Source organism: Molossus molossus, unplaced genomic scaffold (genome assembly GCF_014108415.1).
Source record: "Molossus molossus isolate mMolMol1 unplaced genomic scaffold, mMolMol1.p scaffold_m16_p_6, whole genome shotgun sequence".
Lineage (NCBI taxonomy): Eukaryota > Metazoa > Chordata > Mammalia > Chiroptera > Molossidae > Molossus > Molossus molossus.
This window is the reverse complement of record NW_023425399.1, coordinates 108,763,208-108,835,296: the sequence shown is the minus strand read 5'-3', so window position 1 is coordinate 108,835,296 and position 72,089 is coordinate 108,763,208. Positions and strand designations below refer to the sequence as shown.

General features: G+C 44.8%; 1 protein-coding gene across 1 annotated transcript; it reads right to left on the bottom strand.

The window, feature by feature from the left end:
- Positions 1–17,577: 17,577 nt before the first annotated feature.
- ZCCHC2 (zinc finger CCHC-type containing 2) lies at positions 17,578–69,665 on the bottom strand. Its single transcript, XM_036244300.1, has 14 exons — positions 68,357–69,665; positions 52,693–52,804; positions 50,523–50,599; positions 48,046–48,117; positions 42,484–42,596; positions 39,935–40,029; positions 36,933–37,016; positions 34,968–35,025; positions 32,694–32,829; positions 31,541–31,605; positions 31,051–31,145; positions 25,900–26,028; positions 20,426–21,913; positions 17,578–19,559 (listed from the first exon to the last, which is right to left on the bottom strand). Exons 1-14 carry the CDS (start codon positions 69,278–69,280, stop codon positions 19,492–19,494), a joined length of 3,516 nt encoding a protein of 1,171 aa, XP_036100193.1. The 5' UTR covers positions 69,281–69,665; the 3' UTR covers positions 17,578–19,491.
- Between the last annotated feature and the right edge of the window lie 2,424 nt (positions 69,666–72,089).

The window sequence follows — 72,089 nt, the reverse complement described above, 5'->3', positions numbered from 1 at the left end:
GTTTGTGGCCAACGCTCTAACCGCTGGGCCACACCAGCCAGGGCACTGCCTCCTTTTGAAGAATACTATGAATAATGCTGCTGGGAACACGAATGTGCACATCCCCCTCGAGGCTTCTTCCCGGGTTTCCCAGCTGTGTCCAAAGAGGCTCTTCTGCCCACAGACACAGTCCCATCTTGTTCCTGCACCAAACGTGGTGAGCGCAAAACAGGGATGAATCATCTGGCAGGGTTTAGAAAGAAGCCACTCACTCCGGGGTGGGGTCTGGGGCTGGTTATAAACGCTAAGTTTTGCAGGTGATCCTAATGCTTCCTGCTCAAAACCCCTCACAGAATGTTTCTGCTGCAAGAGCAGGAGCCGTACCTGTCTCCCCGCTGTGTGCCTGTGCCCAGGACACTGTCTGGCCGAGGGAGGAGCTCAGTGTGTGCTGAATGAGTGAGGCATCCAGGGTCCCCAATACTCCTGGGTCATAGAATATGACATTGAGACCCTAACTCCCAATGTGATATTTCTAGGAGGTGAGGCCTTTATAGGGTGCTTAGGTCATGAGGGTGGAGCCCCCATGAGTGGGATTAGTGTCCTCATAAGAAGAGACCCAGAGCCTGGCTGGTTTGGCTCAGTGGTTGAGCGTCGACCCATGCACCAAGAGGTCACCGGTTTGATTCCCGGTCAGGACACCTGCCCAGGTTGTGGGCCCGATCCCCAGTGGGGGGCATGCAGGAGGCGGCCAATTGATGTTCTCTCTCATTGATGTTTCTATCTCTCTCCCTCTCCTTCCTCTCTCTCTAAAATCAATTTAAAAAAAAGAAAAAAATTAAATTAAAATAAAAACTATTTAAAAAAAAGAAGAGACCCAGAGACCCTTGCCCCCTTCCACCGCGTGAGGCCGGAGGACAAGCTGGGCTCTCACCAGAACCCGCGCTGCACCCTGACTCCGACTTCCAGCCTCCGGGCGGGGAAGACATTGCTGCGTCTGTTCCTAAGCCGCCCAGTCTGCGGTGTTTTCTTCTAACAGCCCGGCCGACTAGCACAGGGCTGAGCTCCGGCCACCAGCCCGGCCTGCACCGAGCACCCCACTGCCTCTTTGTTTCCCCTTTTCCTTCCTGGAACTTCTCCCCGACCCACCTTTGGGGTGCTCTCTGCTGGTCTCCTTTCTGCCATCTCCTGTCCCTTTGCTCTCTCTCCTCTTCCCTGGTTCTGGGAACTGCTGCTTCCATCACAACGCAGCGCGGTGCTTGCAGCCTAATGACACGCAGCCCAGGGGACCCGGGCAAACACGGAACAGACACAGCCGCCCGCGCCCCAGCCCCAGCCCGCTCCGCCACCCACAGCTGCTGCTCTTGGGCTGCCGCCCCCTCTTCCCAGTGCCAGCTTCCAGGGTCAAAGACACCGCCAGCTGTCAAAATAAGGGTTCCTCGTTTCACATATAGGACACGACGGCTGGAGACCGACGATGCAAACATCAAGGGGAGACGGGGGCGTTGGGCTGCCTGCCTCCGCCTTCCCCTCCTTACAGGAGCGGGGACTGAAGTGACTCCTAGCCCTGCGAACACACGGACAGCACCCTCAGACGTGAAGACAGGCGGCCCAGGGCCAGGAGAAGGCATGGGAGCTCTTGTCCACAGGAGAAAGGCAGGGAGGACGCCAAGCGCTGGGAGGAAGGGACCGGTCAGCGGGAGATCCTGTTTGTGTCCCCGCCCCCGGCACACCGGTGTGATGACCACAGGTGAGAGCTAAGAGACTTTCTCACAAAGGTAACGAGGATGCCAAGATGGGCGACTGGGAAGACTGGAGGCCTAGGTGGGGCGACCTTCTCATCCCTTCACTGAGGTCACCTTCCGCTGCTGGAGGAACAGGGCTCGGCCACACCTCCTGCTGGAACTGCAAGGGGCTCCTGGACCACCGGCCAAGAGTGGGGTCAGAGGTCAGGAAATGGAGGTTCTCATGTACCCTGTGACTCTGAACAAATCACTCAAATGTCTCTGCCTCCGTCTCCCCAGTGATAAGATGGGGAACCCTAAAACCAGACTGGAGGGTCGTCTGGAGGATCAAACGAGATCCCTGTTGGGGGAGCAGCGTGGGTTCCTCCAGAAGCCCTCCACGGGGTGACTGGTTTCGTGGATGGAAATGCCCACCCACTGGCCGTGTGCCGAAGCGACTGAGGTTATTTCTAAACGGTGTTAAATTTCACGTAATATAACGATAGTCCGCAGTGTGCGCTCTCAGCGCCGCCCCGCCCACGGCGTCTTCCGCGACGAATTTGTCCAGCCACAGCCGTGCTCCAGGGTCCATCAGCCGTGGGCGTCTTGTGTTCCTCTGCCCCCAGGAGAACGAGGAGCCAGCCCGTTACTGCTGAGCAACACGGGCCTTGGGACGTGGGTCTCAGGGACTCAGCTGTGGCTGCTGAGAGCCAGCCACTCCGAGGGTGTGGTCCAAATGCCTGCAGATAGAAAGCTGTTCGTCTGTAAGTCCAGAGACCGCAGAGGGGGCCTGGAGGGGCAGCCCCCAGAGGTTCTGCAGGAACTGTCGCATCATAACCATCCCCGGCCTAAGGAGAGGGGGCGTGTCTCACTCAAACAGAGGATGCAGGGAATGTGGGTCCCTCGGCTCATCCTGAGACCTTCGAACAGAGCTGGAAAGCCAGGTAGCTCTCCCTGTGAGGTAGGCACCCCCAGAAATGTGGCACAACCCTCCCAGTAGGCAACCAGGGCTCACTGCAGTGCAAAGAATGAGGTCACATGGGGACCCCCAAATTCTCTCACCGCTCACAGGGGGCCAGTCTGATAGCAGAGATTCAACACAATGAGGACAAGGTGAGGATAGTCACAGCGATGATGTTGCCCCTGCCATCGCTAGAACTTGGGGGTCCAGGTATCAGGTGGAGGCGGTGGCTCTCTTCCCGCAATTATTCCACTTCTGGGCCACGGTCACGTGGAATCTGTATTGGCTGTGGTTACAACAGCCGCTTAGTGCACGGGTTGCAGAACAGAGAGAAATATCTAGAAGAGATCGCGACATAACCAAGGGTAAGGCCCACCCTGTGACAACCAGGTGGTTTCTGAAACGGTCCCACCCTTTTGTTTCTGGGGCCATAACTAGGTGACGTTGGATGAGAGGAAAGGGTTCAGGCCTTGTGTTTTGATAGGGGGATCATACTAGGAGAGAGCATATAGAGACTGTACTGCAAGACATGGGCTGGGGTCTCTTGGGCCCACACCTGGTCCAGGAGAAGCCAGGTGTCTTCACGTTTAGCCATCACACAGTCACCCTCCCCACAGCCAGCTGGAACAGGAGTGACCTGACCTGAGGAGCAGCCGGTCACATGAGGGTCACTACACGGGTTGAATTGTGTTTCCCAAAACATATGTTGAAGTCCTAAGTCCTAACCTCTGATCTCTGTGAAGGTGACCAAGGAGGGTCATTGCAAATGTAATCAAGTTGACATGAGGTCTTTAGGGTGGGCCCTACTCCGATAAGACTGGTGTCCTTAGAAGAAGTGGAAATTTGGACACAGAGACAGACACAGGGAGAATGCCACGTGAGGTAGGAGTCAGAGGTGCGGGTGACGCATTTACAAGTATGCGAACACCAAAGACGGCCAGCAAACCAGCGGAAGCAGGGGAGAGGCTGGGACGGATGCCCCCTCGGACGGAACCCACTCCGCTCACACTTGGTCTCGGACCTCCAGCCTTCACAGCTATGAGACGATGAGTCTCTGCTGTTCTAAGCACCAGTCTGTGACGTGTTCTTACAGCGGCCTCTGCAAACTCATACCGGGGCCAGTCCACACTCTCCTGGGAAATGGAGCTCAGAGACGCTGAGAAAGAGGCAGCCCTGGAGACGCGGTGTGCAGAGGCCTGGCCCGGGCAGTGGGTGAGGAGGAGGCAGCCCTGGAGACGCGATGTGCAGAGGCCTGGCCCGGGCAGTGGGTGAGGACCAGGCAGCCCTGGAGACGCGGTGTGCAGAGACCTGGCCCGGGCAGTGGGTGAGGACCAGGCAGCCCTGGAGACGCGATGTGCAGAGGCCTGGCCCGGGCAGTGGGTGAGGACCAGGCAGCCCTGGAGACGCGATGTCAGAGGCCTGGCCCGGGCAGTGGGCTCCTGCTGAGCAAGCAGGACCTGTGAGCAGCTGGGAAGTTGGGCGGAGGAGAGAGGAACACCCAGGGGAGGTGTCCAGGGAGAAGGGTCCTGCTGACCAGCATGTGTGCCTCCAACAAACCTGACCGTGTCCCTCGCCAGTTCTCACTCAGCATGGTGACCTTAAAATAAACCCTCTTTTTTTATTTGTCCTAACTTAAAACTCTTGCTAGACAAAGAGCCCAACTAGAGCAGCTAGCATGGGCCCAGTTTATCTAGGAAAGGGTCGTGTTCTGTGTGGGTGACAGAAATTTACAGCAAGCCCTCAAATTGGGCCTTCCGATTGTCATCTGAACACAGGAGGGTCCTGCTTTCTCGGCGAGCCCGCCCAAGCACCTTTTAACACCCTGATGACTAAGATCACTGCTGAGCCGGATGGTCCTCGCTCCTGTGCCATTCATTCGGCGGGCGAAGGGCTGCTTCCACTGTGGTTTGGACAGTTGCCATGTTTCCAAACTGCAAAGCGGGCAGAGGGAGGGAGCAAATGGATCGCTTCCTCTCCAGGGAAAGCAGCAGCTTGAGCCCTGGCCGGTTTGGCTCAGCGGTTAGAGCGTCGGCCTGCAGTCCAGAGAGACCCGGGTTCGGTTCCCGCTGGGGCATGTACCTCGGTTGCAGTTTGTCCCCGGCCCTGGTTGGGTCGTGAGGGAGGCGCGTCGATGTTTCTCTCTCTGTCTCTTCCTCTCTCTCCCTCCCACTCTGTCTGAACAAAAATTGGAGGAGTGTCCTCGGGTGAGGATAAAAAAAAAAGCCGCAGCTTGAAACAAGGTCTGGGTCTCTCCCGCATCTAGTGAAAAGCCAGCAGAAGCCAGGCACTCCCGAGGGACTAGGGAAGGAGGCACTTTTGGCCCATGAGCTAATTCAAGGCTCTGCTAATTGCCCCCCGGGGGTCGCAGACCTCTTTGGAGGCCCCAGAGCCTCCTAGAACAGGCAGGTTCCCTTTGGCTAAACCCAGTGCCGTGTGAGGGTCACTCGCTGCCCTTTCTGCTCTCTTCCCAGGCGTGAGAAACCGTCCAGCGAGACATGGCTGTCAACGTGGAGACTGGGAAGAGCGGAGGCGTCCCTTGCAGGGGCTCTCCCGAGGGGCTGGGGAGGTCCTAGCTGCACCCCAGCCAGGCCTGGCTTTATGGAGGTGTGTTTTGTGTCCACAAAAGGGGAGCCCCTGGAGGCTTCCCAGATGGGACTCAGCAGCTGATGGACCAGTTCCAAAGGGCTCTCGAGTGGACCAGGCGACCAGCTGAGCGCCTCCCGGGGGCAGCAGGAGGTACTTTAGGAGCCCCCCCCAGGCCCCACTGCGGGGGCCAGCTCCTCAGTTTCCATCCGAACTCCTTCTCCTTTGTCCTGGTGACCAGGCCACGGCAGAGGGAGACAGCCAGGGCGTGGGGTGTGGAAGCGGTGGCTTGGTCACCTGGCTCCTAAAAACTGATGCTGTCAAGGTCACGGGGGGCCATTACCGTTTCCTGTTTCAGGCCCCACTTCCAGCTGCTCTCAGCTCCACTTCCGCAAGAGGCGGAGCCGGGGATGGGGGTGGGGGGAGAGGCGGAGCCGGGGTGGGGGTGGGGGTGGGGGAGAGGCGGAGCTGGGGGTGGGGGAGAGCGGAGCGGAGAGGCGGAGCCGGGGGTGGGGGAGGGGGGAGAGGCGGAGCCGGGGTGTGGGGGGGGGGGAGAGGCGGAGTCGGGGGTGGGGGTGGGGGGAGAGGCGGAGCCGGGGGTGGGGGAGGGGGGAGAGGCGGAGCCGGGGGTGGGGGAGGGGGGAGAGGCGGAGCCGGGGGTGGGGGAGGGGGAGAGGCGGAGCCGGGGGTGGGGGTGGGGGGAGAGGCGGAGCCGGGGGTGGGGGAGGGGGAGAGACGGACCTGGGGGAGGGGGAGAGGCGGGAGTCAGGGGTGGGGTGGGGCGAGAGGCGGAGTCGGGGGGTGGGGTGGGGGGAGAGGCGGAGCCGGGGGAGGGGGAGAGGCGGAGCTGGGGGGTGGGGTGGGGGCGAGGCGGAGCTGGGGGGTGGGGAGGGGGAGAGGCGGAGCTGGGGGTGGGGGAGGGGGAGAGGCGGAGCTGGGGGTGGGGGTGGGGGGAGAGGCGGAGCCGGGGGTGGGGGTGGGGGTAGGGGGAGAGGCGGAGTCGGGGGGTGGGGTGGGGCGAGAGGCGGAGCTGGGGGTGGAGGGGTTGGGGGGTGTCAGCCGAGGGCTCTGGATGGGATGTCTGAGTCCCTAAGCCCTGGAGATGGCCGGTGACGCCTTGCGGATGTGTGTATTTTCTGGGGAAAAGCCCCAGATTCCGTCCAGTGTTTTGAATAGATCTGTGAGCCCAGGGCTGTTGGAAGCACTGATAAAGGGGTCGTTCTGATAGGAAGGAAAAGGTGACCCGAGACGCAGGGCTCTCTGGAACTGGAGGTGGACAGCAGTGCCTGTTTCCCGGGAGCATCCTGGGTCACGGAGAGGCCGGGCCTTGGCCGCGGGGTCCCCTCCCGTCTCCGTCTCTGAGGCTCTGGCTGTTTCTTGTCTGAGGAGGGACAAGTGCAGCCTCTGGGCCCATCTCCTGCCCCACCCAGACCCCGAGGCTCCTGCACCTCTTCTCTGACTGAAGGTGCCCTTCACTTTCAAGCGCCACCGCACAGGCAGGCTGGGGGGCGCCGCTGTTCCCGGGCCTCACCGAGCTGCCAGCCCCTGTGCCCCGGGCCTGCAGGGGCCAGACTTCCTCCCAGCTCCTCCGCTCCCCCTCACACGCCTCGTGATCGGCAGGGTCCTCCAGAGAGCGCGCCAGCAGGACAGATGTAGACACACAGAGAGATTTGTTATCAGATTTGGCTCACGCAATCATGGAAGCTGAGCAGTCCCATGACGTGCCATCAGCCACCTGCAGGCCCAGGAAAGCGGGTGGTGTCGCTCCAGGCCCACCCCGAAGGCCTGAAGGCCAGGGGAGAAAGGGTGGCAAAAACCCTGCCCCATGCCAAAGTGCACCCGCTGCGCCTGGCTGAAGCAAGACACAGTCCCGAGGCGGTGGTCTCTTGTCCAGTGCATGAGAGCGGACACCGAGCGGCCCTCCCTCTGCCCAGGGGTCCCACCTTTCCCGGGCCCCTTCCCTCTCCCAGACCATGCCTGCATTCACTTCCTCTCCCCCAGCCCTCCGAAATGCTCCTTGAGCCTCATCGGGGCTGCTGAGCTGGCTCTAAGTTCACTATAAATTCCACTTCCCTGAGCGCTGGCCGTCTGTCTCCCAGCATCTCTGGCTGCGCCCCCTGCCCTGTCGCAGGCACTCCGGGTAGGTGCACTGGACCCCATGTTTGCTCCCTTCACAGCGAGACCCCTGTGTTTGTCCACAGTCAGGTCCACTCACTTCCCCGCTCCCCTGACCACTGAAAGCACTCGGTCAGACTTTCACTCCAGGACCCCATGGAAACTGCTCTTGCCAGAGACTCAATGACCTCCATCCGTTGTCCACCCTCCATCCTGGTTTCGCTGACCTAGCAGCACCATTGAATTCCTGGAGCACACCCTCCTCCCCGGGACATATTCTTTGTCTCCCTAGATACCCTCCTCTTCTGGACTTGACCTGCCTCCCAAGCCCTTCCTTCCCATCACCTGGCAGGTGCCCCCCGCACCACTGGCCGCCAGAGTGACCCGGGGCTCAGTCTCTGGACCTCTTCTCCACTCTGTCTACAGGTGAGAGCCTCCCGATAGATGCCAGCTGCATGGTGACGTGTCCCCAGGGAACCGCTCCAGCCTGGATGGCATCCAGACCTTTGTGGAAGTCAGGTTTTGGTATATGTCTGGCTCTGTAACTGGACTCGCTATTCTATTCCATTGATCACTTAGTTTTGAATTTAAATGACCACCTGTGGCTCCCGCTGCCCAATTGGGCATTTCAGGTTCAGCCTGTGAGCATCTCCGAACGGATGCTACGTAAATCTCATCGGATAAAACTTCTGTTCTGACTTATGCTCCAGAAGAATAATTATTTGAACCTTCTTACCCTGTGGTTACTTCGATTTTTTTTCTATTAGTTTATTATCAGGTCTTTATGGGCTGGGACACCCAGGAGATGGGAGAGCTCCCGGCTCTGGGGAGCCCCCCCCCTACCCCGCATTCAAATGTTGACTTAGCAACTTTCCAGCTGTGTGACGTTTCCTTGGCTTCATCTGTGAAATGGGTATCATGTGATACCTATTTCACGGGCTTGCTCGAGCATTAAATGCATGGGGGTGCTTAGGAGAACGCCCGGTACATGCGGACCCCACAAGAGCTAGATGTTAGGATGACTGTGAGGGAAACAAAGCCAGCCTCAGAGGAGCCAGGCAGCCCGGACTCTCCGGAGGCGCTCGTGGGCTCTGGAGTGTGCTCCGTACGCTTCGCTGTTTGGTGGCCGTGGGCCACAGGGCGGCATCTCCCCAACCCCGTGGCTATCAGTCCCATTTCACAGGTCAGAATGAAGGCACAGAAGTATGTGTCCAAAGTTACAGGGCTGTGGGCGAGAGTCAAGACCTAAATCCAGATTTCCAGGCTGCTCAAGTTTGTGCTTTTCACTTAATGGTTTTCCAAGTCCACGTGCCTCTGGGTGTGTCTCGTCCGTGAAGTGCACACGCTCAGGCCCGGGCAGTCTGCACGGCGGGGCCTGGAGCCTGCGCTCCACGGGCTCTCGGGCCCTGCGGTGGCACCGGGAGAAGGGCTGGGACCCCTGCTCCTCCCCTCGTGGCTGGACCTGAAGGGCCCTTGCCCCCTGTTTTCACCAAGAACCGTGACGGCCTTTGCCAGTGTGAGCACACCCCCCCTTCTCCGAGGCCTGAGTCTGACCGAAGGGGAACTGGCCTTCAGAACCAGCTGCACGGATCTCCTTTCCTGGGGGTCGTACACTCCAGGGGTTCTCCTCCTGCATGTGTTTCTACAGAGCCAGAAATGTGTGTTTTACTCCCAGCTCCGGAGCCGTGCATCGCTGTTCTGCAGCCTAGGACATCGCAGCGATGCATCTGGGGGGGGGGGGGAGGAACGTTCTGGGGACCCGCAGGCGAAGGCCCGCGGCGCTGCGCCTCCCTTCCACGGCCATGTGGCGTTCTCCATCCTGTGGGAAGCAGACAGGGTTCCCAGTCTTTGTTCCGCCGCCCGCCAGGGCTGCGTGTTCCAGAAAGGAGGCACATCTGCCAGCAGCCAGCAGCAGCTGCAGCCCTGCTTCGGCCTGACTTGGAACGCTCACTTCTTCACTCTGCGCGTCTATAAATACCTGGGGAGGGACTCAGTCCTTCGTGTCCAAGTAGGAGGGAGAAGTGACAAGGGGATGTCACTGTCCGCCCACAGTCCCTGTCCTCTGGGCCAGCAGTAAAAGGGGTCAGCAGTGGCCCAGCCCCCTGAGAGAGCCTGGCTGTCCCCACAGGGAGGGGAAACCCCAGGGTCCACCCCACGGCCAGGCAAGCCGCACCAGCTGGGCTGTGGAAACTCCTGGGGAACTCATCTCTGCTGGTTCTGAAGGCACAAGGAAGAGCCACTGGAGAACGCTGGGCTCTGCATCTCATGAGAATAAAGACAGAAGGAAAAAGAAGAAGAAAGACAGAGTTGAAACCATCTGACTGGTGTCTATCTCTGGGTATGCCCACATTTTCATTGCATTATAACAAATAGAACAAAGCATTAAAAGAATGAAAAGACGGAGAAAATATTTGCAAAACACATACTCAACAGAGGATCGGTATCCAAAATATGCAAAGAACTCTTAAAACGCAACAATAAAAGAACAAACGACCCAATTTTAAAAATCAGCAGAAAATAAGAGCAGACACCTCACCGAAAAGCTGCTCCACATGATGTCATTAGGGAATCGCAAATTCACACATGAATAAAATATTACTACATACCTCTAGAAAGACTCAAGTTCAAAAGGATGACATCACCAAACGCTGGAGAGGACGTGGGCAGCAGGAAGCCCCATTCACGGCGGGCAGGGTGCAGAATGGAGCAGCCACTTTGGAAAACAGTGCAGTGGTTTCCTACAAAACCACACACACATGTACCATACAGTCCAGCAACTGCATTCTTTGGTATTCACCCAAATAAGTTGGAAAGTTCCAGCCACGTAAAAACCTGCATACAGGTGCTTAGAGGGGCTTTATTCAAAGCTGTCAAAACCTGGAAATGACCCGGATGTCCTTGAGTAGCTGGTGAATCATTAAATTGTGGGGTATCCTGACCATGGAATATTCAGAAAAAGAAAAGGAAGGAAGGAAGGAAGGAAGGAAGGAAGGAAGGAAGGAAGGAAGGAAGGAAGGAAGGAGAGAAAGAAAGAAAGAAAGAAAGAAAGAAAGAAAGAAAGAAAGAAAGAAAGAAAGAAAGAAGAAAGAAAGAAAGAAGCTATCAGGCCATGAAAAGACATGGAGGAACCTGAAATGCATATTACTAAGTGAAGGAAGCCAGTCTCAAAAAGGCTACATACTGTCTAATTCCAACTGTGTGATATTCCAGGAAAGAGCAAAACTATGGAGAGAGTAAATGATCAGGGGTCACTAGGGGCTGGGAGGGGGAGGGATGAACAGAGCACAGAGAGTATTCAGGCCCATGAAGCCACTCGGTATGATACCCTAATGATGGACACATGTCGTTGCACATCTGTCAAACCCACAGAATGCACAACACAAACAGGGAGTGTTAACATCGACGATGGACGTCAGCCATCAAGTACCAATATTGGCTCATCAATTATAAAAGGAAAGGTAGAGCCCTGGCCGGTTTGGCTCAGTGGTTAGAGCGTCGGCCTGCGGTCCAGAGAGACCCGGGCAGGCTGTGAACATCTCAGGTCCGCCCGCCATGGCCTCTGTCATCACCGCTCAGCTCCCTGGGGGCAGGGACCACGCACCTGCACGAGGCACACACACGCAGGAGCCGCTGGCCCAGTGAACTCCACCGGTAGACACTGAACATGGAAGTTCACCGAATTTTCCTGGGTCGAGAAAAGTCAGTCCCTTGTTTCTTTTTCAGTCGTTTCAAGATGTGAAAACCGTTCTTAGCTGTGGCCGCTAAGGGCATGTACCTCGGTTGCAGTTTGTCCCCGTCCCTGGTTGGTCGTGCGGGTGGCAGCCACTCGATGTGTCCCTTCACATCGATGTTTCTCTCTCTCTCTCTTCCTCCTCTCCCTATCACTCTCTCTGAACAAAAAAATGGAAAAATGTCCTCGGGTGAGGATAAAAAAAAAAAAAAAAGAAAAAAGAAAATGCATGTAAAGGGTGATTATGTAAAATAAAAATAACTAACATAAACAAAAGAACAAAGCACGGTCTAATCCAAAGAAGGGGGGCGTCCCTAATTTGCCAGGCCCTGAACTAGGAAGGCATTTGCAAAGGAAAGAGAACAATGTGCACCATGTCTGAGCGATCAACCCTCACACAGCCACCGGCAGACACTCCTGTCCCCTCTGCTTACAGGTGACAGCTCAAGCGGCTGCTTTGGGGATCAACCACAACAACATCCTGCTTTTAGAAAATTAGCAGCTAGGCTGAGGTTGTCCAGGGACCTCCTGAAACAGTCGAATTATAATAGTGCTTCTTTGGTAGTAAATAGGTCCTTCTGAAAGCATGTTTTTGGTCTTCAGGGCATATTCTCTGTCTTCTCCGGTATCTCTGAATGCGCCTGCTCAGTCTCCTTTGAGGACTGCTTTGCCTGCCCACCAACAAGAATCTGGGGACTTCCATTCTGCGGGTCTCCGTGGGCAGAGGGGGGCCGACGCGCCTGTGTTCTTACTCCGCGGTGGGCGCGCCAAAGCCGTGCGCGGGGACTAACACTAGACCACCGGCTGCCACTCAAATCCCAAGTTCAGTACAAGCAAAGGACCTCGTTTTTCTTGCAGACCTACTTCTCCTGCCCACTCCCAGGGCAAGGACGGGTTTGCACTGACGTGTCCTCAGCCCAGCCACCCCCTCCCAGCAGGCCTTGCTCCCCACGGAGCTTTCCCTAGCGGCTGAACCGCATCTTCCATGGTTCTGTTTCCCTCCCCACCTCTCACCTCCTCACTAAGGAATAGCTCACTCCTGCCTTTGCATGTCCTCGCCCGGTTCTCGGTGGGCCGAGTCACCTCCATCTTCACTGAGATCCCACCACCTGTCGTGGGATCAGGCTAGTGACAGGCTAGTGATGCTCTTGGACACACCCGGGCTCCCCGCCAGGAGAGGTCTGCGAAGCACCAGGTACCCTCCACTGTGCCGAGAAGAAGCACCAGCGAGGAAGGTGCCGATTCCTGCAGCGCAGCACGAGGACCCGACCCTGGCAGGGCTCTCTGTTTGGACCGGCTGGTAAAGGTCAGGGTCGGCCAGCTCTTCCCGCAGCGGGCAGGCTGTGAACATCTCAGGTCCGCCCGCCATGGCCTCTGTCACCGCTCAGCTCCCTGGGGGCAGGGACCACGCACCTGCACGAGGCACACACCCGCAGGAGCCGCGGGCCCAGTGAACTCCACCGGCAGACACTGAACATGGAAGTTCACCGAATTTTCCCGGGTCGAGAAAAGTCAGTCCCTTGTTTCTTTTTCAGTCGTTTCAAGATGTGAAAACCGTTCTTAGCTGTGGCCGTGGCTTGCTGACCCTGACGGAGCCCCTCTGTGGGCTACGCCTCACCCTGTCCTTCAGCACAAGACTGTGCATGAGCTTCACGCTTTGACCGAAAGGCCCACAAACGACACCTGGCCAGCACAAGGGGGGAAGAACCGAGAACCTTATGACAGGGGCTACCAAGGGGCGCCGTCAGCCAGATGGAGTTGGCTGGATCGCTGCTCATGCTGCCATCTAGTGACAGGTCGGCCCAAGGTGAGGACTTCCCTCTGGGCTTGTCCCTGGGGCCTGAAAACACTCCCGGTCCCTCAGCATGTGGTGACAGTGACAGCGTGTTCCTGACCACACCCAGGAAGGACTTCAAATCCATTAAATCCACAGTAAAGAGTGAGAACACCTTGATCCATCACTTCAAGTGAAGAGTTTCTGGCCACACAGTTTTGAGGTGGCCGAGTTCAATTCCTGCCGCCCTTTCCGGACCAAACTCCGCGTGTGGGTAAGAACAAGAGGTCCAGGGGGGCTGCTGCTCCCGACGACAGAGGTTAGGGCAGGGCCTGCCCGAGGGTGCTCCGACTCCAGCCCGGCCGCTTCTCGGCTCTGTGTGCCTGGACATTCTCAGCCTTGGTCTCAACGTCCCCAGCTGTAAAATGGGGCCTAGTGCCGACCTGACCGGGCTGCTGAGGCTGGGAGGGGCGAACGGCGCCGGCCGCTAGAGGGCAGCAGGGTGTTAGCTGCTGGTAAGAACTGTGCACCTGCTCTGTGCTCCACATCCAGTGCTTTGTGTATTTTGCCGTCTAACCCCAGTCGCTACTCTACAAAACGAACGGTATCTCCATTCTGTAAGTCAGCCTGAGGAAGGCCGTGTGCACGGTGGGTGGGTGCTACCTCCTGTACAAGTCCATTTGACGAGGGCGTTCAGTGCCCAACTGAGTTGCCATGTTGCAAACATGACCCAACCCTGATGTGCTGGTAGGAGTGAACATGCAGGAACTGCTGGTAACCTGGCCGGCTCCTGCCTCTCATTTTGGTGTGCTGTCCCTGCTCAGAGACAGAGGGGTCATTCTTGGCCTTTGGAGTGTATTTGAGCAGTGACGGCTGGTAAAGGGACAGTCTTTGGGCAGATGTCAGAGCTTTAAAAATATCAGCAGTTATGTGTCTTTTCTGCTATATTTCTTAATTTCTGAAGTCTTAATTTCTTCACTTACAGCTCAATTTATCAAGAAGCCCAGGGATAAAAAACAAAACCTGTGCAGAGCAAACCTCAGTGTTCCACAGTGTGTGTGTGTGTGTGTGTGTGTGTGTGTGTGATCTTGGATGTAGGTGAGAACTGCTGCTCCTTGGATTTACCTGAGACAGGCACGTGTTCAAAGCCTGGCTCTAAAAGGCCTGAGGACCCATCTCCGGAAACGTTCCTTCCTCCCACACCTGCAAATCCCTCAACAGAGAAACAGAAAAGAGATGTTCTGACCAACTAGGACCCAGCCCAGTCCTGCCTCAGAGACCCAGGGGCCCCATGGTCGTTAAGACCATGGGTGCCTATGGCTTCAGGCGGTTTTAAAAGGTCACTGCCCTCGGTTCCTCTGAGAAGCATCTGGGTGCAGGAAGCAGTACCCAAGGTTAGCATTAGTCTGAAGTTGGGGCCTGGCCTTCATCATTGGCTTGTCTGTGGCACTTTGCCCCTCTGCACCCCGAGTTACTATTCTGTACAAAAGGGAGGAGGAAGATCTCATGCCCCTCAGTTGTGCTGACCAATGACCACAGAGAAAAAGTGCAAAGTACCATCGGTGTGTTTAAGAAGTTTATAACAAACTTAGATTGCAATGGCCAAAAGGGGAGGCTGCTCAGATTACTGCCATGACCATTTGCCCGCACTCTTGGAGGTTCTGGGCACAGGCTTATAGTCTGAAGTGTTTTCTGCCTTACCTTCAATTTTCTCTAAATTAGGTCAGTGGGAAATAGCATCTGCTTGCATGCATTGTCCTCGCCCCCCACGAGGGGGCGCTGCTTCCCAACGAGCGATTTCTTTTGGAGACAGGCTGGCTGAGACCTTTCACAGCGGATGAAGTTGGAGCTGCAAGAGGAAAAAGAAACAGGAGGAAGAATCAATAGCCCAGCCCCCCACCTCGCCCCACCCCTTACCCCCAGATTTCAGTAGCAAAACAGGATCTCGGGATTAAGAGTGGTGGTGGCTGAGGCCTACAGTCGCTGCGGCGGAGCTGTGACTGCAGGAAGGGTCTTTGATGCCCCTTCGGTGACCTGCCCCTTCCCAGAGCAGGGAAGAGGGAGCCTAAAGCCACTGTGCTTCCCAGATAACAGACATCTGCAGGAGCTCACATTTTTCAACAGAGGGCCGATGTGAGACTGACCTTCAGCGGGGGTGGGGGGGTGGCTGAGCTGCCCTGTGCACACAGTCATGTGATGGTCTAGAGGGCTGCCTGAGCTCAGACCTGCCTCTCCACCCTCGGAGTCCTTGGTTCTCATAATAGCCACCCCTGCAATCCCACCCAGAGAAGGTCGGTCCAGAGTGCAGTGACCTTGTCGGAAGTCAGAGCAGCCTTCTATGACCTCCTCCCCCACCTCGGCTCCTTTTTCTAAAAATAAATGGGCCCTTGGGTGGGGGTGGGGTGGGGGAAGTCAGCATTTTTTCTTGAGATACAATGGTGGGAGGGTTACCGGGCTGAACTATGGTCTCAGCTTGCCTCCATCTGCTTTCACCGCTTGAACCTTAGAATGGTTTTGTGATCAGTACAGAGAATTGACGAGGGGTCTTCCAAGCTCAGATGGATGATGCTCCTAAGTACTAGAGGCTACCTGTTTAAAAAATAATAAAATGAATTGTTTTACACGGTGCTTTAATGTTTTCGGAACCGTCACAGAACATTTTGATTTTTAGCACATACATAAAAAATTAAATGTGGGCTTGCCTTGTAATGAATTTACTCTATTTTGGTACTGAAAAATCAGGACTGCGGGTCTGAGCCCATATATATAGCACACGGCTGCCATTAATTGGGAAGCTCTCCAAGTAGACTTAATTTTTGAGCACCAGGGAGGGGTATGTTATGTCTGTTTCCAGTGGAGAGTTGAAATGATGAACCTTAATACACGAAGAGCCGTTTGCTGGGATCCTCACCGCCCAGAGGACCACCGCCTTCACTTAGGCCTAACCCCTCCCGCATGTCCCGGTCTCGGAACCAGAATCACAGTTCTGTTCATCAAAATGGAATCTAACATTTGAGTGCCTTCCTGGCGCTCTTTCGTCCATTAGGTTGGACCATTCCCATTTACTGTTTCATTTCTCTTCATAGCCATAGTTTAAAATAAACGACTGCATTTGTATCTATGGAAATGAAGCTAGAGGTCCAAGTTTCCTTCAACCTAGCTCTCCCACCCCCCTTCCGTTCCCACTGCCTCACCCTAGCCAGCCTCCCAGCTTCCAGGCTTTCTTCAAGCTCAGCCAGCCAACTGCTTCCTCAACAATTACTGTCACCGTGGTTTTCTTCTATGTAAGACTTGGTGACTTCCGATTGTTCATTCAGTCAACTCCAGCATCTCCAGTCCAAGTCTGTTCTATTGAACCACAAATCTTTCAAAATGTCCCCTTGACCATAAATGCCCTTGTCTCCTCCTCTCACCTTCCAAGGACACAACTCTGCCACTTCTAGTCTGTGCCTTTCTTTACACACTTCCTCCCCAGACTGCAGTCCCTTCCCCAACACAGGCCCCCCCAATCTGCCAGTCCTGTTGGGCTCTGCACACTCACCTCCTCCAGGGGGCCCATCACAAAGGTGTGCAGGTCGCATGGCACCCTCCCTCCAACCTTCCACAGCACGATCACTGCATCATCTCGGGAGGTGTCAGGAGACACGCTGAAGGACTTCCACGCGGCTGGTGTGTGTGCAAACCTCTTGGAAAGCAGTATGGTACATCTTGTGTGATTTATATTTATACCACACCCCCCGCCCCCTGCAATGGAATACTGTCAGCTTAGTAAAAATGGCCGAACTGCAGGAAAGCATCCTCTGGACGGTAGAATCAGATGAGCTGAGGCAGTCAGACCGGGTCCAGGGCACCCTTTCTATAAGCCCGGCACATGTACGGGAGGAGGATGTAAAGTGTGAGAATGAAATTCCGAGTAGTGGTTACCTTGTGTGGTGGGGAAGGGGGGTGGATGGGAAAGGACACAGGTGATGACACTGGGGACCGCACGGACTTGGAGGTGGTCCTAAAGTAGGTAACTGCGCACAGGAGCACCTGCTGGCTATAGGGGAAAGTTGGTGTCTTGCAAGCCATCAAACCCCTGCCCACTGGGCACAGACAGGACTTGCGACAGACGGCTCCACTCACATCTGCCCTGAGGGCTGGAGCCCTTCTGAGTGATTTCACAGAATGGGGGGGGGGGGGACTGGGGGCTGGGCTGAGTGACAAGACATTAGTCGCTGCCAGAGGATGTAACTGATGTACAGAGGCTTGGAAAGCACTCCCCAGTAATCTCCTATAAATTATTGATTGTATAAAAACTGGCTGGAGACTGGATTGTAGAAGAAATGACCGATGAAATATAGTATTGTACCGAGAGAGTTGCCGGGGAAACAAAACCTATCAATACATTTGAGAAAGCAAATGAAGTACTCCACACTGTTGGTGAGAAAGGCCTGAACCAGAGACATGGCTCCAGGGTGACAAGGACAGGTCCTGGCCCCTGTGGCAGCAGACATGCTGTCTCTTCTTTTAGTGGTCACACGGACAACTATGGAGTCAGGCTGCTCGGGGAGACTAAAGAACGCCCGTGTGGTGAGTACCTGGGATTCACTGCCCACATCGCAGGGAAATAGTGGGTTGATTCTTTAAAAAAATAAAATTGTGATGCATGATGTCTTCCTAGCTTTCACTTTCACAATTTGTAATAAAGCACGATTCTTAAGATGTTTTTCATTTTTTTTATTGCTGTTAATTCAAGGAAAAAAGATTGCATAAAATCCAATCTGTTCTAGAAATATAAGTGGACTTTCCAGTACATAACATTTCAAATATCAAAGTATATGGTAAACATACAAATAAGGAGAAGGTAACACACCTCCTAGGTACAGTACAGTATTTTAAATCATAAAATAAGCTCCATAAAGTACAACTGGCAAGTGATTCACGACGCGATCGGCACGTGGCTTATCAAAACTCTCGCCTAACAACTCAACTGCAGCTTAACAATTTAATCATGTGGTCCAAAAATACCCAGATCAAATAAAATATAATTAATCAAAATAATTTCCTTTACTCAAACATTTTTTTTTTTAAATTAAAGCTTTCATCTACCCCTTCATACCCGCCCCTCCCCCTAAACTCCCACCCCTGAACATTTCAAAATGTACATTGGTGCTATAAATATAAATGCTACCTATGAAGCATTGAAGGAAGCTTCTTTTTCTTCAAGTGTTTCCTCTTGTCTAGCAATTTGTTAGGCTTCTGAACCAAGACCAAACCTTGCTGTTCCTCTGCTGCACAGTTAAGACCTTTTATTTCCGCTCTGTCCGGGGGTGGGAACAGACCCGAGCCCAAGCCCTCCCCAGGACTAGAGCTCCTGCTGTGGAACACAGAGGTCCACCAGACACACCCCATCTTCCAGATAACCTCAGTGCACTTTAAGAAATCAAAAATTACCTGGAAGCAATTTAGTCTATAGATTGGCTTTAAAAAACCTTTTTTTTTTTTTTTTTTTTTAAAACAGCAGCATTAAACTTAGTGACATGACACTGACATGATTAATACCATCTTAACACACATGGAATTCAGTCTTTCACATTATAATCAAGCACAGTGGTAAACTGTTATAAAAGTGACTTTGCTACGAGAGACAGGTTAGGGAACAGATACCTGACTTCTGCAGAAATGCAGAGCTTCTGTTCAGACTGATAAACCACACACATTTCAACACAATGTAACACTGTAACAGGCAGCACAGGGAAAGGAGATCTTCACGGGGTCATGTCTCTTAGCATGACACAATGGCAGGCCACAGGTAACGACAGCCGTCACCAACACAAACACAGAGGACAGCACTCACACTAGTTTGTTCACTGTCTCTCTGAGCAACAGGCTACAAAGTATGATGAAGTAAAAAGTTGTTCGCTTGTAAGAAAAAGCTCTCTGTCCACTTCATACATATTTTTTCAGTTTCATATGGTTTTACTTTTTCCACTTATTTTAATTTTATTTGGACAACAAGCGCTGCATATAGGTATGTAGTATGTGATGCTCTTTATTACAAATATACACCCTATGTGGGGAATTTGATTTCTCCCTGTGGTTAAGGTGAAACATCTGACCCTCAGTTATGTGCAGAGCAGGTACAGAAGTGTGGGCCAATGCACCGGTCGCCCCTGCAGAGGCCACGGAGCGCAGGCGGGTGGCGGGAGAAGAGTGTCCTCTTAGGGTGAAAGTGAGAAAAGCTGGGGAAGAAGTATCTTTTTATCAAAACCATACGACTGTCACCAGTGTTGTTAAAAAAAAAAAAGTCAAATACACAGTTTTAAAGATTCAGTAAACATTGCACACAGCAAGGATTCAGTGTAAAAAAACCCATGTGTTCATTTTCCTTTCGATAGTTTGCTTGGATGTTTGAAGTACATGTATCACACAGATAGCCTGTTGTTGAACCAGACCAGAGGCTCGAAAGCAATGCATTGTTTGTTTTGGACATTGATACAGGAGAAATGAAAAACCCCAACTGCATAGAAATCTCGGAAATGTATAGACAAAGAAACACGAACAAAATACCTTTCCTTTCCTCCCCTCCACACCCCACCATGACTCCCCACACTTCAGTGTATTAGGTAGGCAAGCTTTACTCGGTTCAGTCTGCAGAGTCCAACGTATCATTAGAAGGGGGGAGGGGAGGTGCGTATCTCAGTCTGTAAGTGCCTAAAACGGGAAAGAGAACTGCTAAGTCACTGCTTACAATGCAACGCATCACAAACCACTACAAGTTAGCAAGTGGGCATGCTCGTCACAAGGCATCTTCGTCCCAACCATGATTCCAAAACGGTAAATACAATTACTTTTTAAAAGTAATATGAAGTTTGTGCTCTAAGCTACCAAACTCCAGCTTCCTTTAAAAATGCCAAGTATATACTCCCAATTCAAGACTCTATTTCTGGGTGATAGCTGGCAAAATGACAAAAGCAAAATGCAAGTGAAAGATAACAGTTTGAGGTGTATGCAGAATTTGGTATCTTACTCATACTTAGGGACATTTTGGTTTTTTATGGTAATAATATTCACTTTAATTCAAAATTCCCTTCTCCCAAACCGGTGCTTAAAATATTTTTTTCCTTAAAATGCAGTAACCTTTTATTTAAAATATCTGCTGGGCAGAAAGAGAGCATGGGTCAGTACACTGAGACCAGCTGATTATGCATAGAGACACTAAATAACAACTAAAAACCTTACATGTCAGATGACTACATTACTTCGTAGTTTTTCAATATTTAAAAATTTTTCTTACTTTATGAAAGAGGATTGTAGCTTTTAAAAAAAGTGCTGCAAACCAGAGATTTGACCTTCTATTCCTTAAAAAGTGCCTTTGTGGTTTCTTCCTAACTTGGAAAGGACTGCTCTGAACTTCCTGGTGCCGTGAGCTGGGCTACACTAGGCTCTGCTGTCTGCATTTTATGATTAGTCACCTCCGTAAACAAACACACAGCGACTTTCAACAGGCTCCCCAGGATCAAAAGGCGGGGAGACACAGGCACACTAAAAGCAAGTCCTCTGGGAGCTCTCATGATTACCTTGTTGACTGGCCTCCATGGACGACTGCTTACACTCCTGTGCAAAGTGTCCGCTTACACCACAGTTGTAACATGAAACACTCCCATTCTTCTTGGGCCCCGAACCGCTCGTGTTGGCAACTACGCTGGGCGCTGCATATACGGGATAGTATCTCCCAAACCCTGCCACCTGCTGCAGGCCATAGCTGGCTTGGCTCCCCATGACTGGGTCATGCACCAGTCCATTTGCATATGGAGTCGGAGGCAGAAAGAAAGGAAGTTGGTTTCCATTGCTCTGATGTGCTTGGCTGAGGTAGCTGCCATTGCAGATGGATGACAGAGGGAAGACTGGGACTCGGTACACAGGTCCGGGCATTGGGTTGGGATAATAGTAACTATTTAGCTGGAGGTTTCCATTGGTCCCACAACTGCACCTTCGTCCACAAGAACCACAAGGACCCGAACCCACCTGCTGTGGTGGCAATACTGTCCCACTAGCGTTCGTGTTTCCCACAGCACTGATGTAAGAGGTGCTGTCGCTCTGTGCAGTACTGTGTGTCAGAGCAGGACTTGGGCTGGGGGCGGGGCCTGGGGTGTGGGTAGGAACCGCAGGAGGAACTGTAGCCTGGGCCTGACTCATGCCAGCCCCTGCTGGCTGGGTGGACGTTGCCACTGTGGTGAGCACACTGGAATTCTGGCTGGGCAACACACTGGCAGCGAGGGGAGAGCCTGGTAAGGTGTAGGGAGCTGGTGGCTGTGCGGCGGAGAGGCCAGCTGCTGAAAGAACTACTTTCACGTTGGTAGGCTGAGGGACTGTTCCTGTGTTTCCCTCAATTTGAGGCACCATTTGATTGAGTCCTACCACTTGGGATGCAGATTTGGTGATGGGGTCCGTGGCGGTACCAGGAGACCCTGGAAAACTACCCGGGTTGTGGACAGGAATGAAGGCCGTGCTTGGTGATCCGATGCTCAGACTCCCAGCTGGCTGCTGCGGGGCGTTCAGTGTGCAGCCCTCGGAAGCTCCCTGCGGCGGTGGCAGCTTCAGCCTCTGGATGGTCAGGTGCAAAGCAGGTGCACTGCTATGTGGAAGGAACGCTGATGGAAGAGGTAAAGGGGAAGCCAGCAGTTCCAGGTGTTTTTCCGATTCTCCAGCAGAAGCTGCCGGCCCTAGGATCCCAACAGGGGTTGCACTGGTGGACTCCCTTATTGCAGAAATAGCAACAGGACTGGGAACAAGCATGCCTATTGTTTTGCTGTCAGCAGATTTGGGGGGAGGAACGACAACTTCAGACTTCTGGGCACCGTGGTGCATGACACAGTGTAAAGTTGGCATAAAAGAAATATGCTGATACTTGGGCGAGTTTAAGGGATCTAAAAGGCTTCCGTTGTCGCTTCCCAAGGAAGCCATGTCTACAGGTGGCTGGACAGTGACAGTCTGGTTGACAGAGCCGTAACTTGTAAACCTGGTTGCTGATGGATTCCCAGAATCCTCAGAATTGCTGTCTGTGTCTAAGGGAAACAAATATAAATACATGTCAACACAAGTGTTAACTCCCATTTCTCTTGCTGGAAACAAATTTTCAGTCTATCTAAAATGAACTCTGAAGTTTGGAACAGGAGGAACTCTGTCCCCTCAGCTTCCTAACTGCTAAGCTGACCTTTTTTTTTTTTTTAATTTTTGGCTTTCTATGAACTTAAAAAACATACAGAGATTCTGAAAAAGGTAAAACTATGGAGACAACACAAAGATCAGTGGTTGCCAGGGATGGAGGTGGGGAAGAGAGAGAGCACAGGGATGCTCAGGCAGCAAAAACACTCTGTGTGATATGATAATGACAGACCATGTCATTAATCATTTGTCCAAAGCCATCGAACACATGCCATTGAAAGTGAACTCTCAGGTAAACTATGGACTTTGGGAGATAATCATGTATCAGTGAGGGTTCATCCTTGGTAAAAGTCAGCAAGTAAATAAGTAGATTGACAGATAAATAAAGAAATAAACCATTCTAATGAGTTATGTTGAAAATGGGGGAGGTTGTACATGTGTGGGAGGAGCACAGGTATACGGGAAATCTCTGTATTTTACTCTCAATTTTACTGTAAACCTAAAACTGCTCTAAAAAAATAGTCTTTACTTCTATTAAAAGAATAAATGGAGAGAGAAGCAACAGAAGGTGAACTGGAGGCTAGGAATGAAGCACAGTATAAAATACAGAGATTTATTTAATATCACCTTATTACTGAGAAAAGGACCAGATATTTTTAAATTTCATCAATTTTAAGCCATTTACCTGATTTATATTCTGTAATGCCAAACCCAAGGTCTTCCTATCTGTCTCACATAAATGATACAATTTAAAGGAGCTTAATTAAAACTGTATTTAACTCAAATATCTAGAGGTAGGGAATAAAAGAGAGTTGTTTCAGAATACAATAAATATTCGTATTTTTAAATATTCCAGTGGGGGAAAGAACATTTACAGCTCCCACCACAGTCACAGGACAAATGTGCTGGGACACAGGAGTCAGGGCAGGGTGAGCACTGCCTTCCTTTCTCCATAAGCAGAACGATGGAGGCAGATTCAAAACCAACTGCATTTGCTCTCATCACTGCATCATTCTTATGCTTGTATACAGAAATAACTTCAGCCCAGACTTCCCTGGATTTCCTGACTTTTGGTATAAAGGGGGCAAAAGATAAACTCGAATTCACACTGTTTAAATATAATAAACCCAAACGCTGCAATAATATGTACAGAGACCATGCAATGAACATCTCTCTGCTCATATATAAGCAGAATTGCAATATATACTCAAATGTTTATATTTATTAAGGTAATAACTGGTTATATTCAGCTAAGATGTTAAAAAAGAGTTTTAAACAGGACACTAGAAACAAATCATACAAGTCTCCCTGGACAAAGGTTAAATAGAACCTACTCAATGACAGGACATCACGGTAAGACTAATTCAAATATTATAATTTACCTCAGAGGGAAGAGATTTAATTTATGAGTAAATGGTTCTAGCATAAACTCCCCTAATAACTGAGGTGCTTATTGCTAAATTTTACAAAACAAAAAGAATCCAAAAATTGATAACTTATTTAAGGCATATATATCTGTACCATGATTATCAGTACAGAGTTAAAGATAAACATTGAAATCCAAAAAAGCTGTGACATTTTTCAGATGGTCAATTAAATTTCTATATAAACTGGGCTTTGTTTAAATCCCCCTCCCCCAAATTATAAGAGAAAGTTACAGAGGTAGCAGGCTCAGGAAACAAGTTACAGAAGCGAGAAGGGTCTCTGGAGCGCTGGAGAGGGAAAAGCACAGCGTGCTCCTGAGAGGAGAGCACACCTACATTTTAAGTCACAGCAAATGGCCCCATGATTTTAAATGGTCCCAAATGATTTTCTGGGCATTGTAAGGACTCATCTAGCTATTTAGAGATAGGTCTCATCATTTTCTGTGGGTTAATTTTGAAAAGTATAAAGTCTCAAAACAATAACCCATTATGACCAATAAGAACAATTAACAACAAAGCCACATGCTTCTCAAAGCAATTTTTTCAAGCACTCAAAATTAAAGCTTTAAGAAAAAATCACAGTGTATATTCACTTCCTGCTGGTTTTATAGAGTCCCAAATGAGTTTTCATTTAGAAAAGGCTCATTCAGTCACTGATAACTGAGCCTGTCTGAAAAAGGGCAGATTCCTCTATCTAGGCCCACCAGCTCACCCTACCAACGACAGCAAAGGGATGCTGTAAAATAAACCAAGCATACAGATATACTCGGCAGATCAGAAATGTGGTGCTGCTGCAGACTGGTAGCAGGTTTGGTATGACTTGAAAATAACTGCAAAAGTAAAGAGTGGCTTTAATTGTATGTGATACAGCAGCATAACTGCCACTGTTCCTAAGATATGACCTGATAGTGTAACACAGAAGGCAAGGGCCTCAGAGAGAGAGCTGTGGACTCCCCCAGAAGACGCCACATGTGGCTGAAATGCTATGGTCTAAAGATCTCTATGGATCTTCAGGCAACCCAGAGAAATCATCTAATACTGTCCACCAGAATAGGGTACCTTATAACCAAGATATATCACTAATCAGATGTCATCATGTGTAAAAAATGACATCCTCATTCAACTTACACATTTTGAGATCTCACTTCTGGAATAGCAGAGTAAGGACTTCTGATACTCCATTCCTTAAAGGCAACAAGAATCCTCGCAAAAACTGTCCACACCAAAAATTTCAGAACTCTAGAAATTAACTAAAGACTTGCAGCAGTTTGAGGAGTGTTTATTCAAGAAACACGGGGGAATCTCAAAAATTGCCAAGTACTGTGGCACTTTACCTTGCCTAATTCTGTCTCACTTTCTCCAGCTCTGAAGTAGCCTTGTAAACTAACAGTCTTCAACTACAGAAGCTATGAAAACCAGCAGCCCAGCAGCCACTAGAAGTATGGGTTTGGAGCCCTCTAAAAGCCGTCCCCAAAGAACTGTCACCATTTGACTGGCAGGTTCAGTTCACTCTATGTTAACAACCCTTTACCCACAGGGCATTAGTCACAATCAATCAGCAGCAACTGTTCAACAACTTGGCTGCTTGAGACAGCATTACCAGTTAGGGCTAACAAAGGGCTGCCAAAAAACGTAAAAGGAAACACTGGACATTGAGATGTTCACTGGGAGCTTTGAAAAGCTTCAATATATTCCTGGGAATCTAGACGGCCACACTCATTGTCTAGGGCTGTATGCATGCCCAGAAAAGACCTAAGAAGGCCTAAACTCTCATTTCCGGCTGACTCTGGGCCTCTGTTTAGGAAGGAACTGAAGATATAATACATACAAAAAACAAATACCAAAATGGCAGATGTAAATACTAACTTATCAATAACTACAGTACATTTAAATAGATTAAACATTCCAATTAAATGACAGAGTTAGGCAGAATAGCTAAAAAACCATAACCAAACTATATGCTGTCTATAAGAAACACACCTTAGATTCAAACACACACAAAGGTTTAAAGTAAAAGGATTAAAAAAAGAGGTACCCTGCCAACAATACTCAAAAGAGAAGTAAAGTGGCTATATTAGTATCAGATAAAAATTAAGACAAAAATTATTACTAGAGACAAAGAAGGGCATTTTATAATGGTAAAAGGGTTAACCCATCAGGAAGAAATAAAGATTATAAATATATGTGCATCTAACAACATATAAATTTTCAATCTTTCTACACTAACTCTATATTTTGTTATGGCGGTCTTTTTTCTATTTAATTTCATATGCAGTGAAATGTTTTTTAAAATCAACATTGCCAGGAACTGCTAAGTCAATGGTCTATATACCCTTTATATCAATTACATTAAAAATCAATAATGACATTTATGACAACATAAAATTACTTATGTTTGACTGATTTTAAAAGACAACATGTATTTCCCTCCACTACCCCCATGTTCACTCCAAAGAGCAAACCTCTGTCTTTTTCTTCTTCACTTTCAAAACTCTCTCTTCCATCATGTCGTGGGCTAGAGGGAGAACTGTAACTCTCTGAAGATGTTTCTCCACATGTGTCATGTCCAGATCCAATGTCCAAATTCGCATCTAAAAATAATAATTCTATTTTAAAAAATCATGTTAAGTAATTAAATTAAATTCTGAATTGAACCAGTAGAAATTAGTTACACCTGTTATTGTTATTTTTTTTTTTTTTTCAGTTTTCCTACAATTACCTAAAAAGCTGATCCCTGGCCTAAGTAAAAATTCATTATTAAATCACAATTTTAATTCAAAATAATTTATAAATACATTCTTAAAACAACTAAGGCAACGGAAAAAGCCAATCTTACTGATTTTAAAAAATCAGAGTTAAGGTTCTTTTTGGGGTTTGTCCAATACAGCATGTTGGGCCACTTTCAAAGTCTAGATATTTTAACTTCTCAGAACTTGGACATTCATTCTTTAAAAGACTTCAAGAATAGAACTGACTGCCAAAAGTGTCCATTCAGTTAAAATTACTATGCCTGAGTATTCAAAAAGAGTAGAATCCTATCTAGTAGACTGAGTAGCTCTTTGGGTCTGCCTAGAAGCCAAGGTGACACAGAGGCAGTGTTGAGGGTGAAGTGCAAAACCTGTCATGACCAATTAGTTACATCTGTTTTGAGCACAGAGGTGAGATCATTGGTATACCTAGTAATGGACATTCCTGCACTGGCCCTAACTTAGGGTACATTGTCTTATTCATTTCTATATATCCATTAGCTAGCATAGTTTCTACCATGCAGCAAGTATCCGACTTGCTTAGTTCAGTGTATAAAACCTCATAAAAGGGATTCCAGAGGGATCTTTAGAACTAAAGATGAGTAAATTGTTTCCATGGCAACCTAGTAGAACCAATGAAAGCTAGTAAACTATGAATCACTTGGACAAAATGTGTGTTAGAGAAGAGATATGTTTTGTGATGACCAAGTCAGTTGACTAATCTGTGACTCTTGAAGGGAGTAAATGTGTAACTATGTTAAGATTGTTAAAGATAGTCCGGCTGGTGTGGCTCAGTGGTTGAGCATCAACCCATGCACCAAGAGGTCAGCGGTTCGATTCCTGGTCAGGACACATACTCAGGTTGTGGGCTGTGGGCCAAATCCCCAGTGGGGGTATGCAGGAAGCAGCCAATCAGTGTTTTCTCTCATCGATGTTTTTTCCTCTCTCTCTCCCTCTCACTTCCTCTCTAAAAAAAAAAAAAAAAAAATCAGTAAAGGAAAAAATTAAAAAAAGATTGTTAAAGATGACCTAGCCTAGCCCAGCCACAATGATGGATGAATATTGAATAAGAAGTCATTAAATGTTAGTAACTCCTTGTGAGTAATAAAATGCCAAACTACCAATGGAACTGCACAAAATTTCATGAGGCTGTATGTGGCCGAGGAGTTACTTGGGCAAGTAATTATTTTACAAAACAGTAACCTGGAGTATACTTATCCATAATAATAGGTTTTGAACTACCAGTCACAGTGCGACCAAGGGTGCACATTGACACCAATGGCTACTTGGAGACAATCTAATGTGCCATAGTGGCCCAAACCTGGCATTACATCGGACTAATGAAAATGAAACTTACAAACTTATGGAAACTCTGCATATAAAGATTTCAACGAGCATATAACAAAACAAACAATTTAAGGATTAAGAGAATAAAAAATTCAATATAATAGTCTCAAACCAGAAATGATAGGCTAAAAGGGAGCCAGTCGGGCAGGTGAACTGAGATTTGCTTACTGAAACTACAGTGGAGTCTTTGAAACTTCAAAGAGTAAGTTACAGAATATGTGTGTGTGTGTGTGTTTAAAGCATCTATTTCTCAAAATGACATAATTTAAAAAATTAGTTTCTTTAGATTATATAGCCAGTGAACATTTGAATCACCAAATTATCATATATTAATTTGTAGTTTTCAAATAACTAAATACATAAATCTAAACATAATGTTCTCTTTTTGATCATCCCAAAGGTGCTTCAGAATTGTGTAGAGTCTGGAATTTTTATGAGAAATTATGTGATACCCTAGAGTCAGGAGGTGTGAAGGTAAGGATATGCCAAAGGATATTCCACAAACTGCCCATTTAAATAGAGATATAAACATCTTTATTTGTTATCGTGTCTCACAGGGTAAAAGATCATGCAAGAAGACAAAAAGCAAAAACTTATACTAGTCACTAGTCTAACAATAAAAATCCTGGTTATTAGTATTTATGAACAAACAGAAATTAGTTAGACTTAACTGTTTAGGTACATCAGAACCACAATTAAAGAAAGTCGAGACTTTTAAATCACTAAAACCTTTTAAAAGACATTGAGAAGTCAACCACCTCATTCCCCCCAAAATGTTTTGGTGCCACAATCAGCAACAGAAGAGCAAGTGGAAGAAACCTCAGTGACACACTGGAACAGAGTTCTTAATGACGTGAACAAGGTAAATCACACGTTTCTTGAGCAGAGAGTTAAAGCGTGGGGCCCTACAGCGAGTGCACTGCGAAGAACACCGACGGTGACTGGCACTGAGAGCTTCTGGGGAGGCAGCAACATGGAGAGAAACAGTGAGGGATTCTTTTGTTCCTCTTTGCACCTTTAGAATTTCGAACTACATGAATGTATTACTACTCAAAGTAGAAGTTAAATTTTTAAATTAAAAATAAATAAACTAGACTAAGTTATTTAAAGATCTGAACAACATGCGAATCAGAAGGACCCAATATTTTCAGTTTCAATATAGAATCTACATTTTATGATATATGTAATTGTTACATAAAAAAGAAATCTAGCCCTGGATGTGGTTGGAGAGTTGACCTACGGACCAGAACAGTCCCGGGTTCGGTTCCCGCTAGGGGCATGTACAAAAAAAAAAAATCTTAAATATATCTTGAGTTTACTGAATGCTAATAGTAATTCCTTGATACTTTAATATTTTAAAGAGAAATTAATAAACAGAGGGGTTGGAGTAAGTTGGAGACAGTAAACATCTGAGCTACATTTGACATCATGAGGCAAGCTGTACAAAGTATATTTTATTTATAATCATGCTCTATAAATGTAAATATATATGAATCACTGACATGTGTATACACACACACACACAAGATAAAACAGGCAGAATAAGGTTTATTTTAATCAAACATCTGGAGGTTATACTTTCATAATATTTGAAAACAGAGAAAGAAATTGGAGCTTGAGACATAACTAAAAAGTTCTTAATAAACTTTACAGCATATGTTTTCTTCTAACTTAGAGCAGTGAAAAAGAGCTAATTATTGAACACCTATGTGCTCAGTGCTAGCTAAATGCTTTTGTCTGCTGTCACATTCAACTTTTACAATCTGGTGAGGGAGGTTATTACTCCTGTATTACAAATGAGAAAATAAAGCCTTCAAACAGGCCACACAATTAAGAAACTGCTGGAGTACAAGAGTCAAACCCACATTTTTCTGAGATCCAAGTCCACGCATTTCTACTCTGAAAATATGATGCTAAAAAGGAAAGAAGTGCTACAAACTTCTTTGGTGAGCACTAGTTCCCAAATTATGTGAGACAAGAGACAGTGATATTGTGAGTGTTGTATATACAGGGTGGGGCAAAAGTAGGTTTACAGTTGTGAGCACGTGAAATACAATTTATTCTGGTATTATTATTTATTAATTACTGTATTATTTATTTGTATTACAACTGTAAAACTCCTTTTGCCCAGCCCTGTATTTGACAGGAATTTCAACTGCAGAATGACCCAATTTACTGAGTATGTGCTTTAGAAGACAATGTGGTGGTAGTGTAGGAAACGAACTTGAGCCCTGGCTGGTTTGGCTCAGCAGTTAGAGCGTCCACCAATGGACCAAAGAGTCGTGGGTTTAATTCCGTCAAGGGCACGTAACTCAGTTGTGGTTCAGTCCCCAGGACTGGTTGGGGTCGTGCAGGAGGCCACCAATCGATGTTTCTCTCTCTTTCCCCCTCCCACTCTATCTGAAGATAAATGGAAAAATATCCTTGGGTGAGGAGTAAAAAAAAATGAACTTGAAGGAGGAAAGAACAGACAAGGAGACCTGGCAGAAGGTATTTCCAATCATCCACTGGCAGAGACCTTCTGTCTTATTTCAGCTTTTTCCTCCTCCTTTTAGCTGCCATCACCATAGGAATCATCGAAGTGTTACAATACACTCATAAACAACAGTCATTTTATACCAAGTCATTTCCCCCCAAAGACAGCTCAGTTAATTCATTCAATGAGTTGGTCCAATGATTTTATAGTCAAAATTAACCACATTTCCTTTACCAGTATTCAATCTCTCTAAACAAATATCTAGTTTAAAAAAATACTCCATTAAAAAATATTCTGGTTATTTACGCTGCATCACAACTTAATGTAATAACATTCTGAATAAAATCTACATTTAAATCCTTATTTGTGGGATCAGTCCAGGCTACAAATGTGTTAAGTACACAAGTGAACAAAACATTCTTCTAATGGTTTATGGGCTTGTATTCTTTTTTTATCTTTACTATTAATAGTAAGGGTCAACATAACACAAAAACAGTTATCAATGAACCAGCAGAAGAGTCATTTCTCAGTCAAATGAACACAAAACCTCTCACCTAAGAATAAAGTGACCCTAAAATAATGGTGGGTAAATAGAAACCATACAAATCTAGTACAAGAATCTTGAGGGCCTAAATTCTCCTAAAGCCCCATAAAACTCCAGAGGACAGTCATTAAACATAAAAAAGTCAACAAGATTCTAAAAAATGACTTCATGTAAGAGTGGGTTCTGGTCTGCATGGGGGTGGGAAAGCCCTGCCAGGTCCCTGACCCTCGTCTGGAGCAGGGACTGGCTTGAGAAGAAAACAGGTGGTAGCAGAAAAGAGAAGAGCTGAGTCAGCAGAACTGTGGCAAACTCCAGGCTGAGTTACATTCCTTAATTAACTCAATTAATACTTAAGAACTGTTTAATTCAGACATTTTTGTTCACATCAATGCAGGATAAAAGTATAGCAGGATCTGACATAACAGCTCAATACCTACTACAGAAGTATCATACTAAACAGACTTCAGTGATGGGTATTTGAAACAAAAAACATTCTTACCTTTCACAGAAACACCCTGGGCATGCTGAGGAGTGGAGAGTCTAATTCCATTTATTCTCGTATTCAATCTGTTGTCCATTTTCTTAATTTTCTCCCTAAACCCAAGTATACAAGTTATCAACATTTTTTATAAGGTTCTGTAGAGAACACATTAAATTCAGTAGTAGTACAATTCCCCTCAAATATATTTATAATTTTAAAAGTTTTAGTAAGGTGTACAACACTAACGTATAATCTAAAAGCAAGATTTAGTGTACAGTTCTGAGAGTTTTGCCCCTCCAAATTTAATGTATTTCACAATAGCTTTACTTTTATCACTTGCATATGCTGACTAGTTAGAACTAGAAAATAAAGCCCAGAAGTAAAAATACAAAGGAAACTAATGAAAAAATACTACTTATACCACATAAACTAAACACACCCATAATCAAATGTTATATATTGCCTTTCTTACCAATTTCCATTACTGGAGACATTAAATTGAACCTACTTTTCTATTTGTGGCTTTCCTTTCTTCTTATTTATTGACGATAAGCTTCGTTTTTCAGTTGAATGCTAGTGAAGAGAAGAAAAAGAAATCAAATAGAGTAAAGCTAACCCTCATTTCTACAGGTATCCTCTTATTCTATTATCAACATAAAAATGATGCATTCCTAGTTCTAATAAGTTCTTATTTTCAATCTATTTTTGAAGTTATCTACTAGAAGCACTAAAATTTTTATATTCCCTGACAAATACTTATTATTAATCATGAGTAAAATATCTACTTAGTATTTTGCTTTTAAAATAGACCTGTATTTTCTTGTGACCACATAAAACACAATGAGGTAACTGTATCTGCTATAGGTTTTCTAGTATTTTCTTAAAGTTCAGGTTTGGTAAAACTGTGACACACCACTTTGCCAACTCCAACCAGAAAAGGTGCGCAGATGCTGAAGTGGAGGCAGAACAAGCACAAACAATGTCCTCTGAAAACAGGCCATTAAATAAGTTTGGCTAAGATAACATACACTTTCTCAGTATGTGCTTTAGTTCATAAAAACACATTCCAGTAAAGGATAACATTTGGATCTGAGTGTTGTCCAGAAACAAAAATCAGGTTCACAAATCTCCTTTCTAGAGAGAGTGGTCCTCTCTCTGCGCATCAGCAAGCACTCCCCCTGGACCTGTGGAGCCAAATTACCTGAACACACTTGAGAGCACTGTGCTTTCTGATCTCACCAACCCCTAAAGAAGCAAGTGTGTCCTGATGACACTCAGGAGGCCAGTAAGCTGGCCCAATTACTCATGAGGGCAGTTTCAAAATTCACATCACCAGTAGCAATATAGTGACAGAAATGTGAATAATTCTTTCAAAAGCAAAATCCTGGCATAACAATTTAATGTATCTCTAGTTAGAATGAACTGTTTAGGTATCATACTAAAATTTACTCAATTTTTGAGCAATAAAAGAAATCTAAATAAACTTCAGGTCTCAGAAGAGCTTAGATCATATGAACCAATTACATTTAAAGTCTAACACAAATCCTCAGTCCTTCTTACCAGATATCCTATCTGACATAATAATGCTTACAGAACTCGACTCTCACTGAGTAGCAATGCTTGAACAACATGATGCAAAGACAAAACAAAGCCCCAAATACCTGGTCAGCTAAGGCCACACAGTGCTCAGGGTGAGGAATGGTGGCGCAGCTTTGGTTCCTCCAGCCCACAACGCCATTCTGTTCAGGGTATTGCACCGAGAGCCCCTCCAATGGCGAACAACTTGTACCGATTGTGCTAACAAAAGGAAAGTTTATGCAAGTATGAAAATCTGCCCTCAGTAATCTAACCTACTGTATCAAATATTGAGAAAGCTATAGTAACCCTTGCTTTAGTATATATAAACTACACTAAATAAAAAAAGTATACTATGAGAATAAATCAGTATACAACAATCTAATCTATTTAACAATTAATCCCTATCTCTAAGGAGATAAATAACAGATGTGCATGGTCTTGGACTCAATGCAATGGTTATCCTGCACCACTTACAGTTGGGGTATAACCCCAATTTTGAAAGAATCACTAAGTACTGTGTATGTCTAAGGTGTGTGAAGGGACAGGATAATGTGACTGAAAAATAAACAACAGAAAGACTCATCGAGAATCCAGAGAATGAAATAACTATACATGGATTTTAAAATAATAGTGCTTAACATAACCAATGACTATAGGATTGAAAATTTTTGAAGAATACTGGAAAATATTAAAAAGTTGAAATTCTAAACCGTAAAATTAAATGAAATAAAGAACTCGATAAAAACAGATGAAAAAAAAAAGCAGTGAAGAGAAAACACAGTAAGAAGAAAATAGACTCGAGCACTGAGAGAAAAAAATATGGAAAATGCAAAAAAAGTTGAAGAGACATGGGACATGGTGAAAGGTCTAACATAAGTACTCTGAGTCTTGGAAGAGAGATCAAGAGAATAGGGTAGAAGTAATATCTGAAGAGATAATGGCTTGGACTTCTCTACAACCAAAAGGTATTAAGCTTCAGACTCAAGAAGCAGAATTCATTCAAATAAAGCTATGAACATATTGCAGGAAAACTGCTGAAAACCAGATAATGAGAACATTTTAAAAAGAGAGTTTGAAAAAGCACATTAACTTCCAAAGAGTTAACTACAAGATTAAAAAGTGGATGCCAGCTGTCTTAAGTTTGAGTTCCCCCTAAAAGCAGAATCTGGAATGTCATAGTTGATTTTAGAGATGCTCCCAGGAATAAGGAGCAAGGAGTGGGGAGAATAAACTAGGAGAGGAGGAAAATCCAATGTGAGGTTCCCACTATAAGCAACAGCAGCTCAACCCAGCTGCAACCTCCCAGAGTTACCAGTTATCTACCCCAAAGGACAGGAAGCTAAAGCTCCCACCTCAGTTGAGGACTGACCTCTGGGGCAAATTAACTTGCACTTCTTTCTTTTTTAAAAAATTGTTAATCCTGCCCTGGCCGGTTTGGCTCAGCTGTTAGAGTGTCAGCCTGCGGTCCAGAGAGACCCAAGTTCAGTTCCCTCTAAGGGCACATATCTCGGTTGCAGTTTGTCCCCGGCCCTGGTTGGGTTGTGCGGGTGGCAGCCACTCAAAGTGTACCTTTCATGTCGATGTTTCTCTCTCTTTCTTCCTCTCTCCTTCTCTCTCCCTCCTACTCTATCTGAACAAAAAAACAGAAATATGTCCTCGGGTGAGGATTAAAATAATAATAATAATAATTATAATAATAATAATAATAATAAAATACATGACGGCTATAGTTTGTACTTCAGGAGGAGATAAATGAAGTTACAGTAACTGAAGGTCCTCACATGGCAAGTGGTACAAGCACAATTAATATCACACCCTAATAAGTCAGAGATGTACAATATAATCTCCAGGGTAACCACCGAAATAATCGAAAAACAATGTATAACTATCAAGGCTAATAAAAGAAAAAAGAATTAAAAAACCACTCAAAAACAAGGAGGTGAGAAAACACAGAAAATATACAACAAATAACAAGCAAATAGCAAAATGATAGCATTATAGCCAACTATTTATCAGTGATTAAAGTAAATGAGACACTGATTTAAAATGTACAGACAGCCCTGGTCGGCGTTGCTCAACGGTTAGAGCACCCACCTACACGCCAAAGGGTCGTGGGTTCAATTCCCAATCAAGGGAACATACTTGGGTTGCGGGTTTGATCCCTGGCCCCAGTCGGGGCATGTGCAGGAGGCAACCAATCAATTTCTCTCTCTTACACTGATGTCTCTCTCCACGCCTTCACCCCACACTCTCTAAAAAATCAATGGAAAAAATATCCTCAGGTGAGGATTAACAAAAATAAAATAAAATGAAATGAAATGCACAGACATCTCTCCTTTTAGGAATTAGATACCTACTTTACAGTGGGACTCCTCCCGGTGTGTTTCTTGTGCATTACGGTGTGTTGTAACACGTCTAGAGTGGAGGAAAAACAATTTATTATACCAAATGCTTCTGCAAAAATCCAAAAAGATCACGCAACTAATTTATGTAACTGTAATAGTGTCGACAGACCTTGTAGAGCACTTTTCACAGAAAATTCCTAAAGATCAATTTTTCAAGACACAATACATGATTAAATTTTCTTAAATATCCTCCCAAATGTGTTCACCTAATAGTAAACAATTTTTCCCAAAATGATGAAAGTTTACTAGGAGCATGCCACTGCAAAACTATAACAATCAATTTCAGGACCTTTATTTTAAATCATTAAAAAAAAAAATGAAGTGTCTCAACTATTAAAAATATACGTCTATTAGTACAATAAATATCCCAACTCCCAGATATCTCTCTATGTCTCTCTTTATTAAGAAACAAAATACCACAGAAGCCAATGAAGGTCCTCTTCCATTCCATTCAACTCCCTCTCTCTACAGAGGTTAACTAGTTGAAATATTCCAGTGTCTGCTTTTATTTTAACTACTCATATATGTATTCACAAACACATACAGTGGTGTTGCATGTTTGAATATATTATAATTGTTTTAAATGCCACCTAGTATAAATCTGAATATGCCACAGTTAACTTATAACTTTATTAACATTTAAAGCATTTGGGTTAATACCCATGTATTTGCAACCCTGGCCAGTTTGGCTCAGTGGTTAGTGTTGGTCCACAGTCCAGAGAGACCCGGGTTCAGTCCCTCCTGAGGGTATGTACCTTGGTTGCACAGTTTGTACCCAGCCCCAGTTGGGGTCGTGTGGGTGGCAATCAGTCGATGTGTCTCTCTCGCATTGATGATTCTCTCTCTCTCTTCCTCCCCCTCTATCTGAAGATAAATGCAAAAATGTCCTTGGGTAAGGATAAAAAAAAAAAATACTCATGTATTTGCTATTACACACATACCTTGAGAACATCAGTCCCTATCCCCTGACACATGGACAACAATTACCATAGAAGGAAAATTGCCCGGCAGTAGCATAAAATTAATTACCTCCAACTTCACTACAGTGTCAAATTTCTGTCCAAAATAGTGTGTCAGTTTGTATTCCCATCAGCCATAGATGAGAATTCCCATTACTTCATATCCCTGATGTCACATGAAAAATGTTTTGTCAATCCAAAGAATGTCACACGATATCTCGTTTTTTTTTAATGAATTATTTTTATTGAATTTATTGAGGTGACACTGGTTAATAAATCATATAGGTTTCAGGGGTACAATTCTATAATACAACATCTGTATGTTATATTGTGTATTCACCATATCTCCTTGATTTTAATTTGCATTTCCAGACTACTACTGAGGTTAAACACTGTCTAATGGCTTTTCAAATTTCTTCTTCTATGAATTGCCTATCTTTTGCAAATATTGCCAGACTGATTTTCTCAATGATTTTTAGAAGAATCTTTCTATAGTCTGGATGTAGTCTTTATCTGTAAATATCCTGCAAATGTCTTCTAATCCTCTGATTTCTTGTCACATGTTAAGTTCTAATTTAGGTTAGAAAAATCACCACTATGGTCACTCTTTCACCTTGTCAAGAAAGCCTTCTTGTCCCATATTGTTAACATTTAAAAGTTTATGTTTTGTATTTTACATATTACATCAAGTTTATATGTTACATATAATTTGTCATTCAGTTAAAATTTCTGTGCACGGCATAAGTAGGAAATATAATAATATGTATTTCTTATTGGAAAGCCAGCCAACACCATTTATTGGATAGCCTATTTCCCCCCACTTATTTGTAATGCCACCTGTCACACTCCAAGTTCCCATGTATCTGTTACTCAGCTCCTTAACCTGCTCTACTGGTCTGTTTGCCTATCCCTGTTCCATACGAGGCAGAAGGACTTATTCCAGTGAATTGACATTTACCTTCTTCTTGACTTGAAGCTTCTGAGCTGTCCTCTTTCAAGTGTTCTAATATCTTGGAAGTCTTCAGAGAGGATTGTAAGCTATCTGTAGAAAGTGTTCAATTCCATTAACTTTTTAGGAAAATTATAATAAAGAAAACAAATATAATAACTATTTTTCTCCCAGGGAAGATTAGAGTGGAGAGTTAGTAGCAGAGAACATTTCTACCAGATGGGACTTTTAAGAAAGCAAGATGACATAGCACAAAACACGGGGCTGGGAGGGGGGACCCTATTTGTGGAACCATGTCTCCCCATAAAAACCACAGGACTGGAGCAAGTTACTTCAATCTGTCAGCCCACTCCCCCACAACACACCGCCCTTGTGCTCAAGTGCTTCTTAAACATTTATAGTATTGTAAGGCTTTTTAAAATGTCTAATTTGTTGTGGGTCATTCCTTTCATAACATGTCAAATTGCTACAAAAGACTCGGTGTCTACTCTCAGTTTCACTCTTCTATTACAGACCAGTGACAAGCAATCTGTGGACCAGCACCGACCCACAGAACATGCCGAGATAGCACTGGATTACTTCTCCATTTAAACACAGAAAACCCAGCAGGATTCCAGCATTCAACACTTTAAGTCATTTAGGAGTTTAACATTTGTTTCCTCAGTTGTCAGGATGTGCAATGTTGCTCTCTATCCCACAGTGGGGGACAGTAGAGCTGTTATTTTTCAAATGAGCAAGTGCAAATGAACTCTGACATGTTCTTTGGTGAAACAGCTTCGACATCCTGACCAGATTGTCCATAATCTCAAAACATGTACTTTAATACATTATTTTCATAACAAATTGGTATCTTAAAACAAAATCTACCAGCTTCTTTAGCATTCATTGCTCATGTAAATTAAATATTGCCAAGCTCTAAGATGAGTTTTTTGTCATTTATGTATGTACTATTCACTTGGGCAAGTATTTTTGGCCAGCCTATTAAAATCTGAATTAAAAGTTTAACTCTATGCTCTAATGAGTTTTTAGAACTAAAGGTGTGATTTATATGTAGTCAATAAAACGTACTTAAACTTAGTTTAAGCAGAAAGCACCGATTATTAGATCTATACAACTCTAGAATGACCAGGAGTCTTTTAAAAAGGCTATTGCCACTATTCAGATGTAAATTTAACCATGAAGCTGTTCCTCTCGTCTTAGTCTACTAGTCATGAAGAGTCATTAATTCTAGTTGCTACTTATTTGTTTTAAATATTTAAGGTATCTATATACACACACAAATGACTCGGAAACTTTAAAAAGTTAACCCATATGTCATAATAGCCAATCATACCATTTTTTTTACGTCTTTCTCTCCCACCTAAAATTGAGAAAATATAATTTTCTTTCCCCTTTGAATACAGAAAAACATGATTTTTTGAAAGCAGAAGGAAAGATATATATAAAAAAAAATCTAGACACTTGCCATATGGCTGTGCTTAAAATTAGCAGACATTCTCCTAAAACACACATTAAAGTTACTGGCAAAATATCTTTTTTAAAAGGCATCTGAGACCTGGCCAGTTTGGCTCAGTGGTTAGAGCGTTGGCCCATGGACCAATGAGTTGTGGGTTCAATTCCAGTCAAGGGCATGTACCTCAGCTGCAGTTCATCAGCGGCTCTGGTTGGGATAGTGAGGGAAGCAATCAGTGGATGTATCCCTCTCACGTCAATGTTTCTCTCTCTCCCTCTCTCTCTCCTTCCCTCCCACTCTATCTGAAGATAAACAGAAAAATATCCTCAGGTGAGGATTAAAAAAAAATTTTTTTTAAAAAGGCAGCTGAGCCCTAGCCAGGTGGCTCAGTTGACTGGAGCACTGCCCCATACACCAAAAGGCTGTAGGTTCATTTCCGGTCAGGGAACATAATAGGTTTCAAGCTTGATCCCCAGTGAGGGTACATATGGGAGGCAACTGATTGATGTTTCTCTCTCTCTCTCTCCTCCTTCCTCTCTCTCTAAAAATCAATAGAAACATATCCTTAGGTGAGAACTAAAACAAAAAGGGCAGCTGAGATAGATGTGTATAAAACCAAACATAAGGCAGACAGACTGTGATGAACACTGAAACAAAGGGCAAAATCAAACTATAGGAAGATAACAAAAAAAACTAGAAAATCTTCATGAGGTGAAAGTTCAGTTGGGTCTTAAAAACAGGTATGATTTTAACAGGCTGTGACAAAAGAAAGCATATTAAGTTTGAGTGCAGAATGAGCCAAGACACTGGGACAGGAAATGGCAGGTGCACTGAATGATGGCCCAGCTGTCCAGCAGCTAGAGCCTGGGAGATGAGGAAGGAGGGTCAAGAAGGCTCCCACAGGGCTTGAATTTCATACCAAACTTTGAAGGTTCTGAATAGGGGATTAACAAATTGATCCCTGAGATAATCCTGAGATAGGTTAAAGTACAGTGAGAAATTCGAATATTTGAGAAGAGCCAGGCTTTGTATAGTCTCTTCATGAAAGAAAAAAGGCCTCACTGACAACAATGGGATTGGTAAGGAGAAGATGAAAAGGAATGAGTCCTCTGTCTGGCATTGCTGGACCTTTAAATGACTGTATAGGAAGAGGAAAAATGAAAGAAGTAAGGCCAAGGTTTGCAGTGGAGGAGGCTGGGAATTCACTATGGGACTAAGGGACACAGGAAGAAAGGCAGATTACAAGAGTATGTTATACACCATGCAACCAGCACTGTGGCACCTTTACAACCTGTAATAAGGTCTGTTAAGGAACCTGGTGATCCTGAATGTCCATGAGTTTGAGAGACTTGGCCCTTGCCTTGGAATCAGTCTGTTTTGTGACATTAGCTTTACACATTTATTTCTTTAAAACTGCAGTGTGAAATTCACTTAAAACTACAAATGTTTCTTAACTGTATGCCATTATTCCTTGACTTTAATTAAAGTCAAGATGGCATGATAAAGCACGAAACCCAAGCAGGAAGATGTCAGATTTCTAGAGGAGCAGGGTACTTACTGAGGCTGTGTCGAGAGTCTGATGATACAGACTGAAAAAAGTTGTGTACTTTCTGACTCTGGAGAAAAGTTTGTGATGAAGTTGAAAATAGCTGCCTGCATATAAAAAGAAAAGAGATTTGTTAATTTTACATACTATAAATACACAAGAGTCTCAGTTTAGACTATAAGGCAAACTTAAATGGCAGTTTAATTCAGGTATAAAAAATAAATTGCTTTCCTAAGGAAAAAAATATTGTTTTCTAATGTATTTCCCATAAGAGGAAATGAATAAAAGTTAACAAAACTTATTTGCAAGAATCTAATAAACAGGCTTATAATTTTATATAATCTAATGGTAAGGTTTCAATTCTGGCAAAAAATATATATACTATTTCAGCCTTTTGCCCAAGTGGTCCAGCCTTTCTGCTCAGAAAAGAAGTACTCTTCTTCACAGGTGTGACTTTTCACCACTTGGTGTATGATAAAGAGACCTTCCTACACTCTGAACACAGGAGACTGGGAAGTTTGGGCCCTGAGCCCTGGAAACTATGGAGTGTAGTAGTCAGGCTAGTTACAAGTATTAGCACATCCCAAGGCATGACTAAGGGACGGTTCACTTCCATGTGTATCATACCATGATTCTAAGCTGTTGTCTTTGAAAACCAGCTTTCCTCATATTTTATTTCACCTGGAGGTCTTCCCTACAAAATGCACCCTGCAAAAAGGGGCACAGCTACAGCACAGTCTAATGGAGCATTTACTCACAGACCTGAACACCAGCTCAACTACTAAAAGCCTTTCAACCTCAATGTCTTCATAGGCAATACTACCAGTTCTTCAAGGTTAAGACACTCACAAAGTATAAGAAATTAAACTGTCACCCTGTCGCTCAACACACACATCCCCTTCCATTACTTTTGAACACGTTAAATGTTCACTTAAAATTTTAATTCTTAATTCCTTCCCCCAAGATTTTTGCCCCATCATTCAGATTAAATATAAAATCATTAAATACCACACCAAGATATGATCCTGCCCTGGCCGGCTTGGCTCAGCAGTTAGAGCATTGGCCCACAGACCAATGAGTCGTGGGTTCGATTCTGGCCAAGGGCATGTACCTTGGTTGAGGTTCGTCCCCAGCGCTGGTCAGGGTGGGTGGGAGGCAACCAATCGATGTATGTGTCCCTCTCATGTCAATGTTTCTTTCTTTCTTTCTCTCCCCCCACCCCCACTCTACCTAAAGATAAATGGAAAAATATCGTCGGGTGAGAATTAAAAAAAAAAGATATGACCCTTTTGGGCCAAAGTTGCCTTATACATTAAAGTAAACTTGCTTCTTGGCACTCAAAATGTAGAGGTAAATACTCAATAGGAAGACAAAGAGAGGGAAATGAATAGATGGAAGAAAAATTGAGCTGTGAAGTACGAAGTTACTCTACATTTCCAGGTCTGAACACGTTACCTAAAAGTGGGGATTAAAATCCAAAGGCAGTGGTAGAACCTATTATCCAGTTACATTTACAAACCAATTGGTCAAAAGTACAAGCAGGCACACCTTCAATTTAAGGCCTGAGTCCCAAAAAACGCCCAGATCCCATTTCCAACTCCACATACCAACTGCAAATCCACTACAGGAACCACGCCTGAGATATAGGTCCAGCCTGAAATCAGTGTACAGACTCAAATCAAGGTTCATTTACTCATAATCACAATGTGGCAATGATACTTGCATGAAAAAGTCAAACTACTTAGTCCAGTAAATAAGGAAAACAGCATTACATTTTGACATGACAAACCATTCAACCCCAAACACACATTTCAGTGCCACGATATCATTTTCCTAGTTTGCAGTATATTTGGAACTGAATAAAGTGTGTCCTGTACCAACCCATCTCCACTTCACTTATTTATAAACTCATTTCCTACTTCTCTATTGCACAGCCCCCTCCTTTATAATTGATGTATTTCTTAAGAGACAAATGATGACACTAATCTAAAATTCATAAACTGAGAACAAAATGTCCGACCATCTTATTATAATGGTGTGAGACCACAGGCTAGCCATACAAATGAATTAAAAAAAAAAAAATTCAAAATATTTTTTAAAAGAGAAGTATTCTTTTTTTTTTTTTATCCTCACCCGAGGACATTTTTCCATTTTTTTGTTCAGATAGAGTGATAGGGAGAGGAGGAAGAGAGAGAGAGAGAAACATCGATGTGAAAGGGACACATCGAGTGGCCGCCACCCGCACGACCAACCAGGGCCGGGGACAAACTGCAACCGAGGTACATGCCCTTAGCGGGAACCGAACCCGGGTCTCTCTGTACCGCAGGCCGACGCTCCAACCGCTGAGCCAAACCGGCCAGGCCTGAATATCTGCATATTTTAGAAGCAATCGTTTCTGATTCCAGAGAGGAGAAGAGTACACAGGATGAGAAAATTAGTTTGGTGTCCTACTGTGAGCCTAGACCTAATAACACAGGAAGACTAGGAACTGCCTCACAAGTCCTCTGACAGCTGGTGGAGCCATTTGTGACACTGTGCCCTGTCCTGCGAACTGTTGTTACCTTAGGATGGGCTCTAGATCAAGATGTCGCCGCTCCTCCCGCTTCAGTGAACCCTGATTCAGGGCTCTCAGGATGGTCTTGTCAAAAGTCTCTGAAGACAATTCCTTGGGAAGCTAGAAAATAAAAAGAGCACAGGCAGGGTTAAGTTTCTCATTGCTGGTAAATATATGTTACAAACCACAGGTATAGAGGCAGATAAATGCCTCCTGCTCAGGACCACCCCAAAGCAGCTCCTTTTCCAAATCTTCACTCACAGGGCCCCACAGTGAAACGACGTAGGTTCTTCCTTTAGGAGACATACCATCTGCCTTCTGGGCACCTCTGGGCTTCCCAGGAAGCAGGGTCACCTGGCAGCATTCAACACGTTTCCAGGACATGCCTACATTATACCTCATGCTCAAATTTCCACACGCCACACTACAGTGACACCCACAGCAAGACTCTTCAGTTAAAGGGAATGTTTTGCACAGCATGGCTGACACTATTTTTACCCTCAAACGGTACTCTGAAAAGTGTTCTCTCTGCCATCATAGTTATCACATTTGTGCCTCCTTTTACACTCAGTCTCAGGCAATGTCAGATTACCAGTGCTAGACACCAAAGGAAGAACTGCATGTGGGCCTGCCTGGTTTGATTCATCGGTTAGAACATCGGCTTTTGGGCCAAAGGGTCATGGGTTCGATTCCCAGTCAAGGGCATGTACCTGGGTTCCAGGTTTGATCCACAGCCCCACCGAGGTCCTGCAGGAGGCCGCCAACCAATGTGTCTCTCTCACATTGATATTGTTCTCTCTCTCTCCCTCCCTCCCTTCCACTCCATCTAAAAATCAATGGAAAAATGCCCTCAGGTGAGGATTAACAACAACAACAAAAACTTACATTAAAAAAACTACTATTTGGCCCTGGTCGGTTTGGCTCAGCGGTTAGAGCATCGGCATGCGTTACAGAGAGAGCTGGGTTCGGTTCCCGCTAAGGGCAGGTACCTCGGTTGCAGTTTGTCCCCGGCCCTGGTTGGGTCGTGCGGGTGGCAGCCACTCGATGTGTCCCTTTCACGTTTATGTTTCTCTCTCTCTCTCTCTTCCTCTCTCTCCTTCCCACCCTATCTGAACAAAAAATGGAAAAATGTCCTCAGGTGAAGATTAAAAAAACAAAAATACTAATTGGCCTGGCCAATGTGGCTCAGTAGTTGAGCTTCGAACCCATGCACCAAGAGGTCACCGGTTCAAGTCCCAGTCAGGACACATGCCCAGGCTGTGGGCCTGATCCCCAGTGGGGGGCATGCAGGAGGCGGCCAATCAATGTTCTCTTTCATCAATGTTTCTCCCCCTCTCTCTAAAATCAATAAAGAAAAAAAAAATCCACAATTTGCCCGGCTTGTGTGGCTCAGTAGACTGAGCACCGTCCCATGGACTGAGAGGGCCCAGTTTGATTCCCAGTCAGGACACATGCCAGGATTGCAGGAGGCAGCTAATTAGTGTTTCTCACATCGATGTTTCTATCTCCTTCTCCCTCTCTCTCTAAAAAAAAAAATCAATAAAAACATATATAAAACAAAAACAAAAAATCACTAATTGAATATTTAGTAACCTTTCCCTCAATGTGATGGAGATGCCCTCAGAGCAACAAATAAGAAACCACACACAAAAAATCACCACTTGGCCAATAAAATTCTGAAATTAAAAACAAAATTTTCAGTCATTCAACTTACTATCTAGTTTGCTTTTTAAAATTCTTAATAAAGTATTTCTATATAAAACTAATTTCCAGGTCTTTCAAGAATTCAGGGTTTTAAATTTGACTTTTGGTACTAGTCTTTGCATCAAACTCCTGATTACTGGCACTTCCACTGAAATTAAGAGTAGGCCCTGGCCGGTTTGGCTCAGCGGTTAGAGCATCGGCCTGCGGTCCGGAGAGACCCGGGTTCGGTTCCCGCTAAGGGCATGTACCTCGGTTGCAGTTTGTCCCCAGCCCTGGTTGGTCGTGCGGGTGGCAGCCACTCGATGTGTCTCTTTCACTTCGATGTTCCTCTCTCTCTCTCTCTCTTCCTCTCTCTCCCTCCCACTCTATCTGTGCAAAAAATGGAAAAATGTCCTCGGGTGAGGATAAAAAAAAAAAGAGTAGAACCATTAACACCGTCTCTAAGGAGCCCCAGGAATAGAATAATCTATACCAATGGTCAGTTTACATACTGATCTTTAATTGGAAAACCAGAACCGAAAGTAAGTATTCTTCTGACAAATCAGAATTTTGAGTCAACAACTCAGAAAAAGAAAATTCAACAAAGGTAGCAAAAATATTAATTTTAGGCACAGTAATACTGTGGAAGCAAGATGTTATGTGAGAATGAAGTTATTTTTGGTTCTTTTATTAACCTGTTGAGATCAAAGGATGTGCTGGCCTTCTACACACCCACTGTGGGCCTGACCACTAACAGGAAGAAACAGGTTCTGAAACTACACATTTTCCAAAGAAATGACTATTCATTTTGATATCACTGTCTTAATAGATTTAGGACACTAGACATACATTACTCCCATTTTAAACACACTTTCTCTTGAATATCGTGCGCAACCACAGAAAACCACACAGCGGAGAGTCTGCTTCCACTGGCAGACTGCCGACGGTTCTTCCAGCGCACCAGCTCTCCCTGCTTGATGACTGCCCGGGGCCTGGGTAGTGTGGCTGTGCAGTCATCAGCATTTGCAAACTGATTTATGTTCAAGTGGTTTTCACCTTTAATTTCCAGACCATTTCCAGTCCTAGAGGAAGGCATATTAGCTAAAAATACAGCTTTCAATCATGTCTTCTAATCTAGTCAGTTTTGGATTTTCTTACCTCTAGGTCTTGGTTCCAGCACACCCAGCCTCCCACCTCCGGAGCCCTAACCCTAACTTCGATATCACAAGCTTTCCTTTAATAGCCCTGAGGCCTAATGGATAACCACCTACAAGAACTCATTACAATTTTGTTTTTGTAGCTCCTTGCTCATTCATTCAGTCAACAAATATTCAAACTCCACGCCTGCCCAGGCACATTTCCGGCACTGTGGGCATAGCAGTGGAAGGAGAAACAGAGTCCTGCCCCCGTGGAGCATCCACCTGGTCCGTGCTGAGAAACACCACACAGGGTGTCAGACAGGTGTAAGGAGCAGCAGGTGAAGATGGCTGCTGGACCCAGAGGACAGGGGCTGCCCTTGTGGGGAAAGAACGTGAAAGCAGTGACCTCAGACTCACTCATCCACATCACAGCAACTAGAGGTTTGGTTAAACAGTAACCACACAAGTCAGAATGAACAGGCTGTCAAAAGAACAGTTTTTGCGCTTAACTTCTGTAGATGACTTTAAAAGGAATGTAAAAACAAAAATATATAACAAACTTGAAAGTGTATTTTAAATAGGCAATTAATTTCTAGACACACAAAACATGTTGCTGATTATTTCATGTAAGTTGGTAAGGCGTTTGCCCTATTTTAAAAAAATAGTATATACAAATGTTGGCCAAGCAAGGGGATCGTTAAGTACCATGACTCTCAAGAATGAATTAGTTACTTGGGGCTGTATTTTTCTCAAGTACCTAAGCTTTTAGAAAAATTGTGTGACAAAAATGGATGTGTCGCCCTGGCCGGTTTGGCTCAGGGGCTGAAGCGTCAGCCTGAGGTCCAGAGAGAACAGGGTTCAGTTCCCGCTAAGGGCACGTACCTTGGTTGCAGTTTGTCCCTGGCCCTGGTTGGGTCGTGTGGGTGGCAACCACTCGATGTGTCACATCGATATCTCTCTCTCTCTCTCTCCCTCCTTCCCACTCTATCTGAACAAAAAATGGAAAAATGTCCTCGGGTGAGGATTAAAAAAAAAAAAAAAGGATGTGTCAAGACAATAGCAGCTGAAGCTTAGGGCCACCCAATGAGAGAGAATCTGCACAGGTGCCAGGCCCCAGGCTGGGGGTTGGTCATGTGCTCTCCAGGCACAGGGGACAGGTTAAGTAGCAGCCCTACTCAAGCTTGGTAAGTAACCAGCCCTGACAGCTGGCAGTGCTGAGACCTGCCAAGCCCAACTCTACACTGCAGGATATTTCAGCCTTAGCTCTCCATCCCCTGCAACCCACCCTTCAGCACTAGGATCTGGTCATGGAAAGGGCAACCAAAGGAAAATAAGTGAAGCATGTTGCTCTCTAACCCAAATGAGGCCTGTTCATGATTACCTGCCCTTAAACTTTGACAAATACATTCTCTCACGACAGAAAAGTCACAAATAAGTGGAAGAAAATTTAAAAGCACAAGTGTGGAGTCCCCGGGGTGGGGCTACCCTTCCTCATTCCTCAATAGGCAGAACAGTAGTCAGGGGCTACTTTCTCCCACGGGGTGCCGAGGGCCTCTGCCCTGGACAACAGTGCTCACACACCACTCCTCCCACCACTCTCTCCTTCCTCCCCACGCTGTCTGAGGCTGCCGTGTCACAGGTCTGTGACCTTCGGCAACTGGAAATAATTCCCCCCATCTGTACATGCAGTTAGCTCAGCAGCTTAAAGCGGAGTTCTCAGCCCTTACCCAGAGTCAGTTTAAAAGAAGCCCTAGGAAAATGGAAATACCCAGGTGTCCCGGGAGTGCTCACCCGGCGGGACTGACTGCCAGCACAGGGAGCTGTGTGTGTGCCTCGGAGCCAGCGCCTCCCGGGCTGCTCACATCGTGCAAGCTGGAGGCAAACAGCCTCCTAGCTTTGTGAGTAAAGAGAGACCCACGTGATCTGAAAGAATAGATTTATGGAGACAAGTACTCTCCTGAAAATTTCATGTCACTGGTTCAATAACTATGTCACACCTTTACCTAAAAGTTAGTGATTCTGTTGGGAAGGTTTCCTGCTTCTGGACTTTGTTTTATCTCTGTATTAACTATACATTTTAAAACATTTGCTTATTGAGAAACAGTAATTTATTAGTTAACCATTTGAACCTATTCCCTTATTTTAATATTTATCTCTATCCACATACTTTTCAATAAAATAAAATTAGTACAAAAGAAATAGATGAGAATTTGAACAAAATGATCTGAGATACATTTCACCTCTACAAGTCTATAAATGTTTCCATTATCCCTTATTCTCAATACTTGGGAGATTCTATCACTGTGGGAGTGGAAGGAGGCCTGGAACTCAAAGAAGGAGCAAACAGAGATACACTTAAGAAAGTCCACAGAGGGAGCTGAATAGTGGTTAGGTCTGAGAACCACTACCAAATGCAAACAAGCCTCATGTCATTTTGCAGACACACTCTTTCATAGGATGTACTCCTGTAAGCAGCCACCAGCAATACACATCTTGGCAAGAAGTAGGAATAAGATCCCATTTTAAAAAAAACGTTGAAAATCCTTCGTTTCCTTAATAGTGGTAATGTAAGGTAAGAAAACTTATGTTTAGAATAACATGACAGTTTCTACAGCCAATGTTCATGGACAGTTCTCCAACTTGTAAATATGTTTTGGTTTTCCTGAAATTTATTTTGATATAAAGGTTTTTGGATTCTGTATATTATGTAAAAAAATCATTTTAACAACAAAAATCTATACTTTTACCTTCAGTAGAAATTCCTGTAGTTCTTGGTAGGTTTTTGTTACTGTTGTGACTGAAAGATCAGACCAATTTACCTGATTTAAAAAAACACACACACATATTATATGGTTATTTCTTAGGCGGGGAAATGGCTAGAAAAAAGCCATGTGTAAAATAAAAAGCCTTACTTAAATTGTATTAAGATTAACAATTAGAAATATAAAGTTAATCTGGCATTGTCATCATTTCTTCAAAATTGTTAAAATTAACTGTACACTGACATGTTCTACCCAGGAAAATTTCAGTAACTCCTTTTAAATCATGTTTATTTTTAAAAAGCTATCTTTAAAAATATGTGAGCATATTTTGGTAATTTTTCAGAAAGGGGAACATCTTACATTCCTTTTGTGAAGTTACAGAACTCTAAAATGATGTTTTGACAGTACAGCCCTCTGACCCAAGAAAGATAAAACATCTACCTCCTGGAACTTATGAAATATGCATTCTTAAGAAAAATAACTAGGGCTTACTACCCCTCTTTTGTAATTTGGGGATTTATGAAGAGATTTCAACTTTATCTCAATTCTTTAAAATCCTATCAAGGTGGAGAGGGCAAATATGATCCATGGAGAAACTAAACTCAAAAAGGTTAACTTACTTAGATTCGACCCTAAGTAAATAAAGAGTCAGAACTGAAATCGATTATGCTACCTTACCTCTTGGATACTTTTAATTCAGTAAATTTGATGGTGACCCACTAATAATTTCTACTTTACAATTATTTGAGCTAATATTTGAACTATGTTAATATCTAAGGTTTATCAACTAATTGTATCATAATTAATCTGACACTTAAAAATACAGTTAGTTCTCACTTAACATTAATAGGTTCTGCGACTTAAATAAAACAACATATGATAACACCAATTTTGCCATAGGCCAACTGATATAAACAGGAGTTAAGTTCCCAGAGCATCTTACTGATATTATAACAAGCTGATATTAAATGAAAGGTTGTTATTCAAGGATCTACTGAGCACACACAGTTTTATCTAGCAACCCTCAAAGCAAATATCCTTATTAACTGACAGATATGAGATGATTTTTAGTTATTCTAATGTTTGTTGAACATCTACTTGTGTCAGATACTGTTCCAGTGAAAGGGATACAGGAGTGGACAAGACAGCTGAAGTCGCTGCTGGCTGAGGTCAGAGTCTAGGGCAGGAGGCAGATGAAACAAATGGCTAGGTGAGGATCCATCAGTGGTCAGTGCTCCAAAGAAATGAGTAGGGCATGGTGCAGGAGCAGGGAAAAGCACATCAGATGGGGGTCAAGAAAGACCTGAGAAGAGGGAGCGTCTGAACTGGTCTGTACATTGACAGGGTATCAGCTGCGCCATGGTCTGAGGGTGGATCATTCCAGAGCAGGGGACATAGGCCTTAAGGAAGGAATAATCTAAGAGTTCCAGCAACAACAGAGAGCTGATGAAAGTGAACAAAGACAGCAAAGAATAGCTTATGCCACATGTTATAAAAATGTCAAATGAAAAGTGGAGATGACTTAAAATTTGCAAATTGAGAGTACTTCTACAAAGCAGAAGACAGAGTTCCAAAATTCTTTCAACAAATGTACTAAAGGGGGTCAGATATGGTGAGATGACAGAGGATAAAGATTCGTGCTTTCCATGAGACAATAACCTACTAAAAAGAAAAATCATGTAACTTCAATTAAGAACCTGTGAAAGGTATGATGGTAGTGGACCTTGGATGAATGAAAACACATGCTGTTCAAGGATCAGAAGTGGCTTCATGAGAAAGGCACAGCTATGTTTGGCGAGCAGTAACTTTGGGGAGGAACTGAAGTAGGAAGCACAGAAACGTGGCATCTTTTTGTTTGATTCAAGGTGTGTACAACCTTAGAAGGACCAGACAGGGAAGCCCAGGCAGGGAGGAACAGGTAGATGCAGACAGGGAATCCACAAGACAGTGAACAGGCAAGGAGGCCTAACAGAGTTGGGCTAGAAGGTTAATTAGAGCTGTTTGAAGGACAGAATGGCAGGAGAGCATTTAGACATAAGAGAAGGCCACAAAGGCCAGGGAATAAAACCATCATGGAGAAAGAAAATGAAGAGGACAATATCAGAAAAAACACTGCCAGGAAAAGACAAGGCCTGTGATCCTAATTTTAAAAATACTGGTGAAAATGCTTACTTTTACTTTTTAAAGATACATATTACACCTTAAATCTATGCTCTTCTTTCCTTTCAATAAAATTGTCAGAGTAATTTTATGTGGTGGTACAATTTTAAAAACGTGGCAAACCATGCAGTACACACTGAAAGTAGTACATCCCCTTAATTTAGACAAATGTATACATATATGCATAGCTCTTCTAAGTTAGCAAACCTGCCAGAAGTTTTTCCAAAGATCAGTTTTCATTCTTTCTGCAAGATTATTTAACATAAAATATGAGGTATCTTTTGTGGGTGAGAGTAGCTTACTTCGAAGGTGTACTCCCAATATTTGTCAGCCCTTTTTCTCTGGACTCCTTTCAACATTATCTTCTCAATGTGTACAGCTGAAAGAAAGAAAACATGCTGACTTGTTCTACAGAGACTAGACATACATTTCAGTTACCCAATGTGACAAATGCTACATAATTAAGCTATTTATCTTAATCTTTACTACTGCCCTTAAATCATGATAAAGCAAAAGTAAACCCAGAAGCATAGCAATATGCTATCCATCCATAAAGTAAATTTTTTCTATATCCATTCAGCATGCTGAGTGCCTAAGTAGTTTCAAACACTCTGCTAAGCACCAAAAATAAAAAAGATAAATAATAATGCCTGCAGTGAAGATTATTTTCCAAGATGATAATCATCAAAACTGTTATTCAGATTACTACAAACACAGCACTTTAGATTTATTTAAAAGAAACAGTACTTAAACAATAATGAGGCTGGTAGTAATGAAGATGATAAAGGTCTTAGGGAAGAAATCAGGAAAGTGATTCAACAGACTGGTGTCACTGCTAGATTCAGGGGACAGGAGATGGAGAAGAGGAGGGAAGGATTCACTTTGCCTTAAAGGAAGAAGTTAAAACAGATGAAGCAGAATATACAAAGTAACAAAACTATACAGAAAGAATTAAGATTATTATAGATCACGGAAGGTGGGCAATGAGAAAGCAGAAAACACAAGATAATAGAAATTTGCTGGTAAGCAGACATTCATAATAACTAAGGAGATCTCATTGCCAGTATTTTGTGACAAGTTTCCAAATATCTAGTGTTTGGTGGCCTGCTTCTGGGCCAATTTCCCCTTAGTGGGTGAGAAATGTTGAGGATGGAGACAAAAGAACATCTCAAAAGCCAGGTGAGAAGCCTGTAACTCCTCAGAACTCCCGCAGTATCATAAAGGCCAAAGTGGGAAGGGAGGGCGCGCTGCTTTCAAAAGCTTTTCTATTAAATTATGTAAAGGATGATGCTATTAAATAAGAGCCATCTGAACTAATCTACGTTCAGAAATATAAAGCAGCTCTACTTCTGCAAATTGGTGGGCTACGGGAAAGGGAAACTAGGGCATTATGGAGCATGGCTACGTCTTCAGCCTTGATTTCAAGTTATACCTGCCGTGATCTATCAAATCAAGACAAGAGGACAAAAGAGTTATGTGGTGAGGAATGGCTGATAATGGGAGGTCATCCTCCAACCTTCATAAATTAAAACTAGAAAGCATATATTATAAAGATTTGTTTTAAAATTAAGAATACAAGAAAAATGATCTATAGTACCACCTTAATTGTTAGCATTTTGTTCTAATTTTTTTAAAGGACCTCAGTTATAAAACCAAACTCCGCTTTAGGTGATTCCCATGTTCGGTGATTTTGGATAGTCTATGATTCAAGGAGTTTGACAGTCCTAATTAGAAATGTAAAGATTTTTTAAAACATTAAACATTCATACCTTATATCTTATGTAAAATGGTACTTATGTAAAATGTACTGCACCAAAAGGATTATTATTGGGACTAAAAACAGACAAAATAACATCAATTCAAAGCAGTGATAACTGGCGATGCGTCTTATTCCTTCCCTCTTCCAAGGCTGCCACATGGCAGTCTGCACTTCCATTTCTATTTTTCCCTCATCACAGGTAACGGACTCCCCCTAAATGCTAAGAGAATGTCTAAACTCATTTTTTCCACACAGCAATGTCTTTTCATTCCCTCATCCCCAACTCTTTTAAAAACTGCATTACTGCAAGAAGAATGGACTTGTAAGAAATTTCATCTCTCTCTCACAGCGAAAATCTGTAAAATTTGTTTTTTCAGTAAACACTGAACACATCCTACAGATAAAGTCATATAGTAAATACTTCTGGGAATATGCTAAGATATTTGCCCTCCAGAGATTTGCAACCAGATTTAAGACAACTGACTTCAAAGCAGAGCCAAGTAAGCACATGCCACACTGGGCCGGTGCTGAGGAGCAGGAGCCCAGACGCAGACTCAGACTAGTGGAAGGACTGGCATTTGAGCTACACTTAGGACCAGCAGGATTTCTCTACCCCAGAAAGGAGACAGAAGAGTTAGAGTGAACCAATGTAAATAGCACTCTGCAATCTTTCCACTTAGAGATACTTTAAGTCAGCAAAAGATACAGCATACCTTCTCGCTGGGTTCTATGAGGTGCCACAGTAAGTCCGTCATGAGGTATTGGGGCTTGTTCTATTAAACCGGCCTCGTTACTTTGCCCGTAATCACCATGAGTAGAGTCATTCTAGAGCAGAAAAGGGGCACATGTTAGTGACTAAGAAGAGTACATTCCACAAAAATAAACCAGATGAAAGTCTTATACTTTATTTTATTTAAAAAAAATTTTTTTTAATCCTCACCCGAGGATATTTTTTGGTATTTTGTTCAGATAGAGTGGGAGGGAGAGAGAGAGAGAAACATCGACATGAAAGGGACACATCAAGTGGTTGCTGCCCACACGACCCAACCAGGGCCGGGACAAACTGCAACCGAGGCACGTGCCCTTAGCAGGAACCGAACCCGGGTCTCTCCAGATCGCAGGCGATACTCTAACCACTGAGTCAAACCGGCCAGGGCTAAAGTCTTATACTTTTAATAGCAACCATTTTAGTAGCAATTTTTAGAGATCAAATAGGTTATTACAAAGTAAGGGCAGAAAGGTGCAAAGTGTCACAGCAGCAAGGAAAAGAAGTATCAATATCTACCTTTATTCAATAGCAATATTCTATCATTTATTCACTGTCCCACTTTTCTTGGGACATGCTCATATTATTATTCAGAATTGCCAATGGTGTCTGTCAATTCTATACCAAAGTGAACCAGATTCAAAGCAACATAAATAAAAGATGGTACCCTTTATGCTAATTCCCCCTACATAAGGACATTGGTATTTTTGACATTAATTATTATGCAATGTTTATTCATTACTTGGTTTTAGTGACAGTCTAACAAGATGCTTTGTAAGGAAAAACTTACACAAAGGTATCATCAATACATGCCCAATCTTTGAACAGTGAGTTTATTACTGTTGTTAAACCACCTTGTAGTAACTGGGTGCTCTAAATCTAATGAGTTTGCTTAGCCAATCATTAGTGAACTGGGGTGTTTTACTCCTAGGAGAACTGCTGCTTGAAGGAATCGAGAGCATATCAATGTAGACACAGCTCTCCAGACTCAAAGCACTGTCATGTGTAGACAGTTACTATAACACATTAGTTAAGCCAAAAAAATGGTTTTTTATCAAAACTCACACCATATCCGCCTTCCTGTTCAGAATCTTAAAACACTATTCAAACTAAAATCACCTCAGTTTCCTGCATTACAATTTTACAAATTTGCAATAAATAGTATACATTCATGTTTTAAAATTGTGTAAAGAAATGAAGCAAACAGAACAGCTAAATTTCCTAAGAACCCTAATTTAAGTATTTGGTTCTGCAGTCTGATTATGCATCCCGGCCTGACAATGAGTATGAGTTGCCAGCTGACAGTTCTATTTCTGGGAATAAAGTATCACATTCGATACTGGGGAGCTAAGCTTCAGCTTTACACACTAGTTTGTCTTCCTCCAGAAACCCAAGGAAATAAAGACTGTCTACACAGAACCACTTAATGAGAAGGAGAGCACAGACCTCTTAAGTCCACATCCAACTTCTAAAACATTTAGCATAATGGCATTCACCACTTTCCATCATTAATGATTTTTAAAAGTTGGATATAGGAATTCTTCTAATGATAACACAATCAATGTATATCCTAATCCAAATAATTTACTACAAAGTAATAAAACCACATTGGCCTAACGGTGCTATTAGTACTTTAAAAATCAATATAAATCCAGCACTGTATCTTTTCAAATACTTGTGTTAACTGGATGAAGTTTAGTTGACTAGGTCAACCATTTCCTATAAAATATTTTTCTACCATGCTTATATGTAGTTCATAGATTTTAAATCACACATACCTTCAAATATAAATAAATGTAAAATATGCAAACCCTAAGAGTTTTCAACAGGGGAATGAAAAAATTAAAACCACAAGGAGATACCACTTCACACCCACTGGGATGGCTATTATCCAAAACCAGAAAACAAGTACTGGTGAAAATGTGGAAAAACTGAAACCCTTGTGCATTGCAGGTGGGAATGTAAAATAGTGCAGCCACTATGGAAGACAGTAGAACAGTTCTTCAAAAAAATTAAACATAGAGCCCAGCCGGTGTGGCTCAGTGGTTGAGCATCGACCCATGCACCAAGAGGTCACCAGTTCGATTCCCGGTCAGGGCACATGCCCAGGTTGTGGGCCTGATCCCCAGTCAGGGAATGCAGGAGGCAGCCAATTGATGTTCTCTCTCATCAATGTCTCTATCTGTTTCTCCCTCTCCCTTCCTCTCTCTCTAAAAAAATCAATAAAGAAAACAAAATTAAACATAGAATTACCATATGATCCAGCAATTCCACTTCTATGCGTATACCCAGAAGAACTGAGACTAGAACAGATAACTTGTACTCCAATGTACATAGCATTATTCACAATAGCCAACAGGTAGAAACAACTCAAACATCCATCAATGAATAAACAAATTGATAAACAAAACGTGGTGTGTGTGTGTGTGTGTATACATACAATTAAATATTACCCTTAAAAATAAAATTCTGACAAATGCTACAAGAGGGATGAACCTTGAGGACATCATGCTAAGTGAAATGAGCCAGACACAGGAGGACAAATATTATATGATTCCTCTTATATAAGGCACCTAGTTCACAGAGAAAGTAGAATGGCCCAGCCGGTGTGGCTCAATGGTTGAGTGTCAACCCATGCACCAAGAGGTCACCGGTTCGATTCCCAGTCAGGGCACATGTCCAGGTTGTGGTCAAATCCCCAGCGGGGGGCATGCAGGAAGCGGCCAATCGATGTTCTCTCTTATTGATGTTTCTCTCTCTCTGTCCCTTCCTCTCCCCCTAAAAATCAATGAAGAAAAAAAAAAAAAAGTAGAATGAGGGGTACTTGGCTTAATATTTATATAGGTTCAGTTGGGATAAAAGAAAAGTTTTGGAGCCCTGGCCAGTTTGGCTCAGCGGTTAGAGCGTCGGCCTGCGGTCCAGAGAGACCTGGGTTCGGTTCCGCTAAGGGCGCGTACCTCGGTTGCAGTTTGTCCCCGGCCCTGGTCGGTTGTGCGGGTGGCAGCCACTCAATGTGTCCCTTTCACATCGATGTTTTTCTCTCTCTCTCTCTGTTCCTCTCTCTCCCTCCCACTCTACCTGAGCAAAATATGGAAAAATGTCTTCGGGTGAGGATAAGAAAAAGAAAAGTTTTGGAGATGGATGGTGGTGATGGTTGCACAACAATGTGAATGTACTTAATACCACTAAATTATACAATCAAAAAGGGTTAAAATGACAAATTTTGTCATATACATTTTCCCACAATAAAAAATAAAAAAATTTTAAATTTTATCATACCACCTCCACAAATATTATATTGAAGTAACCATGAGAAAGTGGTTTGCTTCATAATCAAAATCACACTTTAAAAATATGTAGTTACTTTAAGAACACAATTTAGCAACCGAGAAAAAGCCTCCAGGTTTAATAAGCTAGGGAGAAAATGTAGTTTGATTCTATTCAAGGACCTAAGTTCATCAACCCATGAAATACCTAAGTTGTTTCCACCGCAACTCTCAGCAATGCTCTAAAATCATCTATACTACATTTAGAAACTATTTCTAAAATTTTAAATTTTATTAATTTTAATAAAAATTTAAGGCCTCATGAGCTAGAGATCAGAATCATGGAGATTACTGGTCCCAACAGTGAATGGTCAGTTCTGCGGTCTCCTCTTTCCATGTGTTACACATGCTTGTCTCTACTTTAAGTAGGGTGAGGGGCACCATAAAATGAGAGAATGGTTTATTTAATGGGATCGTATAGAGAGGAATTATACCCATGTTCTCTATTACGTTCAGATTTCTGTGCAAATGCAATACAGAACGGTATGCCAGAATTGGCATTTACCAAGACCAGCTAGAAAGTGTAGAACCAAATGAAAAGTGGAGAATGTTTCTCTGCTTGGATTAACACAACAAAGTTAAAAAAATTCTAAGCCTGCAAAAATACATACAAAGACATGGAGAACATTAGTATGTGCTTCTCCTGTCTATAACTCACTTGAGCAAAACTTCTTCAGTCCTATGGCAAGCCTCCCCTGAGAGCTCAAATCCAGGTGTCATACACAGGTGAGCTAGATATCTTGCTCATTCCAGAGATTACTCAGATTTACTTTTTTACACATGAAGATCCATCACAATTACATACTTGAGATTTCTTAAATGTGGAAAAGTTTGTGGAATAGTCAAGTGGCTAGACAGCCCTAAAAAGACTCTTCTTTGAAAACATACTATGAGAACCAAGGTCAGTCACATTAACCTCATTTAACTCTAGCAAAGGTCTAACTATACATGGAGTTTATTTTAGCTCATCTAACAATGTTCTCCATATTTCCTCTAGTCCTTTGATGCAGACTGTAAGTTTTATACCACTTATATTCTCTTTTTTTTCCCTTTATTGATTTGAGAGAGAGAGGGAGAGGAAATGAGAGGGAGAGAGAGATAGAAACATTGATGAGAGAGAACATCAATTGGCTGCCTCCTGCATGGCCCACAACCTGGGCATGTGTCCTGACTAGGAATTGAACCGGTGACCTCTTGGTGCATGGTTCAATGCTCAACCACTGAGCTACACCAGCCGAACTATTCTCTATATTAAAAAAGCAAAACTTATGAGTTTCTGAGTTTTTTTTTTTTTTACTGAATTTACTAATTTCACAACTTTTTACATGCATCAAATAAGAATGTTAAGATTAGCATGTAACAACAACATCCTATTAAGTATTTGAGGTAGATTAAAGCTAGCCAAACATACGTGGATACTCCTCCCACTGAAAGGTGGGTTTAATTCTCCAACCAGTGGACCTGGGCTGGCTTTAGAGATTTGCTGACCAATGCACAGTGATGGAAGGCATATTCCGGGATTGCTGAGGGTAGGTCATAAGAAGCCTTGCAGTCTGGGCCCCTTGGAACAGTTGCTCTTGGAGTCTGGAGCCACCATGCAAGAAATGCAATGCCCCCAAGGCTGCCATGCTAGAGACCACACATAGGGGAGGGAGAAAGCACCCCCAATCTCCAGCTGTGTCTCCAGACATCCCAGAGATAAATGGCTCTCACCATTAGTTACCTGTCCAAATTCCTGGCACACAGAACTTTGAGAAATAATACTAAAGTGGTTGTTGGTTTAAGCCACCAAATTTTGAGGTAACTTGTTAACACAGTTGAAGATTTTAAATTCTATTACTTGAATAACCAGTGCCAAAACCAAAGCATATGCTATTATTTAAGCAAGAGTCATAGAAAGTCTTTTGTTGAATGTTAGAAAATGACTCATTATTAGAAACATTACTGAGATGTCAAATTGTATCCATTTTGGTGGAAGAAGAGGGAAGACTTTAGGGAGAATTTAAGAATTACTTACTGCCTGCCTCTTTAATGGAGAGGATATAGTAGAGAAGGCAGACATTTGTCTCATCTCTACTCAGTGAAATAGCACAACCCAACCCAAAGTAATGCTGGGACTCACCTATAGCATCTGATGAAAGGCAAGTTCTGGTGTGAGAAGAAATATGGCTGATAAACGTCTTAAAATTGTGCTCAAACAACCAAGTAACACAACCATTCAGAGGGAAGGGGGACCAATGAATCAACAGCTAAGGAATAGCATGATACAGATTTAGGGATGATCGTGGATGCCTTTCCTATGCAACTTCTTGTTCAGTTTAACCAGAAATGTGGAGATAAGGCAATTCAACAAGACCAATGTGGCAGAACTCTCTTAAAAAGCATGGCTAGCCCTGGCCGGTTTTGCTCAGCGGTTAGAGTCAGCCCGCGGACCAGAGAGGTCCAGGTTCGGTTCCTGCTAACGGCATGTACCTCAGTTGCAGTTTGTCCCTGGCCCCGTTTGGGGTTGTGTGGGTGGCAACCATTCAATATGTCTCTCTCACATCAATGTTCCCCCCCCCACCCCCATCTCAAGATAAATGCAAAAAAATGTCCTTGGGTGAGGATTTAAAAAAAAAAAAAGCATGGCTAAATGCACTCTAACTACTGAACGTGAGGCAAAGGGCCAGACAATTTACTGAATCCATGTATATATTCTTCCCCATCACAGCCCACTAGCCAGACCAGGCCACTGCCATAGCAGCTATGTGAGCTGTTCTTAACGTGACATTTTTGAACAGTGGTTATCTGTGTGTATGGGGGGTGGGGGGATGGAGGAACTGGAACAGGGTGGGCAGAACAAGATGGGAAAGGGAGATTCATTACTATAACTTTCTATGTATTCTGGGAACTCTAAGAATTTATTACAAATTAAAACTGTCACATCACTGCCTTGTCTAGAGAAATGAACTTGTAGAATAAACAATTAGGGAAGATCAGCAAAAGAATGCTAATAACAGAAGCCTAGGAGGAAGAGAGAAGTAGAGAAAAGAGAAGTGAGGGCTGTAGTTCTTTTGTTGTTAATCCTCACCTGAGCATACTTTTCCATTGATTTTTAGATAGAGTGAAGAGGAGGGAGGGAGAGAGGGAGAAAGAGAGACACACACACAGAGGGAGACAAAGAGACAGAGAGAGAAACATCCATGTCAACTGCACCCGGGGATCAAACCTGCAACCCAGGTATGTGTCCTTGACCAGGAATCGAACCCGCGACCCTTCAGTCAGTGGCAGATACTCCAACAGCTAAGCCAAACAGGCCAGGGTGAGGGTAACAGTTTTTACCCAAGAAGTGGCTTTGCTGTTTATATTTCAACCTGAACAGCGCCATCTGTAATTGACAGGTGGACTGGTGAAAAATACACATCATTGGACCACAAAACTACAAAGGTCTAGAATGCAAAGGGGGAGTGGTAATGGCTACCTGCCTAGACCAAAGCTGAGGTCATCCCTCCTCGTTAGCACTAGCATGTGTGCTTCCTTACCAACCTTCTGTTCTCCTACCACAGAAGGGAGAAACTCGTTTCTTTTACCCTAGAACTAGGAGGTTACCAAAAATTGCTACATCCCTGGGCTAACAGGCTCCAAAAATCTTTAAATCCCCACTTTATCAGGACGTTTTTGGGTGAAGTGAAAAAAACACACCCATGAACTAGAGTACAAGAGGATCAAGAGAGGGTGTGTCTCTGCTTCCTAGCTTACATATGACCTATCTGCCCTCTCCTTCACAGCTCTACCTCACAGGAGATGAGAGCAAGGGGACCAGAAAGGATCCTTGGTAGGAAGTGAGCCCTGGGCTCAGAAGCTTGACAACCAAGGGCACTATTGGAACTTCTGGCTCCTGCAGCAGAGCCATAACTTTCACCCTTACTAGAGAAATATTCCTGGTACCACGTAGAAATTGAAGTTTATAAGGTTTAGAAGGATCCTTGACAGAAAATGGTTTATAGGTTGGTAAGTATTACAGTGTAGGGAAACACTGCATTAGGACTTGTGCTTGATGCCACCTGTTAAAAGAGGCACCTTCCCCAAATTAACAAAACCACTCAACACCGTTCTCTCATCCAGCAACTTCTTTATAAGTATGATGACCTAGTTCTCAAGAAGTACTCTCCAAATGCTACAGCATTTTATTCACATGTAACCATGCTGTCCCCATCTAAGCACACTAACCTAGTGAATTTCAATCATTTGATATCCAAAACAAAAATCAATTATACTGCAGGAAAGGTATATGTCTTTACTATCCCAATTTAGAAATTCCTAACAAGAAACATAAAAATTCCACCAACTCTTAGATTTTAGATTGCTCACTCAGCAACCAAAGTACGTTTTTAACATTCTGATCATAAGCAAAGTACAATCTCAATTCCACATCTGACTACTATGGCCTCCAAGCAAATCATAAATTGGAGATCAACACCAGACAACTACATATAACTACCCACATAATAAGAAAAGAGCTTATAATTTATGACCTTTTCCATCCTATCAAAACATCACCCACAGATATGCACCAATTTATGCGCCCCCTCCAAAGCTTAGGTAACTTAGGGAGCACAAAAGGTCTGATTTGGGGAGAGTAATCAATATACACAAGTATTTAGCATTCACCTATTGCAGATTCTGTTCAAATCTATACTGTTCCATGCTCTTTACCTAAAGAAACAATTCCTTTTAGTATTTCCAAAACAGTTGTGCTTATGCTATATAGCTACAAATATGTTTAGTAAAACATGTTTAAGTAAAAATATCTGATAAGTATAATCCAATATAAGACCAAAAAAATCACTCCCAATGCATTTTGTTTTAAAGCAATTTATCATACTGGTACTTTCAGAGATATATGTGAAAAGCCTATGCATAGAAATTTTTGAGCACTTATATGTGTCGACAAAAATGTGATGCCTGAGCCTTTGGGGAACTTAAAATCGAGAAGGAAAGGTCAATTTTATATTAAAAATAATTCAAAGAATTATACCAAAACTATAACACACAACACGTGTGCTACTGGAATTCACAGGTGGCGAAGAATCTTAAGAGAAGACCAGCACAAGGATGACTCCAGAGAACATTATGCAAGAAAGGAGATGGCATGAGCCAGCCTTGGTAGGATGTATTAAAAAACTGTGGAAGGAAGAGATTTTGATCCAGAGACTCATCAGTAGCCAGGCTCCAGTTGTCACTGCAAGAAAACGTGATATTAGTATTGCTTTAGTAGGATGTATCTGGCAGCAGTATCCAATAGATATCAGATGGGAAGGCTGAAAGCAGAGGAGCCAGTTAGGAGATGACTGTGAAAGTCCAGGTGTGAAGTCCCCAAAAGAAATGGTGTCAGCAAAGATGAGGAAAAGGTAGATTCAGGATATGAGGGGAGGCCAGGATTTAAGGTTATCAAGCAAATCCGAGAGTGACTAGAAGTATAATGGCAGTATTGAGAAAACTGGATGACTGTGGAAGATTTTTTTTAATCAATAATGCATTCTTTTCATACACATTAAGTTTAAAGTGACAATGGGTATTTCAGGCAGACAGGGGTGCACACACACAAATTTTACTGGCTCCCACTGCAACCTGTTGTGGCAACTTCTCTTTCACTTGACCTTCAAGGCCTGCTGAACCCAACCCTTATTATTCTCTTCAAACTTCTATATTTCTGTTCACCCACTGTAACCAAATTTTGCTATAGTCACTCTTTGAGCAATCAATTATACACACACACACATTACCAAGTGTTTTCATATACATGCTCATCTTCACAGCAGTTATGTATACAATAAATGTGATGATATCCCTATTTTATACGAGGCAGTCTGAAACCTAGAAAGACTAAACTTGCCAAAGTGACCTTTTCAGAACATAATCTGACCTCAAATAAATTATTTCTTGAATGAACATAAAACCCTTCTAATGCGCTAAGGCATTCAGAAGGGAATTAAAGGCCACATGTTCCCTGGAGCATAGGAAGAACAGAAGGAAATGGGACTACTGAGTGCCCAGTCCCTCTGCCACCTGTAATATAAACACCCGATTAGGCACTTCCCTTCTAGAGTGACTGTTTACATAGTCCGGATGAAAGAGGCCTTTGTGACAAAGCATTCTCTGTGAGTAAAAGGAGTGCTGTTACACAAGGTCCTCCATAATGTAAAATAGAGTCTGTAAAAATGAAGCTCATCTGCTTTGAGGGGATTGCAGGCCTCTTGCTTCTCTTTAAAAAAAAAAAAAAAAAAAAATACTGCTTAGTATTTCTCCAGGAAGGATATAATATTAAATAAGCTTAAAAATCGCCCTGGCCGGTTTGGCTCAGCGGTTAGAGCATTGCCTGTGGTCCGGAGAGACCCGGGTTCGGTTCCCACTAAGGGCATGTACCTCGGTTGCAATTTGTCTCTGGCCCCGGTTGGGTCGTGCGGGTGGCGACTCCTGGATGTGTACCTTTCATGTCGATGTTTCTCTCTCTCTCTCTCTCTCTCTCCCCCCCTCCCTCCTTCCCTCCCGCTCTATCTGAACAAAGAATGGAAAAATGTCCTCCAGTGAGGATTAAAAAATAAATAAATAAATAAATAAGCTTAAAAATCAATCAATTTAATAACATCTATAAAAAATATATAAAAATGTTTCTTAATTATCCATGGATTCTAGTCTGTGCTTATAAACTAACAAAAAGTTATGTAACTTAACACAATTGCAAAATAGCTTTAAATTATAGAATAGTTTTGTAGCTAAATGTAAAAACTGGACAAAGATCTAAATACATATGGTTGCATGGTAAATGATAATCCAAATTAAAAACGTGTATTTTCTCCATTCCCACTCCCAACTCCAGTATGAGGAGAATATGTACTTTAATGATTTGTGACTCAGAGAAATGCTGGGCTTTTTTCTTCTTTTCCTTTGGGCTTCTTCTATCTGTAGCATAACAGATCTTTACAATGTAAGTATTGGCCAGGGGTTACAGCATCGGCCTGCAGTCCAGAGAGACCCGGGTTCGGTTCCCGCTAAGGGCACGTACCTCAATTGCAGTTTGTCCCCGGCCCTGGTTGGTCGTGAGGGTGGCAGCCACTCGATGTGTCCCTTTCACGTCGATGTTTCTCTCTCTCTCTTCCTCTCTCTCCCTCCCACTCTGTCTGAACAAAAAATGGAAAAATGTCCTCGAGTAAGGATAAAAATAAATAAATAACTGCCCCAAATAAATGTCTCAATAACTACCTTGTCAATTACCCACCCTTCCTGAACATCAATCAATTTAGAGTTGTGGTAATAGAGAACAATACAGAAAATACTACACCATATGGACTTTTATTGAGTGGGGGAAAAACCCACTCCTGAAAACAACTGATGCAATAATCTGGATGACTGCGTCTTAATGGCAAAGAAAAAAGCATTGGGCATCATTCTCAACAGAGAACTTGTACTCAAGATAGTATGTGAATTATTTTGTACCTTATCTCATTAATTCAATCATGACAACCTCAAAAGCCATTTTACAGATAAGACTACTGCACAGGGATGGAAGTGTCTGGTTAATATCAAAGGGCTAGTGGCAGAGCTAGAATTAAGCTTCCAAGTCTAGTGATCTACTAAACATAGCTATCACTCAAGTCCTTTGATACACACACTTCCTGTCCCCTCTCCCCACAAAATATCACAAAAAGTAGTTTTCAAAAAGTATATAAACTACACTGGTTAATTTCAGAAAAAGAACTAGCTTCCTGTCCATCTCCACATACTCTTCTCCTACTGAGGTGTATAAATGTGACTTCCCCTAGTTCTCCTTACCTAAGAAAACCATTGCACAGAAAAGCATAACTGGGGTAGGATACCCAATAGCTCCCACTTATTACTAAAATAATCACCACTTAATTCTGATATTCTAAAAGCCTTTTCCAAAAGGCAGTTATAACTTAAGTGCTTTCTTTGCTGCAGCCAAACCAACCTAAAATTTCCCATAAAGGACACAGCTAACCAGCTCTGATCCCGCTCTCAATCTGTGAGATGCTGTACCCACTCTTCTACCACCTTCCAAACAAGGCTTAACTTTGACCTATAATTGCTAACATTTTTGAAGATCCTGAGCCAGGCATTCTTCTACAGGTACTTATTAATTTAATCCCAACAATCCTAATGTAAGCACTGTTACTATTCCTTCTGCAGCAGTGAAGAAAGCCTTCTCAGATGGGGCCAATGCCCAGTGAGACTATTCACTATAAAATCTTCCAGCAGTGGCCAACAAATTAATGGTATTTATTAACTGTGAGCTTTAAAAGTAGTCTTTTTAAAAATCATTTTTAGGAAGCATATTTTCAGTGCCTAATACAATAACAACTGAAATTCTAACCACTAACTCTCCCTTCTCATTTTAAGTAGGTGGTCTGTGTCTCTAGGGTTCTGGATGCCACATATACACTCTGAAAATTTTCTTTTTTGAGCCCCAACATTACTAATACATGATCTGTATTATTAAAATGAGTTGAGGTACTTGCTTTGTCGAGTACAAGTAGCTAATTAACCTATACTATGAGAAAGTAACGATTATGCAGTTTTCTTTTTTAGTAACTCCATTGATTTCTGTAAGTAAAGGACCCACAGCCACTTAATTTTTGTGAGTTCAATTGTTTTGCGAATTCACATAACACTAAGACACAGGATGATCAGTTTCCACCTTTAATTCGAACATTAGTACTATTTGCCAAGCAACTAAATTTTGAGGAGACTGAAAACGCAATCTCAAGAGAAACACAGCAGCCTCACTAAGGATCTTAACCACTAACCACTACGCTTTTTTCATCTTTGTGTCGCTAATTAGGGGCTAAGTTTCCACAACTATAATATTCATTTTCATGTACAGCAAAAGAGTGTCTTTAGGCATTCAAAGAAAGCAAGCATGGCTGTCTTTTCTCTTTTTAATGAAAAAGCAACAAAACTATTACCTTCTAAAATATTTATGCAGTTATGTTACTATTGCTAACACATCATTTATAGTTTGGGTTCCTAAAAACAAGGGACCATTTTTAAAACCAGGCCTTTCCAGTTATGCTATATATGCAGTCTGTAACTTTCAAGTAACTACATTAATCACCCTAATTTCCTCGTACACGGTTAACGTATTTTCACTACTGCCCACCGGCCTGTTTGTTGAATTTTATGCAAGTGGCTGGCAGTCAACTACTATTACGAAGAACAGGAGCTTTATGTATGCACATGTCTCCAAAAGGCCAATGTAACATTTACTCTAAAATCACCCAAATCACAGGAAAACTCTAGAAATGTTAGTTAGAAATATACTGGTTGAATCTTTCTCTATTTTCCTAAATCGACCTGCTAAGTATATTCTAGTGGATAAGTTTGCAGACTATTCACCTCAGCCATTAACACTGTAACCATGTCGTCACTAAACGATTGTTGAGCCTGGTCAACTAGAAAGCATGTCATTGATAGCAAATTCTCATTAAAACATATGTTCTACCTATAAACATGTATTTAAAAAATGTTTTTAAAGAGAAGCTGCTGTATATTAGGCACTGAAAGGAAGTCTTGAAAGAGCCTGGAACACTATTCTGGGCTAGTCCATTTACTCTAATACAAAAGAAAATTAAAAGATTAGTTCTACTTGATCTATGATAGAATGATTCCTAAGCAATTAAAAAGTTACAGACATGTGTCTAAAAGGTTACTTCCGGGGCAATAAAAGGCTGCCACACGAATTTCTCCGAAGCATTCCCTGAGAACACCATCCACGTGGTCCATCTCTGCCGAGCTTGGGTCTTGCCCAACAGTGGGGACACCCCCGAGCGAGCGCCACCCTCAGCCCGCCCTTTGGGAGGCGGGGCCGGTGCAACAGTCACGTGGGCAGCGCGCGGCCGCCATCTTGCAGGGCGGGGGAGGGGGGGAAGCCCCGCAGGACCGGCCCCCAAACGCCCTCGGAGGGTCCGCGCGGCGCGTGACCACGAGGCCCCCGGCGAGCCGCGGCGCGGACGCACGAAGGACACGCAAGCCTCGATCGTGTCCCTGCAGACACCAAGGTGAGCACTCCCTCCCCGGAAGCACTGGCGGAAAGTCGAGAACAGCTGGGTCAGACCACAGCGAATAGGGGTTGAAAGCAATCCACCCCCATCAGCAGCTTCTGGAGTGACAGCTTGGGAGCTACAGCAGCGGAAATGTCTTCAAGGCCAGAGCATTCCAAGCTGGAGAACCCGGAGTCCACGCTAACAAGCAGAAAATGCGGGCTCATAACAATTTAATGAGACGCAAATGACTTGTTATGGTAACTGTAAACAACTACTAGAGGGGGAAAAAAGTAGAACACACCACCAGTATCTAGAAATAGCCTTGGAGCGTCACCTGTAGTACATGTATTCCCTAAGAGTTGTTCCCCCACTTCAACTCATGGCCACAGCACTGGGCACTGCTGGACAAGTAACGATGTGCTGAAATTAATGGCAGCATGCCCAGCCTTACTTTCTCCACTCCTCCCAGCACTCACTGGATGCCGGAAAAGGCTACACACTGCAGTCAAGATAAAAATCTCATTACTCTGGTTTGCACGCATCTCCTCCTGGTCTAGACGCCTTCCAACACTTGCATAACAAGCAAATTTAAAGGAAAAGACTCCTAGCAGTTAAATCTGAAATCGGTTACCCTTGTTGTAATGATATAAACGGTTCTGCTGCTGCATTTTCATCTAAGGTTATCTTTACAATATAAGCTATACCAAGAAATTAAAATAATAATCATAAAAGTATTGCTCCTGAGTGCAGGCTTTCTTTTCTAAACTTAATGGCAGTGTATAAAGAACTTTTCTGCATTCCTTTAGTGAGTAGGCTTAAGAATTGAAAGGGTTTTTACCATCAGTATACAGTTGCATGCTACTAGTAAATAAGCATTGTAAGATAAAATTTCAAGCTCGCCAAGAAAAACAGACATTACTACATCTGAGTTTGATATTATATCCTAAAATTGAGTTCGTCACTTCACAGACGCCTCATTATAAAAAGAAGGGCTCAGCCTGGATTAGCACTAAATATCTTCAGCACCCCCCAATTCCTTGATTCTATGGGTACTGAGTCCACACAGTCACTAGATAAATACAATGCCCAGTTGTAGTTCCTGGACACTGGATAGCAGATATATGAGTTAAATTAACTTTGAGGCAAGGGGGGAGAGGGCAAAACCCCTTCTCCAGTATACCAGCCTGGAAACTGCCTAAGTTGAAAAGGCATCCAAATTAATACTTTTTAAATATTAATTTCGTGTGAACCACAACATAAACTTATTGTACTTATGTTTTACTCAAATTGAAACCTGCTCCTATCTCCTCCATTAAATTGTCAAGCTCAAGGACTTTATATGGGGCCTATTATTATTATTAAACTGCTTTCATGGATGTATAAAAATGTCATCTTCCTTAATGTTTAAGAAAAGTGGCTCTACTACACTTTGGTGTTTAGTGACTTTTTAGAAAAACATTTATGACTATAGTAAAGGTCCAACAAATATTCCTGGACCCACATCCGGAGGCACGACTCAAGCCGGTTAGAAAGCAGGTTATGCCACAGGTAAAGGTATAACCAGCCCACTTTAGGGGAGCACCCTAACCCAGACAAGCGGCGCTACTACTTAACTAATTTGAGTCAATTCGCAGGTCTCCACTTCAGATACCTTCTGGAAATCAAGTTCTTTGAACAGAAGCCAAAAAGCCCTTCCGACCCCTTGTAATTCAGGAACACAGAGCTAAAAGAGCCCCTTTGTGCCCAGGACGGCAGCACGCGGGGAGCGCACCTTAGGACTGACACTTGGCCAGGGGTAAGGCAGCGTTTTACAAGGTGCAAGCAGGGTGCCTGAGAGCGAGGGAGGGAAGGCACTGCCCTCGACCACACTGCAGCCCACACACCGGCTCCTCCAGCGCTTCGCCTTTCCCGGCACCTAGGGCCCGAGATGCTGAAAGCCAAAAATATCCCGAGGCCCTTCATCCGAGAGGGGAGCCGGGGCTGAGAGCACCACGTTTTCCGTGGCAACTCCGTTACCGACGAGACTTCTAGAGCATTCTGTTATGGCGGGGTCTGTGTTGGGGGGGGGGGGTGAACTGAGGCGGCCCAGCAAAACGAAGATTAGCTCTTAAGGGCCGGGTGCGCGGGGTGGGGATTGCCAGCCACCTGCGCCGGGGTCAGACTCGGCCACATGGTGTCCCAAAGCCAGGCCGGGGAGGCTGCTGGGGCGGTGACTGCCGCGGGGGCTGGGAGGCTCGCGCCCTACCTGGGCCCTGGGGCCGACAAAGTTGCACCGCTCCACCTCCACCTCCGCGTCCTCGGGGACCCCGCCGAGCACGCTGCGGAGCCGCTCCAGGTGCTCCCGCAGGGTGACCCGCTGGTGGAAGGAGAACGCCGGGTGCAGCGAAGCCATGGTGAAGAGCAACAACAGTTCCTCCTGGGCCCTGAAGCCCAGCCCATCGCCGGCCCGGGACTCGGCGCCGCTGCCTTCCGGGCCGGAGCCGTCCTTCTCGGCGTCCTCTTCGCCGGCCCCGTCCGAGCCGTGCTCGCCGGGCTCGTCCTCCGCGCCGCCCCGCGAGCCTTCGCCTCGGGCCGCGTGCAGGCTCTTGAGCACCGAGTCCACCTGGGGCAGGAGGCGGTGCAGGCGGCCGGCGGCCTCACGGTTCTCCGAGCCCAGCAGCGCCAGGTAGACGATGAGTCGCGAGCGCACGGCGGGCTCTCGGAAGTCAGCCAGGGGCCCCGGGTCCGAGAGGCCGTTGGCCTTGGCCTCCGAGTCGCGCAGGTAGTGGTAGTCCTTGCGCGCCAGGTCCTCCAGGCACGAGCCCAGGAAGCGCAGCTCCAGCGGGTTGCACAGGTCCAGCAGCCCGCACATGAACTCCAGGCGCTGCGCCGAGTCCAGCACCAGCCCGAACCACTCGTACACCCGCTCCTGCTCGCGCAGCGCCGCCGCGGGCCCGCCGCCCGGCATGCCGGCCGCCGCCGCTCCGCCCGCAACAGGCGGCCCGAGCCCCCGGGGCGGCGGCGGGGGGCCCCGCGGCGGGCCCGCCGGAGGCGGCGGCGGGGGGCGGCAGTCGCGGCGGCGGCGCGGCGGCGCCTTCGCTCCCGGCCGCGCATCCGCCTCGGGCTCCTCGGCCTCGGGCGGCAGCTCCGCGGGCTGCGTCGGCTTCAGCGGCAGCTTCATCCTCAGCATCCTCGGCTAGGGCGGCGCGGGCATGCGAGCTGGGACGGGCGGGAGGGGCCAGGAGGAGGGTGGGGGCCGAGGCGCGGCGCGGCCCTCAGGAGCAGGGCTCTTCCATGCCGCCGGGGGAGGGTCAGGGGCGGGTCTCCGCCGGCGAGGGGGGCGGTGGCCGGCCGGCGAGGTCGCAGGCGTCGTCTTCCCCGGCCGGAGGCGGGGCGTGCCCGCGGCGGCTCCTCCCCCTGGACTCCGCGCCAGCTGAGGGAGCCCCGGTGCGTGTGGGAGCGAGCGTGTCCTGCCTCCACCTCCCTCCGTCCTGTCGTCCTCGCCGTGCTGGGTGTGGTAGCGCCGGAGCGGTTCCCTCACGAGCCGCTGCGGACACAGCAGCTGGGAGAAGAGGCGGAGCGGCCGGTCCGACTGGGGACGCTTGCGGGCTCCGCGCAGGCACCTCAGCCAATCAGTGGCCCGAGCCGACGGTTGCGCGCATCTCCCCGCCCCCAGGGGCCGTCTCTCTCTCGGAAGCCACGCCCAGCCGATACCCGGCCGCCTCCCTCCGGCAGCTTCCGCGTGGTCTTAAGGTCTGGTGGTGGCAGCCGGCGGGCGGAGGCGGGTGGGACGGCGGCGCGGCGGCGAGGGGCGCCGGAGCGCTGCGAAGAATGTGCGAGGCGCACGTGAGGGGAGGGAAGTGGGAGATTCCACCTTTTCCTCGGGCCCTAGCCCCGCTTTTGACCCCTGAGTCCCCTGCTCTGCCTCCGGGCTTGGGCCACCGCCCCACCTCCGCCTGCGCCGCGTGTTCCCTTCGCGGCGGCGTGGAGCGCGTCCCGGGAGCGGGTTTCCTCTGAAGTGGGCGCACTGACCCCCGCATCCGCGCTCTGCGTCCTCTGCAGCCTGGCCGGCCTTCTGGAAGTCAGCAGCGGGATGATTCCCCCCACAACTTCACAGCATCGGTTGTGTTGACCGTTGAGGACCGCGGACCTGGGGCGGGGGCAGGGTGGTGGCCGACGGTTGCGGGGCCCGCGTACCCCGATGGCGGGCGAGCGCCCACGCCGAGTGCGGGCTGCAGCGTGCGGAGGTGGGACGTGAGCCCGGGCGCAGACGCGACCCAGCGCCAGGGGTCCCGGCTGCTGCGCGAGGTACAGACGCACTGGTGCGGCCGCCCTCGGCTCAACGGCTGCCTCCGGTCGGAAACGCTCTTTGGAAGTTCTTCCCGCTGCAGTGCCGCAGAAGCACCCCACCCCACCCCCACCTTCCATCTTTAGGGAATCATTTTATTTGTCCAGTAACGTTTCTTATTTATTTTTGAAAGGGAATCAGAGAATGTGGTTATTATAGAAGAGACAAACAGGGTAGGTTTTGTTTTGTTTTTTAAGATATTTTAAAATTGATTTTTAGAGAGAGAAAGCAAGAGGAAGAGAGAAACATTAATGTGAGAGCAAAACGAGTTAACAACTGTGGGCTGCCTCCTGCACGCGCCCTCCCCCTCCTCCCAGCCAGCCCTGACCTAACTAGCCACCTTTTGGGGCACAGGAGGACGCCCAGCCAGCTGAGCCACATCAGCCAGAGCCCAAGGAAGGACTCTGTGCAAAACACTGACATTTTTAATCCTGCACCCTTTTAAAAACCCTGTGCCCTTATGAACTCCCTTTGACCGAAGGAAGGTAAGCTACCATCTTGGCAGGCTTTAAACTTTTAAAACTAGTTTTGTTACTGTTTTAAAGTTTAAAGGCCTCCACAATGTATCATTAGCATTGCCTTTTTTTTTTCTTTTCTTTAAGACATATAGTATACAATTTTAAGACCCAGGTGGATCTTTTGAGGGTTAATTTTAAATGGTGTGTTTTTCATGCACTAAGAGGTCTCCAGTTTGATTCCCAGTCTGGGCACATGCCCAGGTTGTGGGCCCAATCCCCAGTGGGGGGCATGCAGGAGGCGGCCAGTGGATGTTTCTCTCTCTTTTGCTCTCTCTCTGAAAATCAATAAAGAAAGCATATTTAAATGTTGGGTGTTTAGAAACACCCTTCATGTTTTTAAATTAAGAAGCCCTACTACAGCTACATAATAGGATTATGTGAAAAAAATAAGAATCACATTGTTGCTGTTCTATCCTCACCCGAGGATATTTTTCCATTTTTTGTACAGATAGAGTTGGAGGGAGAGAGAGAGAGAAACATCGACGTGAAGGGACACATCGAGTGGCTGCCACCCCCACGACCAACCAGGGCCAGGGACAAACTGCAACCAAAGTACGTGCCCTTAGCGGGAACTGAACCCGGGTCTCTCCGGACCGCAGGCCGACGCTTTAACCGCTGAGCCAAACTGGCCAGGGCCATTGTTGCTGTTCTAAAATGTGGGGCATCTATTGTGGGAAAGCCTATGTTGAGCCCTCCTAATTGTACAACTTTATGCTCTAAGAAGCTAATTTATAATTTAATAAAAAGCTGAACTGAAGCCTAAATCAGTTTCGTCGTTAAAACGGGGTGACAGAATTATTTTCAACACTTTTGAAATGAGCACAAAACAGGGTGGGGCAAAAGTAGGTTTACAGTTGTGAGTAGTGAAACTGAGTTTATTCTTGTCTTATTTATTAATTACTGTATTTTCCAAACAACTGTAAACCTACTTTTGCTCCACCCTGTATATGAAATCCATTCTTAAATGTAATTCGCCATTTCCTTGCATTCTTTGGGTGTAACATAGAAATCCTTACAATCAGGAGAAAATTTTGTAAAGACTTTTAACAATTCTTACCCTTTTTTTTGCTGTCAACCTCAACTGCCCTGTTATCTTCTACCCTTCTTCCCACATTTATAAAGCTTAGGGTAAA

Excerpts from the sequence above, each read along its gene's own strand:
- ZCCHC2 (XM_036244300.1), bottom strand. The coding sequence starts at position 69,280 with ATGCTGAGGATGAAGCTGCCGCTGAAGCCGACGCAGCCCGCGGAGCTG. Across the intron at positions 52,805-68,356 it reads TTGTCGGCCCCAGGGCCCAG|AATGACTCTACTCATGGTGA; the intron begins GTAGGGCGCGAG and ends TTTCTGCTCTAG. Across the intron at positions 31,146-31,540 it reads GGAAAGCCACAAATAGAAAA|GGAGAAAATTAAGAAAATGG; the intron begins GTAGGTTCAATT and ends ACTTGGGTTTAG.